A 72,089-nucleotide genomic window follows, 5' to 3' on the forward strand; every position below is an offset into this window, starting at 1 on the left:
CTTAACACTGTGTTGCCACTCAACAAATTATTGTTTTCACCCCATTTTTTATAAAGTCCACTACGGATTCTAATCCACCATATAGGATACAAGGTTGCACTTACCTTTGCTAATTCTTTCCAAAAGGCGTCTTTGTTTATACAGTTCCCATAGTTGTTCCACAAAACTTCTACAAACTTTTCCCCTTTTTCTTGAAAACACACATTTACATTCAATCCCTTTATATTTTCTTTAATATTTTTATTATTATTATTATTATTACCATTCTCATAGATTAGTGTTTCATAGTTCCCAATAGGCAATAGCTTGTCCTCAGATACACATTCCCTAGTCTGCATTTCACTTAAATTAACCTCATCATTACCCATGTTTGTCACATCACTTACCTTTACCACATAATCACTTTTAAATTCTACAAATACTTTTATTTCTTCCTCCACACTCTCATCAATAACATCACTTGATTTAGGATCATCATTTAAATGTCCCTCTATTACTTCTTCCTCCTCCTCCACAACAACCTCATCTTCAGTTTCCCCCCTATGTAACTGAATCTCAGCAATTGAGTCTTTGGCTCCATTAAACACTTCGTCATCCCATTCTTATCAAATAAACCCCCCAAAATAGATTCTATTTGTGGTGTGTCTGACTTGTTATTAACACCAGTATCTTTTTCAGCCCAACTATGGAACTCTGCAATACTTTCAACTTCTGCACTTTCACTAACTACCTGTGCTTGAACACTGTTTTTATTAACTGTATCACTTTTACTCATAGTATCCCAAAACCTTTTATTAAATTCTAATTTATTCATTCTAACAACATCAGTATTTTCATGGTATTTACTCTTTACATTGTATCCTCTCCTTTTCCAGTTTCGGTTATGTGTTGTCCTGTCATAATATTGTCTAGCCCCAAAACTACGGACATCTAGTGGGACTGTCCACCGTTTCCTGGCTGGTTTCCTCGGTCTGTCCGTTTGTAGTTGTCGTTTTGTTCACTAGTTTCAACAAACCCCCTTCTATCTTCTTCTCTTCCCCAATACCTATTTCTATCATTCCTGTTATCTCTCCTCCATCCTCCCTCCTGTGTATTGTTTCTGAAATCATTTACATATCTCCTATCTCCCCTATTTCGAGCATTATTTCCAGAATTTTCAAAGTCGCTCCTCCCATAATAATCTCTATTTACATTTCTGTTACAACCCCCATACTGGTTGTTGCCAGAGCCAAAACTTTGGTTATTTTCTCTTTCCAAGGCACTATCTAATCTATCTACAAATTTCAGGAACTCTTCCATTGAATCGTCTGGTCCATGGACCAATTCCCACAGCAGTCTCTCTGGTAACCTTCTTTTTAAAACATCAATTTGTGTCATAATATCAAAAGAGTTATTCAAGTGAGCAAGTTTTTTCAATTGATCTCTGCAAAATTTTTGCATTCCCCCTACTTTCCCTCTATACACTGGTCCATTTAGAAATTCTGACTTTAATCTGGCTTGTATGGACTGTGACCAAAATTTACAAATAAATTTAGCTTCAAACTCTTCAAAAGTATTTCAAGAATCATTATTCTCATTTGCCCAGGATAGGGCCTCCCCTTCTAGAAACCGTTTTACTAACTTGATTTTTATGTTATCTGACATTCCTACAACAAACATATCCTTACATTGGTGAATAAAGTCAATGGGGTGCAGATTTTCACCAGGAAAGCATTTCACTTGGATGTGCCCATACATTGTATTTTGATTGTAAAACATTTGTTTTGACATCAATGCATCTTCCAATTGTGTATATTTCGTGTGTATATTTTCTACTTTTGTATCTACATTAGTGGTATACAGGTTGTATTCTTGTTTAAGGTTTTCTGATGTTTTGTCTATTCCCTGATCTAATCTTTTAGCTTCAGTATCTACTCTGTTGTAGATGACAGCAATGCTGTCTGTGTTCGCTTGTATGTTTTCATTTAAATTTTCAACTTTAACTTGAAATTCTTTTCTGAAGTGTATCAACTGTTCGCTAGTGTTCTTACTGAGGGTAGTTTTAATTTCCTCACACTTCTCATTGAGATGAGTACTTAATAGATCAAAATCCAAACTTAACTTATCCAGTGTATCTGTGTTTTCTTTAAGTTTCAAACTTACTTGTTCATTTGATTGTTTAAAATCCAAACTTAACTTATCCAGTCTATCTGTATTTTCTTCACTTGATTGTTTAAAATCCAAACTTAACTTATCCAGTCTATCTGTGTTTTCTTCACTTAAACGATTAAGTTGCTAGCTTATTTGAGTTGCCAACCCTGCTAGCCACTCTGTTAAGTTTAATTGTTCACCATCCCCTGGTTCAATTTTTACATTTCCTACGATATCATCACTCACAGGTAGAGACATGTTCACTATTAATTTTGTAAATGACAACAACAACAAAATACCTTGCTTTATGTAGCTATGCTATGATGACGTGATCGGTGTTCTTGTTGGCTTTCTTCACGTCTATTCGGTTTTATCGAAGCTGAAGTCTTGATTGATGAATTCCATTGACATAATCCAGACGTTAACCTTCCGAGCGGTGTGATGATAGTTTTTCGTAGTACCACATACACACGTTTTTTCTTTCTTTTCACTTTGACATATTTTCACTGTTGCCACACTGCACAAATAAACTTTTTTCGGAATGCTAAGCACTTACGAAATTTATCGCTGCACTATTGTCATCGATGCACTTAAACATCCCGGACGAGCCCCCACTTTTGTAATGGTCGCCTGGTCGTTGATATTTCTAATTGCTATAATCGCACTATTTCACTCCCATTTACGGAGCTTGTTAGCACTTGATGTTAGGTTGGTGCCATTAAAATGCATTGTAGTAATCGCTGCTGCTTGCTGGATCGCTGCTGTGTCTCGATGCTGATGCTGGCTCTAAATCTGGTTGTCTAGGGTAAAAATATGAGGTCCCGTGTTTTTCATGTGCTTTTGATGATAAAGAACGAGCGAAACCAACACATATGTAAACATCAAATATTTATTACTTTGGTGGCCATCTTAATTCCACTGTCCACCAAAGACCATAACACAACACAAAGTAGTACTTCCTTTACATGTTCTTTGCATTGTTTTTCCATCCCAAACAATAACACAGAAACACACTTCACCAAAGTGACATTCGGACTGCCTCTGACTGCCTCCGACTGCCTTTCGACCCTTCTCGCTGCTTGTATTTATAACATTGTCAAAGAACTACTAAAAAGAGATATAGTTTATAAGTCACATGTACATCTGTTATCATAATTTGTGCAGAAAAGTTATTAATTTGCATCGAGTGACATAATTTAACATGTTATTAAAATGACAGACAGATTTGTTGACTTGACAGATTAATTCTTTGTTACAAAAAGGTCGTTTTTTAGAAGTTTGTCAATTGACTTCTCTAATTTGCATAAATAAGTAAGTAACATGAATTATTAAGAATTACATTGGTTTTCGTCTAAAATAGGATTGATTACGTGAATACTGAGTGAAAACGCTCCTAGTGAACAAATAGGTTTCACTGGGTGATTTTTATTTAAGGAGATCCAAAATACCTAAGTTGGCCACTATTTTTCGTACTTCATATTAATTATTTAAGGTAAATTTAGTATTTTTACATGATGACATTTGCTGTATCAGTGATCAAGTGATATTAGCTTTTGTGTGGATCAGTTATTCAGTATAATTTAATGGGTTGACTGTTTATGGAGACATGTTGTGCAATCATTGTTAACATACACAATAACTCTTCTATAATCATAAATACTTGTTAAACTGGTTGAATTTGGAGGGCATCGCATACTTCGGTAAAGTAAAGCCTTTAATATGTTCCGTTACAAGGTCAGGCACATTTTCTGTCCAAGACATCAATGTCAGTTCGCTACAATCCCCCTCAAACCTCTGTAGCACGATTCTGATATTACAACATTGGTAGTTATCCTGGTGGAAGAAGTTATTGAGGGAGGTGGGGGATTGGGCAGACGTAAGCATGAAGCGATGCATGTGGACCACATTAATGTTCAAATAGTTCACTGCTGCCATGATGCCTTCAACTAACATCATACATCACACGGAAGCACAAATCATTTTACCTCATAGCGTAATTCTGCCCTAACCGGCAATACTATATAGAATACTCATTAATTCACCAGCCTTGAACAACTTTCCGTAGGTGTTCACGACGATAGTACGCTAACAGGCGATCAGCTTCGCCGTTTCAGAGAATCTCGTTTCCTGCTGCACACCTACAACAATGTGCCCTTTGTCGGAACCACTTATATCAGTGGTTTTCTGCGTTTGCGGCCCGTATCTTCGCTGTAATGGCTACCCATTCGTGTCTCTCCCACCTACATTATTTCGTTACTGCGTCACGTGCCTGCAACACAACCAGCAAGCATTCAACTTAGCTGTTTCAGTGGTCATAATGGTTTGGATCACCAGTGTGTAACCTAGATGCAGCTCGTCACGTTCATTTTTGGTGCAAATGCCAAGACCTGTTGTGTATGACTGAACTGAGCTCACACATCAGATACGGAAAATGTTGTTTTGGTGGCTTATTTGCCAATGAGACACACTATTTTTTGCAACTGCAGCTTTGTCCTTAGATTTATTTGCAGTGGAAGATTGAAAATCGGGAGAACATGCAATGCATATAGTTTGGTAGGCTAAAGCCTGTAACGCCGGAGATGCATATCCTCCTACTTCCATCTATTGTACTATAAATTTTTTCCTTATTTTGTTACCTGAAGATATAACTTTTCTGTTTCTTTATGTTGTAATTGTTTTAATGTATATATATATACACTCCTGGAAATGGAAAAAAGAACACATTGACACCGGTGTGTCAGACCCACCATACTTGCTCCGGGAACTGCGAGAGGGCTGTACAAGCAATGATCACACGCACGGCACAGCGGACACACCAGGAACCGCGGTGTTGGCCGTCGAATGGCGCTAGCTGCGCAGCATTTGTGCACCGCCGCAGTCAGTGTCAGCCAGTTTGCCGTGGCATACGGAGCTCCATCGCAGTCTTTAACACTGGTAGCATGCCGCGACAGCGTGGACGTGAACCGTATGTGCAGTTGACGGACTTTGAGCGAGGGCGTATAGTGGGCATGCGGGAGGCCGGGTGGACGTACCGCCGAATTGCTCAACACGTGGGGCGTGAGGTCTCCACAGTACATCGATGTTGTCGCCAGTGGTCGGCGGAAGGTGCACGTGCCCGTAGACCTGGGACCGGACCGCAGCGACGCACGGATGCACGCCAAGACCGTAGGATCCTACGCAGTGCCGTAGGGGACCGCACCGCCACTTCCCAGCAAATTAGGGACACTGTTGCTCCTGGGGTATCGGCGAGGACCATTCGCAACCGTCTCCATGAAGCTGGGCTACGGTCCCGCACACCGTTAGGCCGTCTTCCGCTCACGCCCCAACATCGTGCAGCCCGCCTCCAGTGGTCTCGCGACAGGCGTGAATGGAGGGACGAATGGAGACGTGTCGTCTTCAGCGATGAGAGTCGCTTCTGCCTTGGTGCCAATGATGGTCGTATGCGTGTTTGGCGCCGTGCAGGTGAGCGCCACAATCAGGACTGCATACCACCGAGGCACACTGGGCCTACACCCGGCATCATGGTGTGGGGAGCGATCTCCTACACTGGCCGTACACCACTGGTGATCGTCGAGGGGACACTGAATAGTGCACGGTACATCCAAACCGTCATCGAACCCATCGTTCTACCATTCCTAGACCGGCAAGGGAACTTGCTGTTCCAACAGGACAATGCACGTCCGCATGTATCCCGTGCCACCCAACGTGCTCTAGAAGTTGTAAGTCAACTACCCTGGCCAGCAAGATTTCCGGATCTGTCCCCCATTGAGCATGTTTGGGACTGGATGAAGCGTCGTCTCACGCGGTCTGCACGTCCAGCACGAACGCTGGTCCAACTGAGGCGCCAGGTGGAAATGGCATGGCAAGCCGTTCCACAGGACTACATCCAGCATCTCTACGATCGTCTCCATGGGAGACTAGCAGCCTGCATTGCTGCGAAAGGTGGATATACACTGTACTAGTGCCGACATTGTGCATGCTCTGTTGCCTGTGTCTATGTGCCTGTGGTTCTGTCAGTGTGATCATGTGATGTATCTGACCCCAGGAATGTGTCAATAAAGTTTCCCCTTCCTGGGACAATGAATTCACGGTGTTCTTATTTCAATTTCCAGGAGTGTATATATATAATTATTTATCGCGAATGGACCCAGAAGGATCACGCAAAGGTTTCTGACGTCGTTTCTTCCATACTTCTTTCATTCGTTCTCCATGTTTTCTTTTTCTTTCTTCTGTCCATTTTGTTCCTGGTCTCTTTAGTGCTTCCTTCTCCGACAATACATTCCACTTTTCCACCTTATTTCTAAAAGTTTTTCTATCTTTGACATCTTTAAGTTCAATTTTGCTTTTTGTAAATCTAATTTTACTTGGCTAATCCATGGTGTTGTTGATTTGACTTTTTCTATGTAAGTGAGAATTCTGTTGGTGAGTCGTGTGGGGGGAAGTCTAGTGACATGTCCATAAAATTTTAATCTTCGCCTACTTATGTCTGCTGCCAGGTTTGATATAGTTTCTGTGGTTCTTCTTGATTGTATCCGGTATCCTTCTTCTGTTAATTTTGGACCTAAAATCTTTCTCATAATTTTGCGTTCTTCTTTTAGAATTTTTTCTAAATCACATTATGTGTGGAGTGTGAGCGTTTCACTAGCATATAGTGCTGCTGGCTTAATTACTGCGCAGTAGTGTCTGATTTTTGTGTTCGAGGAGATGCATTTTTTATTGTATATATATATATATATATATATATATATATATATATATATATATATATATATATATATATGCACTTATGTCGATGTGCAATTGGTTTGTATTCTAAATATTATTTATATTTTTACACTGGGTCTGTCCTAGGGAAAACTATGCCATCGAACAATTACATCGATCGGCCATGTGGAGAACCAAAGTGTTTAGGATCTTTGGTAGTGTTGGCTCTGCCGTGTGGAGCGTGGGCAGAGCAGAGTCTGGCTGGAGTAGGGCGGTGGAGCAGGTGTGTTGTGTGACGCTCCCGCGAGGTGCCGCGCTTTCGGGGTTTGGCAGCATGTAATTGCGCTCGACGTGCTATGATAGTTTCTGGCACCGTGTCGTGGACGGGAAACATTAGCAGGCATACATCAAGAGCCCGTTTCGCCTGGTGACCAGTCGAGAAGAAGGCGCGACAACATCCCGCTTCTGCAACAGCTACGGCCGACAATGAGTGACTGTCGCCACCTCCTCGATCGACGACTTCAAACCTTCAATCAACCAACAAGGAAGACTGAAAGCATGTAAAGTTTTATAAATGTATGGCAGACGTCAGCTTTTCAAACTGTTCCATTTGCATCACTAATATACAGCAACTTTGCATGAACCTTTGTTGCTCATTGTCCCAATTGCATTACCAAGCAGGGTCCCTTCTATTTTCCGAAATGAACTCGAGTGTCGTTGAAATTCAAACGACAGCATTAAAGTAATATCATTACATTCCACTGCTTTAATTTCAAAGTTCAGTTAAAGTATTCATAGCCGGCTACAATAATTAGATTACACAAGCACAAATTAAGAGTGCAAGTTTTGTTACCAAATTTTAGCTTACCTGTGACTGCAGCTCAGATTGGTATGTACTAAGTTTTACAATTGTTAATTTTTCAGAATCATTTAATTCAAGTAAAGTTTAATCTCTTATTTCTAGAATGAGATTTTCACTCTGCAGCGGAGTGTGCACTGATATGAAACTTCCTGGCAGTTAAAACTGTGTGCCCGACCGAGGCTCGAACTCGGGACCTTCGCCTTTCGCGGGCAAGTGCTCTACCATCTGAGCTACCGAAGCACGACTCATGCCCGGTACTCACAGCTTTACTTCTGCCAGTATCTCGTCTCCTACCTTTCAAACTTTACAGAAGCTCTCCTGCGAACCTTGCAGATTGCGTAGATTCAAGTAGCTTTCGAAATGATTGTTGAGGTAGCCTAAGACTAACGTTATTTTATTGAATTTCGTAGTGCTTCACAAACAAAGTTCACTATTAATTTCAGTCACTAAATTAACTTTCAGTTTTCCAGTTTTATTAATTCTTTTGCTAAATTAAGTCAGAGTGTAGCGAAATGAATTACTTCTGACTAAATTTCAGTTTTCACACTAGACGTGTCAGCCTTCAGTTGCCACGCATCTAGTGCTAATTATATGTGTAATAACCTATCTTTTTCAGTTATTATAGTTGTTGTCTATAGGACTGGCGACCGTAATTTTCCCCAAATCTCAAATATCTAATTAACGCCAGTAAATTGTTAACGTAACGACCACACATTTACTTTCTTTATTAACTTTACCCTTTTCAAAATGAATTTCTACCAGTTTCATTTGCATTTTTTTCCTTTCATATACATGTAACCCTTTCCTCCAACTTTACTGACAGATTAACTTCGGTGACGATTGAGTTTTCCCAAATTTCCATGAGGTACACGTGGTTTAATTTTTACTGTCATTAAGGTCGTTAAGTGAGGGGGAGGTTACAAGCCGAAAATCATATAAAAGTACAAGTTTCTGGTTTATGTAAATATTTCACCTAGTCTTGTAGTACTTATCACTGATGTTGCTTCAAAATGAAAACAGAGAAGAAAAATAATAATGTGACAAAAACTGGTTGTTAAAAGGTCATGTTTCCCATTTTAATACGCAAATATTCATATTCTTATCATTTGTACATTATCTACTTGAAGTAATCTCATTTTAACATATAGAGAAGGGGTCATATAGTTCTTATGATTTGTACAAGCACATAAATAAAATCTTCTAATACAGTTACCAGAATTCTTAACGTCAATTCAGTTTTTATATGCAGAGGATGGGCTGAAAAATTGGTAATTGTCTTGTAAATGGAAAATGTGACTAAATATCTGATCTCTTGTGCGTACGTTAGCTGATACTGTTATAAACCTAAAACGTAAAAAACAATATTTCCTTCCTTACAACTAGCGTAACTTAGAATAAATTGTCTGGATCTGAGTACGACTCTCTAATAACACGACATCTTAACTGTTCAAGGTTCCTCTTTCTTATTTTCGCTTTCTTCTTTCCTTTTGTATAGCGGTGAGCGACGTTACTGCAGCTATGTCATTCCTCGAAGCCTCCCTTCATCAGCCTACGTCTTGACAGTTTCCAACTATGTATTTGCTATGAAACAGTGGCATCAAAAACACATTCTTATGTTTCTGTTTTTGTGATTCTCAAAACGAAAGTTGACAATGGCCCTTTGCTTTCTTGTGAGCAGAAAATAGATAATAATTCACTCCGTCTGTCTCATTCGTATTGTGTGTGTACAGAAAGGAACTTAATTTTCCAAATGATGCCAGTCACTCTTTCCACAAACATGTTCATCACGATATTGTGGCGGTCACTGTACTCACGATTTTTCTTGTGGTGTAAGATATTTTTGAGATCCTTCTCTACTAGACTTCCAAGTGTTGCGTACAAATCGCAAAGTTTTCTACAGGTTTCAGGGTTTATGTTCAGATGAGTGAATGAACATTACAAATCTTTACACTTCCTTAATCGCTATCCTTTATCTTTTTTTATTTTTTATTTTACACTTTAGTGTGATTGAAATGTGGATAATAAAACTGGTTGTAATATTTCATGTAACTTCTACTGAATGTAGTCTGTATGTAAGAAGGGTAGTGTAAATTTTGTCTACGTGAAATTTTGCTAAGCGAGAAGTAACAGATGAAAAGTGACAGTTGACCATGGGAGGTTGAGGTGTAAAGACAGACGAAGATGCATGTTGGGGTGTTAGTGGAGAAAAAGTTGCATTAGGTGAAAGTAAGACCTTTCATGGGTTGTAACGAATCGATGGTGAAATGTGGAGAAGCGATTTTGAGATACTGACGTGCTTTAAGTCAGTGCTGCGACTGTGTGTCGTAATGACGGACTGGCGAGGTCATGACGTTAACCAGCGGAAAAAGGATTAATTTCACGGAAGGGGAGGCAATTTTGTAAGTGGTTAAAGTCAGCTGATTGTATGTGGAAGAGATAATAGCAGTAGTAAACCGGAGGAAGCAGTCTAGGTACGCAGGAACGAGCAGAACGCGGAACCTTCCAGAAAAGTATCATAGCAGCATCGTATCAGCGGTGTCGAAGAAGAGATACGACTTGATATTATCAAAGAAGAAGAGGAATCACAAGAGAGGAATACCACAAGAAACGAGGTTGAAGACAAGAGTTTTGATAGTAAATCAGTGCTGATGACTTGAGTCAATTGTAGTAATATGCTTGAAAGAATAGAACTATAAACAGTTTCATCACGGAAACAAGAGTATACTGTGAATGAACTGAGGCAGTGTACTAGACAGTTATCAACTTTATTTTGATTGAAGAGAGACCGTGTATCCCGTCCGTGTTACGGAGTGCATTATGAAAAATAACTATATAACAGTCTTGTCTTTAGATTATTTGCACTGTGGACGAACTATCTGTTGTAGAAATAGCTCTTGTGAGGATCAAAGTGTACCTTACCTCAAACTGTAACTTCAGAAATGAAACCGACGCTACACCATTGAAATATATCGCAGAATTGGCGTATATTGTTGTACGTCTTAAATAGTATCTGTACTTCAATCACATCACATACCAGTCCTGTGCCTTTTGTACAAGAACGTAGAGTTTTGATAAGGAGGATTCTACACGGAACGGTGTATCAGAGTGGATGAAGGAATTGGTTTTGTATCTTATTCCTTAATATTTTCGTTGACATGACAGCATCGTATAAAGAGGGATATTCGATATGACTAGTGGGCTTTGACTAGTGACATATAAAACATGCAACAAACGCCGTAACTAACATCGCGAATGCAACTTGATATCAATAGCGATTTATTTTTCCAGAGCGTTAGGCAACAAAACAGTCTGTCACCACAGCAAGAGCTATTTAGTTTCACATTCATTGGCTCCACTAACTCACAACCGATTTGTCACCTTCCAACATAATACAGACCTTAGGCAAAACTACAGACGAGTCCACAACCATAGTCAAGTTCTCGTTGGTGTCACGTCCGTTGGTTGCGCCAATTCGCAACCTACTTGTCACCTTCATTCTAAAGTAGACCTTGGTCTAAGCTCCTGACCTACCTGTCACCACAACCAGGACTTTTACTTCGACAACAAGCAACAGAACTGCATGTACCCACCAAAATATGACGACACGTGAGTCGTATTGGATATCCCTCTTGACTTGACAGCACCTGCCATGTTGTCCTTCATCTGTGAACCACGGAATATCTGCCATATGACGACGCCAGTGAATGTCAGTTGTAGCAGCCTCCCACTTAAGCAAAGGAAACATTGCAGTGATGCGTTCGTGGTGCCGATCATTGTTTTGAATTTCCGTGAACATTTGTCTGCGGGATGAGAGAGTGACAATTGTTGAGTTACATAAAAAAACTTAAATTAATTACGAACTACGTCGGGCACACACTTTATTCAACACGAAAACGTCAATACAGATATTCAGATTTAGTTTATGAGATGTTTGATATGCCTGCCAGTATAGGCGGTGATGTGACGCAGATGAACAGAAAAATTCTGCAGGACCCATTAAGTGTTGGAACATAGATTCTGTCGATGAACTCCTGAATGGTTGTTTTCAGTTTCTTAATGGTTTTTGGGTGATTGCTGTACACCTGGTCTTTAATACAGCTCCACAAAAAGGAGTCGCATGCGTTCTGATCCTGAGAATGTGGAGGCCAGTCGAGACCAATGCCAGTGGCCTCTGGGTAGCCCAGAGCGAGAATGAGGTCCCCAAAGTGCTCCTCTGAGACAACAGACACTTTAATACTTCGATGGGGCCAGGCTCCACCTTGCATGAACCGCATCTTGTCGAAATCTAGATCACTTTGGATAATGAGGAAAACATTACTTTTCCAAAGCCTTTGCGTACCGCTCGGTGGTCACCTTGCCCTCAAGGAATATCAGATCCATTATTCCGTGACTGGACATTGCACACTACACAGTCACCCTTTGAGGTTGAGGAGGCTTCTCGATCCGTAATACGGTTTCTCAGTACAACAATCGCGCCTAGTTTGCTTATTGACGACCACATCAAAACAAAAGCAGACTTCGTCGCTAAACCAAATCATACAGCACATACTAACTCCCATCATGTCCCACCGCCAACCTAACGCAAACCGTTCAGAAGTTATGAAACTCTTATTTCATATAGTTCAATAATTGTCACCCTGTAGTAGCACCTCCATTTACCATGGACCATGGGTGGCTTGGGTTCCACAACGATAAAGATAGCCTTAGAATCGTCTTGTAACCGAACTGCGTGCCTACGGAGTATCGTCTCAGTTGTGTGACTGGATTCGTGATTTCCTGCCAGAAAGGTCACAGTTCGTAGTAATAGACGGAAAATCATCGAGTAAATCAGAAGTAATATCCGGCGTTCCCCAAGGAAGTGTTATAGGCCCTCTATGTTCCTGATCTACACTCCTGGAAATGGAAAAAAGAACACATTGACACCGGTGTGTCAGACCCACCATACTTGCTCCGGACACTGCGAGAGGGCTGTACAAGCAATGATCACACGCGCGGCACAGCGGACACACCAGGACCCGCAGTGTTGGCCGTCGAATGGCGCTAGCTGCGCAGCATTTGTGCACCGGGATTAATAATAATCCTAGAAATGTTCTAGTTCAATTTAATGATAAATTGAAGATATTAGTTGATGGATCAAATGTTGAAAATAAGTTTGTTATCATTTTCAATTTAAGTTCTTTATATCAATTGTTCTTTTTTCTGCTCTTTTAATAAGGTTTGGTTTAAATGAGAAAAAGTTTATTTGATTAAATAAAACTAATGTGTCAGTGTCAGCCAGTTTGCCGTGGCATACGGAGCTCCATCGCAGTCTTTAACACTGGTAGCATGCCGCGACAGCGTGGACGTGAACCGCATGTGCAGTTGACGGACTTTGAGCGAGGGCGTATATTGGGCATGCGGGAGGCCGGGTGGACGTACCGCCGAATTGCTCAACACGTGGGGCGTGAGGTCTCCACAGTACATCGATGTTGTCGCCAGTGGTCGGCGGAAGGTGCACGTGCCCGTCGACCTGGGACCGGACCGCTGCGACGCACGGATGCACGCCAAGACCGTAGGATCCTACGCAGTGCCGTAGGGGACCGAACCGCCACTTCCCAGCAAATTAGGGACACTGTTGCTCCTGGGGTATCGGCGAGGACCATTCGCAACCGTCTCCATGAAGCTGGGCTACGGTCCCGCACACCGTTAGGCCGTCTTCCGCTCACGCCCCAACATCGTGCAGCCCGCCTCCAGTGGTGTCGCGACAGGCGTGAATGGAGGGACGAATGGAGACGTGTCGTCTTCAGCGATGAGAGGCGCTTCTGCCTTGGTGCCAATGATGGTCGTATGCGTGTTTGGCGCCGTGCAGGTGAGCGCCACAATCAGGACTGCATAAGACCGAGGCACACAGGGCCAACACCCGGCATCATGGTGTGGGGAGCGATCTCCTACACTGGCCGTACACCACTGGTGATCGTCGAGGGGACACTGAATAGTGCACGGTACATCCAAACCGTCATCGAACCCATCGTTCTACCATTCCTAGACCGGCAAGGGAACTTGCTGTTCCAACAGGACAATGCACGTCCGCATGTATCCCGTGCCACCCAACGTGCTCTAGAAGGTGTACGTCAACTACCCTGGCCAGCAAGATCTCCGGATCTGTCCCCCATTGAGCATGTTTGGGACTGGATGAAGCGTCGTCTCACGCGGTCTGCACGTCCAGCACGAACGCTGGTCCAACTGAGGCGCCAGGTGGAAATGGCATGGCAAGCCGTTCCACAGGACTACATCCAGCATGTCTACGATCTTCTCCATGGGAGAATAGCAGCCTGCATTGCTGCGAAAGGTGGATATACACTGTACTAGTGCCGACATTGTGCATGCTCTGTTGCCTGTGTGTATGTGCCTGTGGTTCTGTCAGTGTGATCATGTGATGTATCTGACCCCAGGAATGTGTCAATAAAGTTTCCCCTTCCTGGGACAATGAATTCACGGTGTTCTTATTTCAGTTTCCAGGAGTGTATATTAACGACATAGGAGACAATCAGAGTAGCCGTCTTAGATTGTGTGCAGATGATGCTGTCATTTACCGTCTTGTAAAGTCATCAGATGATCAAAAAGACTTGCAAAATGATTAAGATATCTGTATGGTGCGTGGAGTCGCAATTGTCCCTGAATAAGGAAAAGTGTGAAGTTATTCACATGAGTACTGAAAGAAATCACAGTTTGACGGCACTGTTGTATCCAGTTAATGTTCTCAACATTGCAAAGATGACATATGACGAATGTGGTGTTAAAAATAAAATCACCCACGTCTCCTTAAGATATGTTACTGTGTTATTTTTTGTTAACTTCTTAGACACTTGCGCGAATGATATCGACATTTCGTTATAAATTGTGGAAATATTAAAATAAACAGCAAATGATGATTGTTGTGGTAATTAAAGTCCGGAAAGAAAATAGAGTGCCATCGTTGCACAAAGGAATCATGTATGGTAACGGCTTTCAGTGACAAACAAAAGGCTGTAAACGTTTTTGTTCAACAAAAGAGGGAGAAAACGCCTAAGGTTAACGGTATACAAAGCCTCTTTTGTCTCGTAAAATCTGAACATGAATTCTATAACTAGAAGATAGTATGAAATAGAAGAATATATATATATATATATATATATATATATATATATATATATAAGAATATAAATATAAAAGAATATAAATATAATATATAATAATATATAAAATATATATATATAATATAAATATAAAAGAATATAAATAATAAAGGATATATATATATATAAGAATATAAATAGAAGATAGTATGAATCATGCATCAAAATGAGTGTCGCTGAAGTGTGGTAGAAAAGTATTCGAAAGATTTACAGCTTCACCACCACTGAGGGAGGCAGATGAGATTGTGCGCTATGAATTTATAGTAAAATGAACATAAGCGATGCTGATTACCAGACTTATTCAACTTATTTAAATAGAATGTGTAGAAGTAGGTCGCTAAATTACAAAGTTTACTTCCAGTAAATGTACAGAGGTAGTACTATACAGAAATTCGTAGCTGACGTGCAGACGGTTTCCTGTTATCTCCTAAACCGCCGTGAATAAAGGAGTCAGTTAGATTTCGTGCAAAAGCTGTGTGAAACCTGCACTTTATTATTTTGAGAGAAGAAAAAGGACAGAGAGGCTTGTTGAGTCCAAGTAATGACACATTCGTATACAATAATGCCGGTGGTAAGTATCAATCTATTGCTGTTTCCACGGCTTTTTATTTGTCTTCAGGATTATCAAGGCAAATTAGTGCAAAAGATTATAAAATGTATTGTTTAGATGAAAAATGTTGTATTCGACATAGCAAAATTTGTAAAAAATGGGACAGAATAATTTTCTATACTAAATGCGAACCATCTTCTTATGAGTCACAGGAAATGATTCACTGTTTTTGTTGGACTCTTGGCCTGAACATGACAACACCTGTTTCATTAGGAAGACAACGAGAGGAATATTAACATAATTCGGATACTATCAGAACTAATAGTGTGATTCAGCTTCTCGATAGAAACTTATTCGTCAGTGTAAAGCTTTTTTTTTTTTTTTAGAAAATTGTCGGCCAATATAATTTTCGATAGCTCTTTGTTCAAAATGGTTCAAATGGCTCTGAGCACTGTGCGGCTTAACTGCTGAGGTCATCAGTCGGCTAGAACTTAGACCTAACTAACCTAAGGACATCACACACATCCATGCCCGAGGCAGGATTCGAACCTGCGACCGTAGCGGTCGCTCAATATGTAGAACAGTGGACAAGAACATTTCTTATTGTATCTCAATACTGTCTAAATAGAGCTAGTAATGCCTATGAAATGAAAAAGTACATTAATTTGTTTCTTTTACAGCGTCCATATGGTGTAAGGAAAACGTTTGTTTTCGTCATCCAGCAGGTACTTCGTATTTATGTCAGGACTACAGTGAATAATGACAGAACCGTTTCCCTGCAGGTGAAATACAAATTACAATGAAATGAACACGCTTAGCTGCTTACAGGCGTTGACATACGTCAACGGGGACAGATGAAAAGTTGTGCCCCGACCGGGACGCGAACCCGTGATCTCCTGCTTACACGGCAGACGCTCTAACTGTTCTTTCTTACATGTCCGAAAGAACAGATAGCATCGTAGTATATATATAGTTAAGGCTCACCGGCCACTTGACCATCTTCTTCTTCTGTGCAAACAGTAATGAGTATAATGCGCAGGGGGCACTACGAATGTAGTGCGGGACAAAACGTTGAGAATGTGGGTTTCGCGGGAGGCGTGCCAGAGATAAATCCCTGCAGTCGCACTATCCTCTGTGTCCTCGGTGGCTCAGATGGATAGAGCGGCTGCCATGTAAGCAGGAGATCCCGGGTTCGACTCCCGGTCGGGGCACACATTTTCATCTGTCCCCGTTGACGTATGTCAACGCCTGTAAGCAGCTAAGGGTGTTCATTTCATTGTACTTTCATTCTAACGAGCTGCATGGTCACCGATGATACCTGTTCTTTCGGACATGAAGTTGAAATTCGGATTGATGGAAGTCGTCGGTGATATAAAATCACACTGTCTTGATATTCCTTTGTTTGCTAGTCACTCGAGTAAGATTTACATATGCAACAGTTTAGCTGTCAATAGAAGCCTTAAGAGAATTGATGGTATAAGCCCTTTCTGGTATGGCTTAAGTACTTAAAATTCGAGTGTGTGCACTCTGAACTTCGCGCTACGTGGCACTACGTTCTCTTGCGACTGCGTCGGTTTATTCGGCAAATAGCAACGTTAAGCAGGAAAGGCTGCACAAACTGCTGTTACAGGCCGTTCTTCATGCGGTAAAAATTAGTACCTTTAAAATCTCTTATTATGCTTGCACTGAAATTAGCAACTAAAATTTTTACACTGAATGTATTTCGGTGTATTCTTCCTGTAATTTCCTGGGTGGGTTTCGACACTTCGGATTGGACCAATCCCTTGTAAGACGTATTTTGTTTGTTCTAGTCTTTTTTTAAAAAAATTCTTTATTTCCATAACAATACTAATTATACATGTTAACCCACCTCCTAACATGATTAGTGGGCCATAAGGTGATACATAAAGCCGGCCTAAGTGGCCGTGCGGTTAAAGGCGCTGCAGTCTGGAACCGCAAGGCCACTACGGTCGCAGGTTCGAATCCTGCCTCGGGCATGGATGTTTGTGATGTCCTTAGGTTAGTTAGGTTTAACTAGTTCTAAGTTCTAGGGGACTAATGACCTCAGCAGTTGAGTCCCATAGTGCTCAGAGCCATTTGAACCATTTGATACATAAAATTGGGTTAAAATGCATCTTAAATATTACAGTTATGTTAGCGACCTACAGTTTGTACTACAATGTGTTAGTTTTCTATAACAATGGGCAGTTTAATTTAACCTACTTGTCAGTTATCTAACCTAGAATGACTACTAACTGCAGCGTCACAGGTGTGCCAGTAGAGTACAAACCTGCTTGGAATAGCCAGGCTCCACAAGCTAACCCCGAGGAGCATGCCCCGGGCACTGGGCTGGCCGAAGTTAGTATTGGCTGCAGTTTCCTAAACTAATGTCCTAAATCTAAGTCCTACAAAAAACTAGCTTAGCCTACGTCGCATCCGGTGCTTTTGTCATAATCGGTGGTATTGACCCCCCGACCCCCCCCCCCCCCAAGTCCCGTACGTGGCGGTTTCCAACTGATGGAAGTCGGCCATTCCAAGCACAGGCGGTATGGTAAGAGGATCTGGTCTCAGTCGGTTGGTCTGTGAGTTGGTACCTATTCTTGGTCCCTCAGGTATTCTGTTAACACTTTCCGTGATACCTCATCTGCCAGTGCATTCAAAGTGTGAAAAGAGTCTTCTTGTCTGAGTGGTTGGTATGTGTCATTGTTCGGAAGTCTGTTTCAGAGTGTTAACGCGACATCATTGAAGAGAGGGCACGCGAAAACCACATGGTCGGCAGTTCCCTCTGCCGAGCCACAGTCACAGTCGGGGGTTGCCCTTTTCCCAAACCGACATCAATATGTCGGATACGGTCCATGACCAGTGAGAAAGTGAATAAGTCCTCGTGTAGGTTCGAAGTATTTCATACCCCCACGCTCTTTTACATCTGGCAAGAACTGGAAGGTTCTTCTCCCCGTTTCTTCTCCCCCCCCCCCCCCCAAGCCCCCTGCCAAAGTTCCTCCCCTCTGTTTCGTATTTCCCTCTTATCCTCCACCCTCACACGCGTGATTTCTATTATTTTCTCCCTGTTCCCCGTTTTGGCCCAGCACCACGCCGCTTGCTCACGTATCTTGATATCTAGCGGGCAGAGTCCCATTATGACTAACAGATCTCCCCCGGAGATGTTGTGTAGGCCCCCACAGATCTCAAAATCATGCTTCTTTGGACCCTTCTCACTGTCATGGCGGGCACGACCCTCGTGAGCCTGTGCGCCCAGACTCCCGAGCCGTAACCCACTACTGAAATTAGAATACTATTGTGATAGAGTTTTATGAGATGAGGAGGTCTCTATTACTTTTCCCTCTGATACTCACAGTGCCAAGTTGACTATTCCCGGGTGCGAGAACGTTACGCAGGGAGGTCCGCAGGGCACGCCGACTGCCCCTGGAGAAAGTGATCTCCGGTGGAGAGAGAGAGAGGAGTGTGCCGCAGGACGGTGCGGTGCCGTATCTACGGCGCACGCTCCGCTTCACCCGCTGTCGGCTTATCACGGCTGCGCCGGCGGATGGGCGGCTGCGGCGCTGCACGGTGTCCCCGGGCCACTAGACTCTCTGGGGTTATCAAGCGCCCTCGCGGCTGCCTGAGGGCAGGGCGTAACTGGGCAGGACAGACCTCTCAACAACCTGCCCACCTCTCCAGAGTCTAAAAAATACTTTTATTCATGATATCTGCTCGCAAGAGACTTATTTCTTGCTTACAAGGGAATCTCCCAGTCGCACCCCCCTCAGTTTTAGTTATAAGTTGGCACAGTGGATAGGCCGTGAAAAACTGAACACAGATCAATCGAGAAAACAGGAAGAAGTTGTGCGGAACTATGAAAAAATAAGCAAAATATACAAAGTGAGTAGTCCATGGGCGACATAGGCGTCAACAAGGAAGAGCAAGCTCATGGGTGCCGTGGTCCCGTGGTTAGCGTGAGCAGCTGCGGAACGAGAGGTCGTTGGTTCAAGCCTTCCCTCAGGTGAAAAGTTTAACTTTTTAATTTTCAGTTTATGTGACAAACGCTTATGTTTTCATCATGTGACAAACGCTTATGTTTTCATCACTTTTTGGGAGTGATTATCACATCCACAAGAAAACCTAAATCGGGCAAGGTAGAAGAATCTTTTTACCCCTTCGCCAAGTGTACAAGTTACGTGAGTCGACAACATATTCCTGTCATGTGACGCACATGCCGTCACCAGTGTCGTATAGAATATATCAGACGTGTTTTCCTGTAGAGGAATCGGTTGACCTATGACCTTGCGATCAAATGTTTTCGGTTCCCATTGGAGAGGCACGTCCTTTCGTCTACTAATCGCACGGTTTTGCGGTGCAGTCGCAAAACACAGACACTAAATTTATTACAGTGAACAGAGACGTCAGTCAACGAAACAATCATAACTTTGAGAAAATAAAGAAAGTAAATATTTTCACCCGAGGGAAGACTTGAACCAAGGACCTCTCAGTCAGCAGCTGCTCACGCTAACCACGAGACCACGGTGCTCCTGAGTTCTTGCTAGCCATGATGCTGCTTATCTGTCACATGGACTATTCAGTTTGTATATTTTGCTTATTTTTTCATAGTTCCACAAAACTTCTTTCTGTTTTCTCGATTGATCTGTGTTTAGTTTTTCAAGGCCTATCGAGTGTGCCAACCTATAACTAAATCTGAGGGGGGTGCGATGGGGAGGTTCCCTTGTTAGTGAAAATTCTCTCTCCACGTCCACATAAATTATACCATCTATAATGCAAAATACTAACGCGAATTCTTTACAGACGAATGGAATAACAGGTAGAAGCTGACCTCGGCGAAGATCAGTTTGGATTCCGTAGAAATGTTGGAACACGTGAGGCAATAATGACCTTACGACTTATCTTAGAAGAAAGATTAAGAAAAGGCAAAGCTACGTTTCTAGCATTTGTAGACTTAGAGGAAGCTTTTGACAATGTTGACTGGAATACTCTCTTTCAAATTCTGAAGGTGGCAGGGGTAAAATGCAGGGAAGTAAGGCTATTTACAATTTTTACAGAAACCAGATCGCAGTTATAAGAGTCGAGGGGCATGAAAGGGAAGCAGCGGTTGGGAAGGGAGTGAAACAGGGTTGCAGCCTCTCCCCGATGTTATTCAATCTGTATATTGAGCAAGCTGTAAAGGAAACAAAAGAAAAATTCTGAGTAGCTATTAAAATCCATGTAGATGAAATAAAAACTTAGACGTTCGCCGATGGCATTGTAATTCTGTCAGAGGCAGCAAAGGACTTGGAAGAGCAGTTGAACGGAATGGACAGTGCCTTGAAAGGAGGATATAAGATGAACATCAACAGAAGCAAAACGAAGGTAATGGCATGCAGTCGAATTAAGTCAAGTGATGCTGAGGGAATTAGATTAGGAAATGGGACACTTAAAGTAGTAAAAGAGTTTTGCTATTTGGGGAGCAAAATAACTGATGATGGTCGAAGTAGAGAGGGTATAAAATGTAGTTAGGCAATGACAAAGAAAGCGTTTCTGAAGAAGGGAAATTTGTTAACTTCGAGTATAGATTTAGGTGTCAGGAAGTCGTTCCTGAAAGTATTTATATGGAATATAGCCATTTATGGAAGTGAAACATGGACGATAACTAGTTTGGACAAGAAGAGAATAGAAGCTTTCGAAATGTGGTGCTACAGAAGAATGCTGAAGATTAGATGGGTAGATCACATAACTAACGAGGAGGTATTGAATAAAATTGGGGAGAAGAGGAGTTTGTGGCACAACTTGACAAGAAGAAGGGAGCGCTTGGTATGACATCTTCTGAGACATCAAGGGATTACAAATTTAGCATTGGAGGGGAGCGTGGAGGGTAAAAATCGTAGAGGGAGACCAAGAGATGAATACACTAAGCAGATGGAGAAGGATGTAGGTTCTAGTAAGTACTGGGAGATGAAGAAGCTCACCCAGGATAGAGTGGCATGGAGACCTGCACCAAACCAGTCTCAGGACTGAAGACCACACCAGCAACAACGTTTATTCACTAATGTCATGCCATTCATCTTTCATTTCTACCCCGCATCCCTTGTCAATGATATAGAAGGAGTCACTCTGTGCAATGGTGGTCATTAGAAAGGAGTACATTAGATTAAATGAAATTTTTGTTCCAAAGATCCACAGTGAGGAGATACCCAATGGTAATGAAGATGTTTTACATCAATACGCAGTTACAATGGTTATGAGATGTGCTAATGTGTACTACATTCCAGTGATTCCAAGTGAAGCGGTATTTATTAATGCAGCATAAGCAAAAAAAAATCTTAAACATATTTCCTCTTGAAAGGTAACAAGAAACTTGTCATACTACAATGAGGTGTACATGATAATTCAAAGACTGTACTGACTACGAATCACCAAACAGAGGAGTAGTTCACAGCACTTATTTTCGTTGATCACATTACAACAATGAACATCAGCAGAAGTCAGACTTTACGTAAAGCACATTATTTCATGATATGAATAACATATATACGAGGGATATTCGGAAAGTAAGTTCCGATCGGGCAAGAAATGGAAACCACTGTGAAAATCAAATAAATCTTCTCACACATGTGTTCGACAGTGTCTCTAGTATGTCTGTCGGACACAACACTTCGCTCTTTTCAGTTCTGAGCGCATGGTGAGCGGATAAAGATGCCTAGAAAATAGTGCCTCCCCTCCAGTATGAGGTCCTGGTCAAAGATTTCGCTTGATGTTGTGCAGCCCACATTACAGGACTGCCATACGGTTCTTACTTTGTGACGATTCTCTGTCGCAATCTGCTGGAGCAATGAAAATGCTCCTGCAGCGCTTTCGATGAAAAGTGTTTGATGATCCGCACTACAGCCCGAAATTGACTCCCTCTGTGTTTCATCTCTGCTCACATTAACTACTGGCTATGAAGACAACAATTTCGAGCAGACAACGAGCTATAGATGAGCGTAGAGAATTGGCGGGAAGCACAGGTGGCAGCCTTCTATGACAAGGGTATTGGAAGTTGGTATATCGCAACGACAAATGTCTAAGTCGGAGTGGTGACTATTTAGAGCAGTAGCTGGAAGATGTAGCTAACTGTTGCAGATAAAATATTTCTGATTTTCAAAGTGGTTTTTATTTCGCGGCCAATCGGAACTTACTTTTCGAGTAGCCCTAGTAGATGAGTCTTTTCTACACACTAAGCAAAAAAAAAAAAAAAAAAAAAAAAACACACCAAGGAATTATCCGAATGGGAAGGAAGTCAATAGATGTGATGTAAATGTACAAATATAAATGATTAGAATTTCAGATTAAATTGACTGACTCATTCACGATGAAAAGCTTCACAAAGTGAGCAAGTCATTAACGCCGTTGGTCCACCTCTGGCCCGTAGACGAGCAGTTAGCAGGTGTACCGGTATGAAATGAGCGTTTTTTTTGTGAAAATGAAACACTAATTTTGAACTGAAAAGTAAAAACATTTTATTCAAAGTACTGACCATTGCTTTCTGTACATTTTGACCACCTTTCTGGCAATTTGTGGACACCACGCCAATACCCCAATAGAAATGTTCGTCTTTTGAAGCAAGCCAATCTGACACCCAATTTTCGACTTCTTCGTAGGAATCGAAGTGTTCCTCAGCCAGTGCGTGTGTCCCATTGATGAAAACAAATGGTAGTCGGAAGGGGCCAAGTCTGGTGAATACGGCGGGTGGGGTAGCAGCTGCTAGCCAAGTGTTTTGATTGTATCCTGAACTAGTTTTGCTTTGTGTGCAGGTGCATTGTCGTGTAAAAAAATTACTTTGCCATGTCTTCTGGGCCATTCTGGTCTTTTTTCTATCAATGCATAGTTCAAATTGATCATTTGTTGTCTGTAGCGATTAGAATTCACAGTTTCACCTGGTTTTAGAAGCTCATGGTACCCCACACCTTTCTGATCCCACCAAACACAGAGCACTGTCTTCTTGCCCAATCGATCTGGTTTTGCAGTCCCGGATTAACTCACGATTTTTCCGCTTTAGGATTCTTAAAATAAATCCAATTTTCATCGCCAGTAACAATTCGATGAAAAATTTATTTTCTGTCATGCCTTTGAAGCAAAATTTCACAAATGGTTTTTCGGTTTTCCATCTGTCTTTCATTCAATTCATGTGGCACCCATTTTCCACACTAATTGGATCATTCACATACCTTTCAAACGGCGAGAAATTGTTTGTTGTGCAACATTTAGCATTGCTGCCATTTGCTTCTGACTCAAAGTATCATTTTCATCCAATATTTCTTGCAATTCGGCGTCTTCGAACTTTTTTGGTGGTCTTCCACGTTCTTCATTTCTTACATCAAAATCATTATTTCTGAACCGTTGAAACCATCTATTGCATGTTGCTTCTGATAGAGCATGATCGCCATATGCCTCGACAAGCATTCGGTGCAACTCTGCAGCATTTTTTTTTTCAAATGAAAACAAAAAATTAATGCTTTCCGCAAATCATCACTTTCTGGTACAAAATTCGACATTATTAACACGATGAAAACATATGATGTTGTTTGTTCCATGACTTGATGTATACTAGATATCTTTGAAAGATGTCCTACCAACCAAACAAAAAAAATGAAGGCTCGTTCACAACAAAAGTTCCCTATAGACACATTTGTATCTTAACGCCTATTTCATACCGGTACACCTGGTATTCGGTTCGGAATTGATTAATATAGTTGTTGGATGCCCTTCCTAGGGATATAATGCCAAGTTCTGTACAATTGGCACGTACGATCGTTAAAATGCCGAGCTGGCTGAAGGGTCCCTCCCATTATGGTCTGAACAATTTGAAAGAAAGCCGGTGATCTTGATTGCCAGTTTATGGTTTCGCAAGCAGGAAAACAAGCAACGAAACCTCTCACCAGAATGAGATTTTCTCTCTGCAGCGGAGTATGCGCTGATATGAAACTTCCTGGCAGATTAAAACTGTGTGCCGGGCCGAGACTCGGTCTCGGGACCTTTGCCTTTCGCGGGCAAGTGCTCTACCAACTGAGCTACCCCAGGACGATTCACGCCCCTTCCTCACAGCTTTACTTCTGCCAGTACCTAAATTTCAATACCTCTCACCGTGAGAGGGTGGGCATTATTTTGTTGAAAAGTGAGCCCAGACAGGCTTGCTATGATGGGCAACAAACCGGGCCGCAGAATGTCGTCGACGTATCGCCGTGTTCTAACTGTGCCGCGGATGACAACCAAAGGAGTCCTGCTATGAAGTCATGACCATCACTCTTGGTTGTCTCGTCTTATGGCTGCAAACGGTCAGGTTGGTATTCCACCACCGTCCAGGTTTCAGTTCGAGGCGGGTTTCATCAGTGAAGACAATTCCACTTCTAACATTGAGATTCCAAGGACAAATCGTTGCCCAGGATAGCGGTGGGATATCGTTGCGCGTCATATCGCCAGACAACCAGGAATGATGGTTTGGAGTGGTATTTCAGTACATAGCGGAACCGCTTTCGTCGTCATCCTCGCCATCCTTACAGCACAGCGGTTGGTCTACGATATTCTACGTCCCGTTATGTTGTCCTCCTTGCCAAGTCAATTTGGGCTTACAGTTCAGCAAGATGACGCCAGCTCGCACGTGGCGAAAACTTCTACTGCTTGTCCTCGTGTTCTCAAAACCCTGCCTTGGCCGGTAAAGTAATCGGATCATTGCCCAATCGAGAACGTTTCGAGGATTGTGGAACCGTTCAAGCAGCTAGGGATTTTGTCCATGTAAAGCGACTGTTAGCCAGACGATGTGGCCGAGCGGTTCTAGGCGCTTCAGTCTGGAACCCCGCTGCTGCTACGGTCACAGGTTCAGATCCTGCCTCGGTCATGGCTCTGTGTGATGTCCTGAGGTTAGTTAGGTTTAAGCAGTTCTAAGTGTAGGGGACTGATGACCTCAGATGTTAAGTCCCATATTATTGATTGGCGACTCCATGGAGTGCTGTGTGCACAACGACCATTTATGTTAAATTAAAAGAAAGGTCAGCGTAGACCGTAATATTGATGGTTTATTGATAGCAAAATCGATTTTCAATCACATAGTGGTCATCTTCAGTGCTGTGGTGTACAAATTAAACTAATAGACAATGATATCAAGTTATAAGTAACCAAAACTGAGAAGTGAGGACAATAACTGACCAGTTGAGATCGCTTCTCAGTTTTAGTTACTGGTAACTTGATACCAGTGTCTATTAGTTTAATTTGTACACCACAGCACTGAAGATGATCACTATGTGATTGAAAATCGATTTTGCTATCAATAAACCATCAATATTACGGCCAACGCTCACCTTCCTTTTAAGTCCCATAGAGCTTAGAGCCATTAAAACCGTCAGTTGGATAGAATTTTGCACTTTATCCCTTAGGATGACGTCCAAGATACTATCAAAAAATACCATAATCAACCGAACAACTGCTTGCATAAAGCCAAGGAGTGGGCCAACGGTGTAACAGCCTTGCTCGAATTGTGAAGTTCTTTTTGTTGGAAACATCCATTTTTCTGAAACTGTGATCAAATGTTTGTCTGAAGAGTTATTTTTCAGTTTTTCTGTCTTAGATATTATTAAAATATTGTAAACGGTGTAGTTGTTGGCCAAAAACAAATGCTTTGGGTGCTCTCAAACTGATCTTAACTGGTAGTAAAATTTTTGTTGAAAATCTGAATATGAAGAGAGTCGACCACGCCGAATAAGTTGTTGCTACGGCAAATGGAACAAATAGGTCACAGGAGAACCTCAGTTTATCTACGAAAGATACTGCATGAAAAACATTTGTACGATGCATGCTAGATTATTGATCAGTAGTATGTTGCCAGTTAGATGAAACATGCATGGAAAATATAGCGTGTATAGATATAAGAGCGGCATTAATTGAGATAGGATTGTTTATTTGGCATGGAACTTTAACAGAGACGAGGAAATCCTTAACTGGTACACAATCGAAAGACGACGTCGTGCATCTTGTGAAAACTTATTTATAAAATCTTAGGAACTGTCTTCCAGATAAAGGGCTATTAATATCTTACATACTGCAACGTATCAGTCCCGCAGAGGGAGACAGTACAACAAAAAACAGGCCAAAAAAAGCTTTCGAATTGTATTACTGGTTACTTTTACGCCCTTTCCTAATCCATGAATGGAACTGGAAAAGAACGTAACACATGCATGGTAGGTTAAAAAACAAAACTGGAACTAAAAAATTAAAAAGAGCAAGTGCGAGTAGAAGTCGCGCTCTAAGGGTTCCATAAAAACTTAATTGTCTGTTAAAAATAATAATTTCACTTGGCTCAATTGGCCGGTGGAAGTCTTCCTGATGGACGCCATTGCGGCAACTTGCGTGTCCCTAACCTATCCCAACCATCGAACAGGGGAAAGTGGACTCAGAGTTTAACGCGCAGTTCGAACCAAGTGTTCTTCCTGGTACCTATTTACATCGTTGAAAGGTGAAGACTAGGTTCAAACTAACATAGAAAAATCCGTAAACCCACCGATATTTCAACCCGCGACCTATCGATTTGCAAGCCCACAATTTACCGCCTTCTCGTTTCTTCCATTTTTGTTCGTCGTTGTTCTCGGCATTTCGGTTGGAAGTACGTCGCATGACCCCCCCCACCCCCCCCCCCCCTAGTTCACCATTGAATACTTCACTTAGTTTCCTTTTTATTACAGAGTGCAGTGAGCCCTCTAACAGAACACGCTGAACTAACGTCTGCATATAGATCATCAATAGGTTTTGATGAGTGATCTGGCGTGTGTCAGAATGTGTGACGTATATGACCGTATCTTTTACTTACACTACTGGCCATTAAAATTGCTACACCAGGAAGAATTGCAGATGATAAACGGGTATTCATTGGAAAAATACACTCCTGGAAATGGAAAAAAGAACACATTGACACCGGTGTGTCAGACCCACCATACTTGCTCCGGAGACTGCGAGAGGGCTGTACAAGCAATGATCACACGCACGGCACAGCGGACACACCAGGAACCACGGTGCTGGCCGTCGAATGGCGCTAGCTGCGCAGCATTTGTGCACCGCCGCAGTCAGTGTCAGCCAGTTTGCCGTGGCATACGGAGCTCCATCGCAGTCTTTAACACTGGTAGCATGCCGCGACAGCGTGGACGTGAACCGTATGTGCAGTTGACGGACTTTGAGCGAGGGCGTATAGTGGGCATGCGGGAGGCCGGGTGGACGTACTGCCGAATTGCTCAACACGTGGGGCGTGAGGTCTCCACAGTACATCGATGTTGTCGCCAGTGGTCGGCGGAAGGTGCACGTGCCCGTCGACCTGGGACCGGACCGCAGCGACGCACGGATGCACGCCAAGACCGTAGGATCCTACGCAGTGCCGTAGGGGACCGCACCGCCACTTCCCAGCAAATTAGGGACACTGTTGCTCCTGGGGTATCGGCGAGGACCATTCGCAACCGTCTCCATGAAGCTGGGCTACGGTCCCGCACACCGTTAGGCCGTCTTCCGCTCACGCCCCAACATCGTGCAGCCCGCCTCCAGTGGTGTCGCGACAGGCGTGAATGGAGGGACGAATGGAGACGTGTCGTCTTCAGCGATGAGAGTCGCTTCTTCCTTGGTGCCAATGATGGTCGTATGCGTGTTTGGCGCCGTGCAGGTGAGCGCCACAATCAGGACTGCATACGACCGAGGCACACAGGGCCAACACCCGGCATCATGGTGTGGGGAGCGATCTCCTACACTGGCCGTACACCACTGGTGATCGTCGAGGGGACACTGAATAGTGCACGGTACATCCAAACCGTCATCGAACCCATCGTTCTACCATTCCTAGACCGGCAAGGGAACTTGCTGTTCCAACAGGACAATGCACGTCCGCATGTATCCCGTGCCACCCAACGTGCTCTAGAAGGTGTACGTCAACTACCCTGGCCAGCAAGATCTCCGGATCTGTCCCCCATTGAGCATGTTTGGGACTGGATGAAGCGTCGTCTCACGCGGTCTGCACGTCCAGCACGAACGCTGGTCCAACTGAGGCGCCAGGTGGAAATGGCATGGCAAGCCGTTCCACAGGACTACATCCAGCATCTCTATGATCGTCTCCATGGGAGAATAGCAGCCTGCATTGCTGCGAAAGGTGGATATACACTGTACTAGTGCCGACATTGTGCATGCTCTGTTGCCTGTGTCTATGTGCCTGTGGTTCTGTCAGTGTGATCATGTATCTGACCCCAGGAATGTGTCAATAAAGTTTCCCCTTCCTGGGAAAATGAATTCACGGTGTTCATTTCAATTTCCAGGAGTGTATATTATACTAGATCTGACATGTGGTTACATTTTCACGCATTCGGGTGCAGAGTTCCTGAGAATCAGTACCCTGAACAACCACCTCTAGCCGTATTAACGGCCTTCATACCCCTGGGAATTGAGTCAAACAGGCTTGGATGGCGTGTACAGGGACAGCTGCCCATGCACCTTCAACACGATACCACAGTTTATCAAGAGTAGTGACTGGCGTATTGAGTTGAGCCAGTTGCTCGGCCACCATTGACCAGACATCTCAATTGGTGAGTGATCTGGAGAATGTGCAGGCCAGGGCAGCAGTCCAACATTTTCTGTGTCCAGATAGGCCCGTACAGGACCTGCAACATACGGTCGTCCATTATCCTGCCGAAATGTAGGGTTTCACAGGGATCGAATGAAGGGTAGATCCACGGGTCGTAACACATCTGAAAAGTAACGTCCTCTTTTCAAAGTGCCGTCAATGCGAACAAGAGGCGACCGAGACATGTAACCAATGGCACCCCAAACCACCACGCCAGGTGATACGCTAGTGTGGCGATGACGAATACACGCTCCCACTGTGCGTTCAGCGGCCATCATGATGCTGTAAACATAACCTGGATTCATCCAAAAAAAATTACGTTTCGCCATTCATCCACCCAGGTTCGTCGTTGAATACACCATCGCAGGCGCTCCTGTCTGTGATGCAGCGTCAAGGATAACCGTAGCCATGGTCTCCGAGCTGATAGTCCATGCTGCTGCAAACGCAGTCGAACTGTTCGTGCAGATGGTTGTTGTCTTGCAAACATCCCAATCTGTTGACTCAGGGATCGAGACGTGGCTGAACGATCCGTGAAAGCCCTGCGGATAAGATGTCTGTCATCTCGACTGCTAGTGATACGAGGCCGTTGGGATCCCGCACGGCGTTCCGTATTACCCTCCTGAACCCACTGATTCCATATTCTGCTAACAGTCATTGGATCTCGACCGTCGCGAGCAGCAATGTCTCGATACGATAAACCGCAATCGAGATAAGCTACAATCCGACCTTTATCAAAGTCGGAAACGTGATGGTACGCATTTCTCCTCCTTACACGAGGCATCACAACAACGTTTCATGAGGCAACGCCGGTCAACTGCTGTTTGTGTATGAGAAATCGGTTGGAAACTTTCCTCATGTCAGCACCTAGTAGATGTCATCAGCGGCGCCAACCTTGTGTGAATGCTCTGAGAAACTAATCATTTGCATATCACAGCACCTTCTTCCTGTCGGTTAAATTTAGCGTCTGTAGTACGTCATCTTCGTGGTGTAGCAATTTTAATGGCCAGTAGTGTATGTACACAGCGAAGCTGCTGTAGACACTAGTATATGAAATAAATTTCACCTTGATACCTCTACCGAAGTGGTCTTGATAGGCGGACAGACAGACGGCCAACAACCAGGAAAAAATACCTTGTATGTGATGCAGATGAAATGTATTCACCGTTGTGAATACGAACAACAATCAGCTGTATAAGGGAACAACGGCAGTGAAAATTTGTGCCATACCAGGACTCGCAACCATATCTCCCGCTTTACCCGAGCGGTCGCATAATCGCTTCGGCTATCCGTGCATGACTGACTGCCAGGACCAATCTTTCACATGTTGTCATTCCTGCGTCACAACCTGTTCTCGTACAGAGATCACGTAATTCCCATACAAGAGTTGCTGTCTGGTATCGAGGGATAAATCTGATCTAGCAATGCCTGTGGTCACAGGTGTCAGAGGGATGCCTTTTTTAGGATAGGGAAGGGGAAAGAAAACGAGTTTAAAGAGAGATTGGCAGACACACTCAGTTTGAGAAAACAGATGAACAGGAGTCAGATTTTAGCATACAGATTTCATTTAAACAATGTTTAACAGAAAGTAATCGGAAACTCCCAGTTCATCTTCGCCAAAGCACTTGTAATCCCAATAGTATGCAGTATCAGTTATCTTTATTACACCAGAACATTCCAGGACTCAGAAATAAAATTGATGAACTACTCATATGTATTGATGAAATGAATTCATCTAACCAAATTGACATAATCTGCCTCTCTGAACATCAAGTGACCACTGGCATAGATATGTTAGACATTTCAGGATTTAAGCTAGCTTCCTACTTCTGCAGAGTAGATATGGATGGAGGAGGAGTTGCCACATTTATTAAAAACTGCCACAAATTCAAGAACATTGACATTAATAAATTCTGTTGAGACCAGCATCTAGAAGCATGTGCAACAGAAGTAGAGTTCCATAACAGATCCTGTATAATAGTAACTATTTACCGAGCACCTGCAGGAAATTATAATCTATTCATAAATCATCTAAAAGCCTTTTGGGTTATTTAACAGGAAGAAACAAAGAAATTTTGATTGCTGGTGACTTTAATACAGATTTTCTAATGCAATCTTCCAGTAAACATTTACTACAGTTAGTAATGTTGTCTTCCAATCTAACTCACACTGTAAACTTTCCAACTCGGATCACAAAATCCTCAAGGACAGCCATTGATAACATTTTTATAGACAAATCAAAGCAACAAAATCATATCATGAAACCTGTAATAAATGGACTATCAGATCATGACATGCAGCTCCTTGTTTTAGATGTAAATTCTGAGCAGATTATCAAGACCGCTAAGACTGAGTACAGGAGAGATGTCAGTCAACCAAAAATTGAGTGTTTTAGAAAACTGCTCAAAGATATGAACTGGAAAGATGTTTATAGTGCCTATGACATGAATGAAAAATATAATACATTCATGAACAATGTCAGTACCATGTTTGAAAACTGTTTTCCTCTAAAAGTTACTCAAATTAAACAGAAGTCTATAATAAAACCATGGATTACACAAGGAATAAAGATTTCCTGTAAGACAAAAAGGAAAATGTGTCTGTGGACCAAGAATAGCTCCAATACTGATGATGTAGCTATACAAAGAATACTGTAAAATATTAAAAAAAGTAATTCAGACATCTAAGCAAATGCACTACGAGAAGAGGATAGCAAAGTGAGGGAACAAAATGGGATATAGTGAAAGTGGAGACTGGTAGAACCAGAAAGGAACAGGAGCAAATAGCATTAAGGGTAGACGACACATTAGTAACCGATGGGTATAGTGTGCCAAATCTATTTAACAAGTACTTTATAGCCATTACTGATAGAATAGGATTGTCAGGATCAGTAAATAATGCCCTTGAAAATCTGAAACTAGCCTTTACAAATAGCTTCAGCTACATAAATATGTCACTCACTTCACCAAAAGAAATAACTTCCATAATAAAAACTTTGAAAACAAAGCATTCTAGTGGTTACGATGAAATATCAACAAAGTTAATTAAGGCATGTTCTTGTGAGTTTAGTACAATTCTAAGTTACTTGTGTAACCAGTCAATTATAACTGGGACATTTCCTGACTGGCTAAAATATGCAGATGTTAAGCCTCTATTCAAGAAAGGGGATAAAGAGATACTGTCAAACTACAGAACGATTTCACTTTTGCTAGCATTCTCAAAAATTTTAGAAAAACTAATGTACAGGCAGCTTCTCAACCATCTGACCACAAACAACATATTATCAAGAACACAGTTTGGATTTCTGAAGGGCTCTGATATCGAGAAGGCTATTTACACCTACAGTGAAAATGTACTTAATTCATTAAATAACAAATTACAAGCAGCAGGTTTTTTCTGTGATTTGTCAAAGGCATTTGACTGTGTGAACCACAACATTCTTTTAAATAAATTAGAATTCTGTGGTGTCACAGGCAGTGCTGCAAAATGGTTCAAGTCATACCTAGCTAACAGGAAACAAAGGGTGTCAGTACAAGGGACTAGTGAATTAAGTCATCAGTCGTCATCAGAATGGGAATAAATTACATGTGGTGTCCCACAAGGATCCATCTTAGGCCCATTGCTTTTTCTTGTGTACATTAATGATCTCTCATCAGTTACACTGCCAGAAACAGAGTTAGTTTTGTTTGCAGATGACACAATTATTGCAATAAATAGTATGTCAAGTGTAGTTATAGAAAGATCTGCTAACGATATTTTCATGGATATTAATAAATGGTTTAAAGCCAACTCATTGACATTAAACTTTGAAAAGACTCACTACATGCAATTCAGAACCTGTAAGAGGTTTCCACCCAGCATATGCATAAAGTATGAAGAAGAGCAGATAGAAGAGGTTGACAGTCTTAAATTCCAGGGATTACAACTTGATAGTCAATTCAGTTGGGAGGAGCACACCACAGAACTGCAGAAACGCCTTAACAAATCTGTATTTGCAATTGGAGTGTTAGCAGACATAGGCGACATAAAAATGAAAAAGGTTGCATACTTTGCCTACTTTCATTCCATAATGTCATACGGTATAATATTTTGGGGTAACTCTTCAAGTCAAACAAAAGTTGTCAGAGTCCAAAAGCGTGTAATACGTATTATTTGTGGAGTAAATTCGCGGACGTCATGTAGAAACCTCTTCAAAGAACTGGGTATACTAACCACTGCCTCTCAGTATATTTACTCCTTAATGACATTTGTCCTAAATAATATATCTCTTTTTCCAACAAACAGCTCAGTTCATACATACAATGCCAGGAACAAAAATGATCTGCCCAAAGACTTAAAAGCACTTAATTTAGTTCAAAAAGGAGTCCACTACTCAGGTACACTCATCTTCAATAATTTGCCAGCAAACATAAAAAATTTAGTTACAAATAAAGATCAATTTAAAAGGAGCCTGAAAGACTTACTAGCGGCCAACTCCTTCCACTCCATAGACGAATTTTTTAATAGAAAGAAATGATGTATGTATTCCTACTATTAGTATTGTTATTTCAGCTAAAAAAAAAAAGTTAACATGTTCCGCATCCACGAGGATCTCCTCAGAATGGATCTATGGAACGAAAAACTAATCTAATCTAATCTAATCAGAGTGCAGTTGGAAGAACACTTGCCTGCGAAAGGCAAAGGTCCCGAGTTCGAGTCTCGGTCCGGCACACAATTTTAATCTGCCAGGAAGTTTCATTTCAGCACACACTGCGCTGGAGAGTGAAAAATCTCATTCCGGAAACATCCCCAAGGCTGTGGCTAAGCCAGCTCTCCGCAATATCCTTTCTTTCAGGAGTGCTAGTTCTGCAAGGTTCGCAGGAGAGCTTCTGTAAAGTTTGGAAGGTAGGAGAGGAGGTATTGGCAGATTTAAAGCTGTGAGGACAGGGCGTGATTCGTGCTTAGGTGGCTCAGTTGGTAGAGCACTTTCCCGCGAAAGGAAAAGGTCCCGAGTTCGAGTCTCGGTCCGGCACAAAGTTTTAATGTGCCAGGAAGTTTCAATGCCTGTGTTGTTAACAAGTTCGATGCACTGTCCCTTTCGACATGCATGCATTTTCGAAGGAACATTGTATTGTTCTTCTTAACATGACCTATGTAATATAATTACATATCAACAATTTTCCTATTTTTTCCTTAACTTGCGCTATGAGGTCTTACTTCTTGTCAAATTTCATGACTATACCTCAACGGGAAGTATGTAACACCATCACCCATCTGCTACTACTATACCATAACCTCTAAGCTGGATGCAGTTCGTTTAATGAAATTAATTGCAGTATAAAGACGAAGAGCAGTGTTACCCTCTGAAAGGAATTTAGTTGTGTTGACCGTGATATACCTAACGGAGGTGGCTTATCGGAAGTGAAAGTCGGAATTACGTAAATATTTAAATAGGTATCATACAATATTTTACCTATCTACACTGTTCAAAGAAAAAAGTATACGGTCGCCTGCCTAATTAGGCAAGAGAACGAGTAACATTCTTGTTCAAGAAAATAGGTTTGAGTAACTTTAACGGACAAACACAACCTATACTTTGCCACACCTGAGTGCAATGAACTCTGGCACCTGAATACACCATGCTCACGTTAAGATTGGAGCTAACAGTTCAGAACAAAGTATTTGCATAAATATAACAGATAACAAAACACAATATTACCTTGAGGACTTAGTCGAACTGTATGGTCTCAATAACGTTACTACAAATATTCACTATAGAATCGTAAATTGGACATATGTGTAATATTACTTTACATTTTTCTATCTGACAAAAAATTGTAAATGTAGTTCACTGCAAAATTATGAACTGGTTATAGGTTAAGTCTCTCTCAGCTAAATACTTTTCTATTTAGAATGAAAGTTAAATCTATTTCACTAACAAACAATTTCTCACTGAATTTTGAATAAAAGAAGTTACTGTTCATATAGATAGTGGTATTTCTATTAATAGTTATTTATCATGGGAATAAAGGGTAAACTGTGGATCCTATAATATTAATATGCACTTTCAATACACAAGAGAAACAAGTGCTCAGCAAGCATGAGTATATAACTTTCCACAATTGTAGTTTTCAACTTTTACTACAGTGAGACACAAAATAGACATATTTGTAAGATACTGACTCACCTTTTGCGATTTACAACAAGCAGCCATGTAATCATTTACTAAACAAAACTTTATAAACCTCAGTTTTAAGAACTTTTAATTTTGAAGTTGGCAACAACATATTAATAAGCACTTTTAATAGAAAATTTGTTTTCAGCAAGCATCAATTACTTTAGCCTACTCTCTTGCCAAATTAACTTCAACTTTCTTTTTACTATGCTCAAAAGTCTTTAATTAGCGAAACACTGAGCTTTAATGTTCTTTTAATAAGGACACTCGGTAATCACTTTAGCATGGGAAGGACCCTAAGTGGAAATGTGACAGAGGGGTAAAAAATCAAGGTAGGTATATGGGTTCGAGTTTAAGTTATCTTGTATTTCCGCACACTAAAACATCCAATTAACTGTTCCTTCACCAGACATTTCTACTATTCCTTGGTTCCTTTTCAGTGATTGCGCAATTTGGTGGCGATTGCATGTAGATGGATTTGCAGATAGAATTGCTGGACTCTGTCATTTCTTGGTGGCGATGACAGATATCAATTCCAGAATAGTTCCAGCTCTTTATCCATCCATCCGAGGCATTGGAAAGCGGCACGGAAAGCCTCTCACGGCACCAGCACAACATTTACATGAGCAGTTGACAGTTTGGTAGCTCGTCCTCGACTGACTCTCGTTCCACCTTTCTATCCATGCCAACCACATTTTGTTCGTGCTACACAGTTCCGTTCCCAAGGGAAACCACTCCACCTTTTACATACAAAATAACTAAGAACCCTAAGTGAGGATAAGAAATTACATAATAACAACCAAACATATTAATTAAAACAGAACCTTTGCACATATTGGTATTTCTACAAAAATTATTCACACATAAATTACAATTATATACAGTAAGTTTTGTCTCCCTCCAAATGAGACAAAAAAATGAAAATGAGAGATAACACTACATTGCATAGAATCAAACCATGACATAAAAGTTTTTACACAGAAAAGAGTAAGCACTCTCATGGTATCGATTCAATCCAACAACATTTCCAGAAACTCAACTGTATAATACTAAACAAAGCAAAAGGCAAAGTAAATTAGTATAACATTAGAGCTATAGTGTTACAAGTACACTATATTTCCTGATGATTGTGATAGCGAGTATCAAAATATCTTACATCAATAGCTGTTATCTTTGTTTTGCATTGACTTACAAGCTTCGATTTTTCACACCCGTCGACTTTCCTTGTTGTTGTTGTGGTCTTCAGTCCTGAGACTGGTTTGATGCAGCTCTCCATGCCACTCTATCCTGTGCAAGCTACTTCGTCTCCCAGTACGTACTGCAGCCTACATCCTTCTGAATCTGCTTAGTGTATTTATCTCTTGTTGTCCCTCTACGATTTTTACCCTCCACTCTGCCCTCCAATACTAAATTTGTGATCCCTTGACGCCTCAGAACATGTCCTACCAACCGATCCCTTCTTCTAGTCAAATTGTGCCACAAACTCCTCCCCAATCCTGTTCAGTACCTCCTCGTTAGTTATGTGATCTACCCATCTAATCTTTAGCAGCCGGCCGAAGTGGCCGTGCGGTTAAAGGCGCTGCAGTCTGGAACCGCAAGACCGCTACGGTCGCAGGTTCAAATCCTGCCTCGGGCATGGATGTTTGTGATGTCCTTAGGTTAGTTAGGTTTAACTAGTTCTAAGTTCTAGGGGACTAATGACCTCAGCAGTTGAGTCCCATAGTGCTCAGAGCCATTTGAACCATTTTTTAATCTTTAGCATCCCTCTCTAGCACCACATTTCGAAAGCTTCTATTCTCTCCTTGTCCAGACTATTTATCGTCCATGTTTCACTTCCATACATGGAATACTCTCCGAAACGACTTCCTGACACTTAATTCTATACTCGATGTTAACAAATTTCACTTCTTCAGAAACGCTTTCCCTGCCATTGCCAGTCTACATTTTATATCCTCGCTACTTCGACCATCGTCAGTTATTTTGCTCCATGGACATTCGTATTTGACACAAATTTTTACCTTATGCCTCTGCCTGTTCATAATAGAAACAGGTCTCAACATTCGCACAGACACACAGACAGACAGTCTACGAAGTGACCCATCAAAGGAACACCTTCACTAATGGAGGTACGTGACCATAAAAATACCTCCTTACACGCACCTCACTGTAATTTACAGAGTAGAGGGACTACATAGATGTAGTTGCGCGTAACAATGGCACAAGTTCATTTTGCCATGTTTAGGTCGAAAAGTAAACGGAGTTTATAATCGGTGAAAGACGTTCTGTACACACCTTGTAATGAAGCCCAGAACAAGGCAGCACTTGTAAGGCTTTCGACACTTGTGTAGCGATGAGGAGATTGCCCTGTAGGCCCCAGCGAGCCATTAACAGTTGTTTGCAGAGGAAAGGAAGGGCAGTGTACAGTGCTTCCATGCATGGGAACGGCGTGCAGCGAGCGTTAATAAACTAGACCTGCAGCCCAGTTTTACGCTGCGGTACTGTAGAATAAGAGGATGCAGAGAGGAAACAAAAAGCAGGGGACGCAGAAGGTGGAAGAAAGAACGCCCACCGGGGTGGAAAAGTTTGCGCTCCGTCGAGCGTCCCTCCAGCGGCTCATGAATAGCAGACGGGGTCAGCAATGCCGGTGGCAGTGGCCCGACAAGAGCCGCAGCAGTGGGAATTACTGGCTCGCCGAAGCCGCGGGCACGGCCGTCATATTCCGACATTAGCGCTGCTGAACCGCGTCCAGGGCGAGCCTTTGCGCTCGGCACGCTACGGGGTGAACTCATTCGGAATCCTGAGAGGGAAAGGCACCACATTCTCGATAGCTCTGGCACGGTGGAGAACAAGATGACGAAAGAAAGATGTAGCAGCCCCAACATTATCGCCACAAGAGAGAGATATTGGCGACACCACGGCCCTGACATCATGCACTAGCAACGGAACTCCAGATTTATGAATCTATAAAATGTGGCAAGACGAAGAGGTCTCAAGTAGCACAGCATAAGGTTAGTTCCATGGATCTAATCTAGTACACTACTGGCCAATAAAAATTGCTACACCTCGAAGATGACGTTCTACAGTTGCGAAATTTAACCGACAGGAAGAAGTTGCTGTGATATGCAAATGATTAGCTTTCCAGAGCATTCAAACAAGGTTGGCACCGGTGGCGACACCTACAACGTGCTGACATGAGGAAAGTTTCCAACCGATTTCTCATACAGAAACAGCAGTTGACCGGCGTTGCCTGGTGCAACGTTGTTGTGATGCCTCGTGTAAGGAGGAGAAATGCGTACCATCACGTTTCCGACTTTGATAAAGGTCGGATTGTAGACTATCGCGATTCCTTTTTGTCGTATCGCGACACTGCTGCTCGCGATGGTCGAGATCCAATGACTGTTAGCAGAATATTGAATCGGTGGGTTCATGAGGGTAATACAGAACGCCGTGCTGGATCCCTAAAGCCTTGTATCACTAGCAGTCGAGATGAGAGGCATCTTATCCGCATGGTGTAACGGATCGTGCAGCCACATCTCGATCCCTGGATCAACAGATGGGGATGTTTGCAAGACAACAACCATCTGTACGAACAGTTCGACGACGTTTGCAGCAGCATGGACTATCAGCTCGGAGACCATGGTATCCTTGACGCTGCATCACACACAGGTGTCCCTGCGATGGTGTACTCAATGACGAACCTGGGTGCACGAATGGCAAAACGTAATTTCTTCGGATGAATCCAGGTTGTGTTTACAGCATCAAGATGGTCGCATCCGTGTGTGGCGACATCGCGGTGAACGCACATTGGAACCGTGTATTCGTCATCGCCATACTGGCGTATCACCCGGCGTGATGGTATGGGGTGCAATTGGTTACACGTCTCGTTCACCTCTCGTTCGCACTGATGGCACTTTGAACAGTGGACGTTACATTTCAGATGTGTTACGATCCGTGGCTCTACCCTTCATTCGATCTCTGCGAAACCCTGCATTTCAGCAGGATAATGCCCGAAACCATGTTGCAGATCCTGTACGGGCCTTTCTGGATACAGAAAATGTTCGACTGCAGCCCTGGCCAACACATTCTCCAGATTTCTCACCAATTGGAAACGTCTGGTCAATGGTGGCCGAGCAACTGGGTCGTCACAATACGCCAGTCACTAGTCTTGATGAACTGTGGTATCGTGTTGAAGGTGCATGGGCGGCTGTACCTGTCCACGCCATCCAAGCTCTGTTTGACTCAATGCCCAGGCGTATGAAGGCCGTTATTATGGCCAGAGGTGGTTGTTCTGGGTACTGATTTCTCAGGATCTATGCGCCCAAATTGCGTGAAAATTTAATCACATGTCAGTTCCAGTATAATATATTTGTCCAATGAATACCCGTTTATCATCTGCATTTCTTCTTGGTGTAGAATTTTTAATGGCCAGTAGTGTATTATAAACGGCTCACGGTCCCAGTATTTTGTACGCCGTCCACCCATAGAGTTTAAAATTTCTTCGACTGATAATAGTCCTAGCACCTAAGCTACGGTGGTGCAGCAACTACGATGGCAACTTTAGCGAGAAACAGTAAACAACAGATGTTCGTTCGATCAGCCAATAGTGCGTTGGTAGCGTTAAGCAGTGCGCATGTTGACGTAGTGCGCTAGCGTTTTTCTGTCACAAATCTTAGTAGAACAACATCTCTAAATAAAGTTATAACACCGCAACTCTGTGGGCTAAAATATTTTTCCTTGCAATTTTACTTTTCGATGTATTTTTCTTGATAGCTTATAAATAAGTCTACTAATGTCCGTATAATGCAATGAAAGGTTTCCTCATTATAAAGTTTAATAAATGTTAGTTGTAAGCCAGTTGTAAGCAAACACATTGGCTCAATCGGGACGTTACGATACGATTAGTGAGTATACTGGACGGGCAGTTGCATTAACGCTGTGAGTGTAAGCACGCCAGCAGTTAAGTGCAGTGGAGAGGAGAACGTACAAAGGTGTTGTGGGGGACAATCGATTTGAGCAGGAGCTGTTTTGCTGAAAAATGGTCGTAACGAAGTAGAGCTGAAGTATGTGATGGCTTAGACGATACATATCAACATGAGGACTATCATGGGCCCAATTTGTTACGGATCTGCAATATGAAGAGCGCCGGCCGCGGTGGCCGTGCGGTTCTAGGCGCTCCAGTCCGGAGCCGCGCTGCTGCTCCGGTCGCAGGTTCGAATCCTGCCTCGGGCATGGATGTGTGTGATGTCCTTAGGTTAGTTAGGTTTAAGTAGTTCTAAGTTCTAGGGGACTGATGACCACAGCAGTTGAGTCCCATAGTGCTCAGAGCCATTTGAACCATTTGAACCAATATGAAGAGCCTGTGCTCCGCATTTCCCAAGAACAATGCGTTACAGTGCACCAACGACGTCTCAGCCTGAAGTAAAATCCGACTAATTACTTGGTAAGAATTCTAGATGGTTAGCCAGCATCGTAACTCATTTCGTCTTTGAATACTACCGAGTTCAACTAAAATATTCACCTGGGAAAAAATACCTAAGTAGTACTCATCCTATCCATTATTGATGACCACAGAGAGACCTGACGACTGACACACTACTGCACTGTTTACTGAAAGAAATAATACTAAATAAAACGTCAGTAATGTGCAAGACTTCAATTAGCAGAAATGGCTTTGAGCACTACGCGACTTAACTTCTGAGGTCATCAGTCGCCTAGAACTCAGAACTAATTAAACCTAACTAACCTAAGGACATCACACACATCCATGCCCGAGGCAGGATTCGAACCTGCAACCGTAGCGGTCGCTCGGCTCCAGACTGTAGCGCCTAGAACCGCACGGCCACTCCGGCCGGCCTCAATTAGCAGAAGTTCTCAATTCTAATAAACAGTAAAATGAATGGTAATACAGAGTTAATCCAAACGATGGACCAATTTTCAAAAATTCATATGTATTCAAGTACAAATACAAAATGAACAAGCTTTATACCAAGAAGTTTCAAAGTTTTTGGCGGGCGGCGGCGAGCCGGTGGTGATGGTTTCAGAAGCGGACGGTATATTTCGCGTCGCTACAGGGTCGTCATCGCGTTGCACTGTCAGTTGTGGTTGAGATGGCGACTGTGGACCACAAGGTTTTCCTCGTTCTTGAGTTCACGAAAAGTGAGCCGCAAATTGCAGTGCAGAGGGCATTTCGTACCAAATTCGGTATCCAACCACCAACTCGCAAAAAGATTAGCCGTTGGCTTAAGCAATGTAAACATAGTGGGAATTTTTGCAAAGGAAGAAGCACAGGCTGACCGCCTGTGTCAGAGGATGATGTCCGACGGATTTAAAAAAGTTTCGTGCCCAGTCCCAGTAAGTCTAGTAATAGGGCCAGTCGAGAACTTGGAACACCCCAAACAAGTGTATGGAAAGTTTTGGGAAGGCATTTTCTGTACAAGCCCTACTCATATCAAAGATGGAGGATGACGCATTTCTACAGCGTATAATCTTTAGCGATGAAGCAACATTGCAGTTTAGTGGAAAAGTCAACAATGTTCGCATATGGGTTTTTGAAAATCAACATTAACGATTGCAACACGAAACAGACTCAGTGAAGATCAAAGCGTTCTGTGCCATGTCCCGTACAATGGTTTATGGACCATTATCCTTTGCGGAAAGATCTGTAACGGGAATCGCGTACCTGGACATGTTGGAACAATGGCTGATCCCTGAAGTTATGGGAGTTTCCCAGGACTTCATTCTCAAACAGGATGGAGCTCCGCCCCATTGGCATGGTGATGTACGAGTCATTTGGAATGACTCCCTTCCTCAGCACTGGATCGACTTCTTATGGGACTATATGAAGGAAGCTGTTTACCTCCCGCCTCTACCCACCACTCTGAACGATGTGTGGAATCGGATCACCGCTGCTCTGTACTCAGTAACAGCAGATACGCATTCGCGTGTATGGGACGAGTTTGGCCACCGCGTCGATGTTTACTGTGGAGTCAACTGTAGCCACACTGAGCATATATAAAATTATTAAATAATCATTAAAAACTAATTAATTACAATTTATTAAATTTATTACATTGATTTCAAATATCATTTTAAAAAACCTTGAATCTTCCTCTTTTCATTGGTATAAAGTTTGTTCATTTTGGATTTTTACTTCAATAAATACGAAGTTTTGAAAATTGGTCATCGTTTAGAATAACCCTGTACTTAACAGAGCAAGATTCAGCAAAAGATTTTTTTGTACATGTTTCACGGATAAATATGTTGTCAATTTCACGAACTGCAATCAATCAGAAATATTTGTTATCCTCTTGAGCGAATAACAGTAGCAGTTGCACAAAGTGATTAGGAGATAATATTAATGACTAGTAATGAAAGATGAAGTTGCATGAAACCAGTAAGTCAGCATATACTTATCACGAACTTTGCCATCTTCTATAACCGAAATTTTGACTTTGAAAATCACATAACTACCCAACAGGAATGTGATTATTGAATGACGCTGTATCACTACTGTACATTTTAAGCAAACTGACCGCATTTGCTAACAAATAAAGATAATTAATTTTTTAGTAAAATTAAAGACAGTTTGACAGTGAGTGACGTCACGAAAGTTTCGCAGTTACGTAACTGTTTCTACTGATGAGATTTTGTTGTTCTTTATTACTGATTGACACCAGTAATCCTGCAGGGCTGTCCATAAATCGTTAAGAACACGAGGGGGTGGATACCTCTTCCTAGCAGCACGTTGCAAGGCATCCCAGATACGCTATATAATGTTCATGATTGGTGAGTTTGGTAGCAAGCGAAAGGGTTTGAACTCAGGAGGTGTTCCTGAAGCCACTCTGTAGCAATTCTGGACACGTGGGATGTCACATTGTTCTGCTGGAATTGCCAAAGTCCGTCCAAATGCACAATGGACATGAATGGCTGCAGGTGATTAGACAGGATGCTTATGTGCTTTTCGTATCTAGATGTATCAGGGGTCCAATATCACTCCAGCTGCACGCGCCCCACACCATTACAGAGCCTCCACCAGCTTGATCAGTGCCCTGTTAACATTCAGGGTCCACGGATTACCGACGTTGTCTCCATACACGTACTGGTCCATACGATTTGAAAAGAGACTCGTCCGACCAGCAACATGTTTCCAACGGTAGAATGTCGATGTTGACGGGCCAAGGCGAGGCGTAAAGCTCTTTGTCGTGCAGTCATCAATGATACACGTGTGAACCTAGGATCTCCTGCTTACATGGCAGACGCTCTATCCATCTCAGCCACCGAGGAAAGTGCGACTGTAGGAACTTATTTCTGGGACGCCTCCCGTCAGACTCACATTCTCAATGAACCGTGAATTCACTTTCTAAACTTTTTCTTAAGAATTTACCTTATTTACTAGCGATTCATCAAGAACATTAACACATTTAATCACACTAAGTGAGCGTGGAAGTAGTTGCCCGGGAGTAACTGATGAAATCAAAATGAAATTGCTTTTAACAAATGGGAATTTTATTCCTAAAAGCTTTTTGTTAAGAAACAGATTTAAAATTATAAACAGAAAGAACGCTCTAAATATCAAAGTGGCAATTTATTCAGAGGCAGAAAGAAACAAATCTTTGATTGTATGAGCTTTCGGGCTGAGAACCTTGCCGCTCCCTTTCGACACGGCCATAGCCACGACCGCTCACAACAACCTCTGAGAGACTACACTGTGCAAATCTGCAACACATCCGATTACCTTAAGGTAAAAGATTTAACAATTCAGCCGGCCGCTGGTGGCCGAGCGGTTCTGGCGCTACAGTCTGGAACCGCGCGACCGCTACGGTCGCAGGTTCGAATCCTGCCTCGGGCATGGATGTGTGTGTTGTCCTTAGTTAGGTTTAAGTAATTCTAAGTTCTAGGGGACTTATGACCTCAGCAGTTGAGTCCCATAGTGCTCAGAGCCATTTGAACCATTTAACAATTCACACCAGCACACAAACTATACACCCTGTAGGAGGGATGGAAATGGTACAAAACACTAAAATTAAAAGACTAACTTGCCACCGAAAGTGCAATTTGATTTTAACTTCTAAGAGAAGTCTTACGGTTGAAGGGTGGCAACTTTATATACTAAAATGGCCATTTAAATAAAATCCCATGAAATGCAATCTTACATGAAATTATACAAGGTTGGCCAAACGTGCTCCACAGTACACATATACCGCCTCTCAAGATGATAGGCAAGACAAAAACATATTTCAGTAATTTGGCCGTTACATTTCAAGCAATAAATTCGTTAACACACCGAATCTGACAAACATGACAGAGGCAGCTATTAATGTACAGCAGGTTGATTGGGAGATTACCGAACAACCCGAACCGCAGGTTGCTCTAACCAGCCCCTACTCCACAATGGGAGAACGGACCACCCAACTCATAAATAACCACCTTCCCGCGGGTGGGCAAACGGAGAAGAATGGTGGGACGACCCCAAAACAAAGCGGCTGGTGACCTCACCAAGAAAACAAGTAGAATTTAAGAAGTAAATGAGACAACATATGGCCATTCACTTAACTTCTAATAAAATGTGATATCTGGCGAGGACCTGGCGCAGCATCCCCAAATCGCTCTCGCGAACTGTCCGCTGGCAGCCGCTTCAACGGACGCAGGAAGGCGTCGCAGCTCACACCGGCCAGACCGATGTCGTGGGTTGACTCCTGTTGCTCTCGTGTCAGCCGCGAAGCCACTACCCCTCGCTATACGCCGCGGCCCACTGGATTCACGTGGCGACCTCACATGCGCCGACGCTCAAGGCGGACAAGTCATCTTGTGTCTCAGTGCGCGACCGACCGACCGATCGATCCCACCGCCAATGACCATTGCCTGTGCAACTCGAGCAGACTGGTGGCCTAACGCGCAGACTCAGATGAAGGAATTAAGCCCCGACCGGGCGACCACTCGCTGAGTTCTCTTACTGGCGTAGTGGAAGGACTCTCATTTATCCGGCTTTAAAGATTGATCCGAACGAAAGACATACTAACACTCGGGACGACAGACAGACACTAACTACCCCACAAATTCGGAAGAGAGACAGACTAGCAAGCTGGGGACGAGATACTGACCCACACTGACTCCAGACTCAACCAGACTGACCGACTGACACCTGGCGAGCTCATAGCGCCCCTTAAATGCACGTGAACAGGCAACCTTTCCCCTTTCCCCCCAGACACCGAAGTTATGGGGCCATACAAGATGAAGATAGCCTGACCCACGAGGCGAGACACTGCCATTAGAGCTTAAAAAAAAAAAAAACCGGCTACAGCGATCAACAAATGATCTCGAGTAAGAAGTTTAATAAAAACACTGTCAAGAAGTACGAGAAAATGTTAGTACTGCTGCTACTGCTGCTGCTCAATGTTGGGTAAGATAAGCTGACTGCTGAACAGGCACAAAATTAAAATCATCTCTAGGCCTTCCTCAAAAATCCGCCAGCTACTGAGACTAGTAAAAAATGCGGCACGTCTGATAATGTCAGGGGCTTACAAAATACACTGTTACTGGGGATGAACTCACATACAGAGAAGAGCGCGCATTGTGTAGGAACGCAGGATTGAAGATGATAAGTACCTCCGTCGGAGCTCGTAGCAACGGATTTTGAGTCAGTGAAATTAAACGAGTAATTTGGAATAAAAATTACGGACATAATCGTCTGTTGAGGCGGCGATCTACGCCTTGTCGCGACGTAGTACTCGGCTAACGTTAAACTGAAGCAGGTGCGTTGAAAATGGAGGTAACGCATGCCCGTGTGTGGCGAGATATCTTGGGCATTGCTGACGTCACAGCAGGCAGGTTCAAAAATGGTTCAAATGGCTCTGAGCACTATGGGACTCAACTGCTGTGGTCATAAGTCCCCTAGAACTTAGAACTACTTAAACCTAACTAACCTAAGGACAGCACACAACACCCAGCCATCACGAGGCAGAGAAAATCCCTGACCCCGCCGGGAATCGAACCCGGGAACCCGGGCGTGGGAAGCGAGAACGCTACCGCACGACCACGAGATGCGGGCACAGCACGCAGGTCGGAGCAGGTCAAGGCCCAGGAGAGTGACAGGTCGTAGCGCATACGTCACAGCACGTGACACGGCAGGTCTTACGAGTGCAGCCCGTCTCTGGTGAGGAGCAAGTAAATAGTTCAGACGAGATTAATAATTCTTGTCTACGCGTTTAAATGCAAGCAATTTGTAGTGCGTACCTTTACAGCTACGTACAGATTTCCCGTGGGCCCTGCACAGAGCTATCGTACGCGAAGTAGGGCAGACAAGCCCACTGTGTGACGTCAAAAGTTCGTTGAAGGTCCGTATTTCTCGTGTGCCGAGGTCGGTTGACAATACACGTAAGGGCCGACCAGCAGTCTGTCTGCAGTCACATTACACACACAAAGACACATACATACACTCCTGGAAATGGAAAAAAGAACACATTGACACCGGTCTGTCAGACCCACCATACTTGCTCCGGACACTGCGAGAGGGCTGTACAAGCAATGATCACACGCACGGCACAGCGGACACACCAGGAACCGCGGTGTTGGCCGTCGAATGGCGCTAGCTGCGCAGCATTTGTGCACCGCCGCCGTCAGTGTCAGCCAGTTTGCCGTGGCATACGGAGCTCCATCGCAGTCTTTAACACTGGTAGCATGCCGCGACAGTGTGGACGTGAACCGGATGTGCAGTTGACGGACTTTGAGCGAGGGCGTATAGTGGGCATGCGGGAGGCCGGGTGGACGTACCGCCGAATTGCTCAACACGTGGGGCGTGAGGTCTCCACAGTACATCGATGTTGTCGCCAGTGGTCGGCGGAAGGTGCACGTGCCCGTCGACCTGGGACCGGACCGCAGCGACGCACGGATGCACGCCAAGACCGTAGGATCCTACGCAGTGCCGTAGGGGACCGCACCGCCACTTCCCAGCAAATTAGGGACACTGTTGCTCCTGGGGTATCGGCGAGGACCATTCGCAACCGTCTCCAAGAAGCTGGGCTACGGTCCCGCACACCGTTAGGCCGTCTTCCGCTCACGCCCCAACATCGTGCAGCCCGCCTCCAGTGGTGTCGCGACAGGCGTGAATGGAGGGACGAATGGAGACGTGTCGTCTTCAGCGATGAGAGTCGCTTCTGCCTTGGTGCCAATGATGGTCGTATGCGTGTTTGGCGCCGTGCAGGTGACCGCCACAATCACGACTGCATACGACCGAGGCACACAGGGCCAACACCCGGCATCATGGTGTGGGGAGCGATCTCCTACACTGGCCGTACACCACTGGTGATCGTCGAGGGGACACTGAATAGTGCACGGTACATCCAAACCGTCATCGAACCCATCGTTCTACCATTCCTAGACCGGCAAGGGAACTTGCTGTTCCAACAGGACAATGCACGTCCGCATGTATCCCGTGCCACCCAACGTGCTCTAGAAGGTGTAAGTCAACTACCCTGGCCAGCAAGATCTCCGGATCTGTCCCCCATTGAGCATGTTTGGGACTGGATGAAGCGTCGTCTCACGCGGTCTGCACGTCCAGCACGAACGCTGGTCCAACTGAGGCGCCAGGTGGAAATGGCATGGCAAGCCGTTCCACAGGACTACATCCAGCATCTCTACGATCGTCTCCATGGGAGAATAGCAGCCTGCATTGCTGCGAAAGGTGGATATACACTGTACTAGTGCCGACATTGTGCATGCTCTGTTGCCTGTGTCTATGTGCCTGTGGTTCTGTCGGTGTGATCATGTGATGTATCTGACCCCAGGAATGTGTCAATAAAGTTTCCCCTTCCTGGGACAATGAATTCACGGTGTTCTTATTTCAATTTCCAGGAGTGTATACAAAAAGAGAGGGAGGGAGAGAAAGAGAAAAATTCAAATATTTGATTTACATCTTTGTAACAGCATTACTTTAACTTATCCAAAATTTTAAATGATTTATAGTTATTGTTTCATGTGTGTTCGTATATATATTGTTGCTGTTTATCTTTGTATCTCGGTTATCTACTAAATATAAACCATTTCTAAAAACGTATTTTAACCTGTGAAAATATTATATGGTTACTAATCAATGCAGAGGAAAATCTGGAGGGAAGTGAAGTTGGTAAAAGCACACCCATGGAAATGGTAGAAGGAGTCTACAGAGGGCGTCAACTGAAGACAAAGCATCAAGAAGTAGGCATCCATCGTGGTTAGCACTTCCCGGATCGCGTATGAGGCTAAAATATATAATCCTTGCAAATACTGTCTCGGATGCTCATGGGCTCCGGTGGTTCAAATGGTTCAAATGGCTCTGAGCACTATGGGACTTAATATCTGAGGTCATCAGTCCCCTAGAACTTAGAACTGCTTAAACCTAACTAACCTAAGGACATGCCACACGTGCAAGCCCGAGGCAGGATTCGAACCTGCGAACGCAGTGGTCGTGCCGTTCCAGATTGAAGCCCCTACAACCGCTCGGCCACCCTGGCCGGCTGGCTCCGGTAGTAATAAAGTGGAATGTCTTAATAGTGCCCCATTTCACTTATTAATTAGGAGGCGATACATGTGTAAGCACTGTAAGTGCTGAATCTGGAACTACACAGTATTCGACGATGCCGCCGTAGTGCTTCGCATCGTCATCCTCCAGACAATGTTATCTGTAGCATTGTAATACATAAGGTCTCTTACTTAATGCATATTCTTTCATTTATTTCTTTAACCCTCGAGTACATACAGACTATTGTTGAGCCAAGTCAGTGTTACCTGTAAAAGCTAAAAGCTACCCTGGACTCGGAACCCATACAACTTATGCACTGAAACGCCAATGAAACTGGTTTAGGCATGCATATGCAAATGCAAAGATAAGTACATAGGCAGAATACGGCGCTGCGGTCGGCAACTCCTATGTAAGACAGCTAGCGTCTGGCGCAGTTGTTAAATTGGTAACTGCTGCTACAATGGCCGGTAATAAAGATGTCTGTGATTTTGAACGTGACGTTATAGTCTGCGCACGAGCGATGGGGCACAGCATCTCCGAGGTAGATATGACGTTGGAATTTTCCCGTACGACCATTTCACGAGTGTACCGTGAATATCAGGAATCCGGTAAAACACGAAATCTTCCACATCGCTTGGACCGGAAAAGAATCATGCAAGAACGGGACCCACGACGACTGAACAGAAACGTTCAATGTGACAGAAGTGCAACTCTTCCGCAAATTGCTGCCGATTTGAATGCTGGGCTATCAGCAAGTGTCAGCACGCAAATAATTCAACGAAACATCATCGGCATGGGCTTTCGTTTGATGCTTATTTCGTGAGATATTTGGCCCGGTCACTATCAATGGACCACCCTGTATGTGCCGAAATTCTGCGGGCAGTGATTAAATTATAACGCTGACCCACGGCACACACTATAACCTACCGTGCGCGGCCCCATTCTATGGCCTGTTGTTCTGAACGGCACCGATTCAGTGCCATTAGTGCCATGGGCCGTAAGGTGTGTGAGACGACGCTGATCGAAATTAATCTTACTCTGCGATTGCATAATGAATGCAAATCATCTTACGAGATTGCTGAAGTAGTCGGTAGACCTAGATCGACGGTTCAGTCGATAACAGATCGATTTCGAGCAACAAAACCATTAAGAAACCAACCCACGAACCGGACGCCCTCACACTTTCACTCATGCAGACGTGAGATTTATCATGAGTGAAATGAAGAAGAAACCTAGAATCAGCGCTCCTAAGTTGGCTGGGAAGGATAGGGAAAAGAAGGTAAAGGGTGTTTCAAAAATGACCGGTATATTTGAAACGGCAATAAAACCTAAACGAGCAGCGATAGAAACACACCGTTTGTTGCAATATGCTTGGGACAACAGTACATTTTCAGGCGGACAAACTTTCGAAATTACAGTAGTTACAATTTTCATCAACAGATGGCGCTGCAAGTGATGTGAAAGATATAGAAGACAACGCAGTCTGTGGGTGCGCCATTCTGTACGTCGTCTTTCTGCTGTAAGCGTGTGCTGTTCACAACGTGCACGTGTGCTGTAGACAACATGGTTTATTCCTTAGAACAGAGGATTTTTCTGGTGTTGGAATTCCACCGCCTAGAACACAGTGTTGTTGCAACAAGACGAAGTTTTCAACGGAGGTTTAATGTAACCAAAGGACCGAAAAGCGATACAATAAAGGATCCGTTTGAAAAATTTCAACGGACTGGGAACGTGACGGATGAACGTGCTGGAAAGGTAGGGCGACCGCGTACGGCAACCACAGAGGGCAACGCACAGCTAGTGCAGCAGGTGATCCAACAGCGGCCTCGGGTTTCCGTTCGCCGTGTCGCAGCTGCGGTCCAAATGACGCCAACGTCCACGTATCGTCTCATGCGCCAGAGTTTACACCTCTATCCATACAAAATTCAAACGCGGCAAACCCTCAGCGCCGCTACCATTGCTGCACGAGAGACATTCGCTAACGATATAGTGCACAGGATTGATGACGGCGATATGCATGTGGGCAGCATTTGGTTTACTGACGAAGCTTATTTTTACCTGGACGGCTTCGTCAATAAACAGAACTGGCGCATATGGGGAACCGAAAAGCCCCATGTTGCAGTCCCATCGTCCCTGCATCCTCAAAAAGTACTGGTCTGGGCCGCCATTTCGTCCAAAGGAATAATTGGCCCATTTTTCAGATCCGAAACGATTACTGCATCACGCTATCTGGACATTCTTCGTGAATTTGTGGCGGTACAAACTGCCTTAGACGACACTGCGAACACCTCGTGGTTTATGCAAGATGGTGCCCGGCCACATCGCACGGCCGACGTCTTTAATTTCCTGAATGAATATTTCGATGATCGTGTGATTGCTTTGGGCTATCCGAAACATACAGGAGGCGGCGTGGATTGGCCTCCCTATTCGCCAGACATGAACCCCTGTGACTTCTTTCCGTGGGGACACTTGAAAGACCAGGTGTACCGCCAGAATCCAGAAACAATTGAACAGCTGAAGCAGTACATCTCATCTGCATGTGAAGCCATTCCGCCAGACACGTTGTCAAAGGTTTCGGGTAATTTCATTCAGAGACTACGCCATATTATTGCTACGCATGGTGGATATGTGGAAAATATCGTACTATAGAGTTTCCCAGACCGCAGCGCCATCTGTTGTTGAAAATTGTAACTACTGTAATTTCGAAAGATTGTCTGCCTGAAAATGTACTGTTGTCCCAAGCATATTGCAACAAACGGTGTATTTCTATCGCTGCTCGTTTAGGTTTTATTTCCGTTTCAAATATACCGGTCATTTTTGAAACACCCTGTATGTGCCAACACAATCAGATATACCATCACGGCCGATTAGCGAGCCAGAAATTTTGGGTCGGTGAATAGAAACGAAAGAAAAGTCTTCATTTTGCGATGGAACATAGATTCAAAATGAAGACTTCTGGAATAGAGTAATATTTTCTGATGAGAGTAAATATAACGTAATCGGGTCGGATGGCAGGTGAATGGTGTGGCGTAAGAAGAATGCGGAGATATTGCCACGCAATCTTGTGCTAACGGTTGAACAGTGGTGGCTCCCTGATGGTGTTGGGCTGTATGAGTGCTGCAGGTGTTGGAAAATTACATTCCATTGGAGGTACAATGTATCACCATATGTATATCAACATTTTAAAGGACAATCTGAATGCTAGCGCCGAAAAATTAGGTCTGCAAGGATATCACATTTTTCAACAAGATAACGACCCAAAGCATATGGCTCTGAATACAAGGCTGTGGTTGCTGTACAATACCCTAAAACAACTGAACACCCTTCCTCAGAGCCCAGACATTAATTTTATTGAACACCTGTGGAAAGTACCGGAAGATAGCATCAGGAGAAGGCACATGTCTAACATGAGAGACCTAAAAGAAGCACTTCAAGGCGAATGGGACAAAATTCTAGCCTCTCTGACGGCACACTTGGTCAAGTCGATGCCCAGACGAGTATAAGCAGTAACAGCTGCAAAGGGAAGTCCCACTAAAAACTAATTTCTGTAATTGAAATCATATTTTCCGATTGTACATTAAATAAATTGTGCTTGGACGAATACTTTTTGAAGTAATCCTTGAATAAATTCTCAATTTTGTCAAGCCTGCCGTTGTGGCCGCACGGTTTTAGGCGCTACAGTCTGGAACCGCGTGACCGCTACGGTGGCAGTTTCGACTCCTGCCTCGGGCATGGATGTGTGTGATGTCCTTAGGTTAGTTAGGTTCTAAGTTCTAGGGGACTAATGACCTCAGATGTTAAGTCCCATAGTGCTCAGAGCCATTTGAACAATTTTTGTCAAATTTGCTATCGCTATGGATGTATTTATTTCCTTGTCCATCAATAAAAATTACATACCAAGGTTCGTTGCATATGACTGGATGTTCACACTTAATGTTCCCTCCCTTTCATGTGTCATACACGTAGTTTCTTTTTTAAAAAGATTACAATTAGACCAAAACTTTTTGGACTAACTGTATGTATAATAGCTCGATTACTAAGTACTTTTCATTTAACGTTGCTGCCAAAAGATTATGAATTCTTAGACTCTGGGTGTTTTTTTAAAGAGGTGTGTCTCATGATGTTCATTGGATGCTACGTATATCTCCAGAGGCAGGCGCGATGGATCCACTCGGAAGAATTTAGAAATGGCTCTGAGCACTATGGGACTTAACAGCTGTGGTCATCAGTCCCCTAGAACTTAGAACCTAACTAACCTAAGGACATCACACACATCCATGCCCGAGGCAGGATTCGAACCTGCGACCGTAGCAGTCGCGCGGTTCCGGACTGCGCGCCTAGAATCGCGAGACCACCGCGGCCGGCGAAGAATTTAGACAACAGTTGTTCGTTCTGATGGCGTTGCGTCTGAATTATACCCATTTCTTAGCTATTTTCGTGAAAAGTAACAGAGCCAAAATTAAAAAGCATTCTCCAGAGTTTTCAAATAACGTTAACAGGTATATCGTTACACGAGAAAGTAGACCTTTTACTTCAGTATCTCAGTCAGTGCAACAGCTAAGCAACTTGACAATTTAGTTTACATTTCCATACCTGTCCAAGAATTCCATCGAGTTTTACGTGTTCCGCAAACTTATATTCCGGTTTTCTTCAGATTGTGTTCGTATTTTTACCAGATTCTCAACCCATCAGTCATCGTAAATAGAGGAAAAAACAAAAACCAGCACCATAATTGCTACACCGAGACTACTGATTTAGTTTAAAGTTTCGAACATTTCATTAGAAGGTAATAGTATTATAAATTAGTGACTACATATCACCGCAAATATTTGAGGCTACGCAATATCCGTTTAATCCATGGTGAAAATTTTCTTCTTTATTGAACGATTTTAACATAACCTGGGGTTCTTTTGTTAACTAATGTCATTCATAAGACATTTTGGTCCGATAAACAAACTAGAACCATATACCTTGTCGTTGGTGGGGAAGCTTGCGTGCCTCAGCGATACAGATAGACGTACCGTAGGTGCAACCACAACGGACGGGTATCTGTTGAGAGGCCAGACAAACGTGTGGTTCCTGAAGAGTGGCAGCAGCCTTTTCAATAGTTGCAGGGGCAACAGTCTGGATGACTGACTGATCTGGCCTTGTAACACTAACCAAAACGGTCTTTTGTGCTGATACTGAGAACGGCTGAAAGCAAGGGGAAACTACGGCCGTAATTTTTCCCGACGGCATGCAGCTTTACTGTATGAATAAATGATGATGGCGTCCTCTTGGGTAAAATATTCCGGAGGTAAAATAGTCCCCCATTCTCATCTCCGGGTGGGGACTACTCAGGAGGACGTCGTTATCAGGAGAAAGAAAACTGGCGTCCTACGGATGGGAGCGAGGAATGTCAGATCCCTTAATCGGGCAGCTAGGTTAGAAAATTTAAACACGGAAATGGATAGCTTAAAGTTGGACATAGTGTTAACTAGTGAAGTTTGGTGGCAGGAGGAACAAGACTTTTGGTCAGGTGAAAACAGGATTATAAATACAAAATCATATAGGGGTAATGCAGGAGTAGGTTTAAAAATGAATAAAACAATAGGAATACGGGCAAGCTACTACAAACAGCAAAGTGAACGCATTATTGTGGCCAAGATAGACACGAATCCCACACCTACTACAGTAGTACAAGTTTATATGCCAACTAGCTCTGCAGGTGATGAAGAAATTGATGAAATGTATGATGAGATAAAAGAAATTATTCAGTGAAGGGAGACGAAAATTTTATGATCATGGCTGACTGGAATTCGGTAGTAGGAAAAGGGAGAGAAGGAAACGTAGTAGGTGAATATGGATTGGAGCTAAGAAATGAAAGAGGAAGCCGCCTGGTAGTATTTTGCACAGAGCACAACTTAATCGTAGCTAACACTTGCTTCAAGAATCATAAAAGAAGGTTGTATACATGGAAGAAGCCTGGAAATACTGACAGTCTTCCTATAGATTATTTAATGGTAAGACAGAGATTTAGAAACCAGGTTTTAATTTGTAAGACATTTCCAGGGGCAGATGTGGACTCTGACCACAATCTGTTGGTTATGAACTCTAGTTTAAAACTGAAGAAACTGCAAAAAGGTGAGAATTTAAGGAGATGGAACCTGGATAAACTGACTAAACCAGAGGTAGTACAGAGTTTCAGGGAGAGCATAAAGGAACAATTGACTAGAATTGGGGAAAGGAATACAGTAGAAGAAGAATGGGTAGCTTTGAGGGATGAAGTAGTGAAGGCAGCTGAGGATTAAATAGGTAAAAAGACGAGGGCTAGTACAAATCCTTGGGTGAAAGAAGAAATATTGAATTTCATTGACGAAAGAAGAAAATATAAAACTGCAGTAAATGAAGCAGGCAAAAAGGAATACTAACTTCTAAAAAATGAGATCGACAGGAAGTGAAAAATGGCTAAGCAGGAATGGCTAGAGGACAAATGTAAGGATGTAGAGGCTTATCGCACTAGGGGTAAGATAGATACTGCCTACAGGAAAATTAAAGAGACCTTTGAAGAAAACAGAACCACATGTATGAATATCAAGATCTCAGATGGAAACTCAGTTCTGAGCAAAGAAGGGATAGCAGAAAGGTGGGAGGTATATATACAAGGGCTATGTACTTGCGGGCAGTGTTATAGAAATGGAAGAGGATGTAGATGAAGATGAAATGGGAGATATGGTACTGCGTGAAAAGTTTGATAGGGCACTGAAAGACCTAAGTCGAAACAATGCCCCTGGAGTAGACAACATTCCATTAGAACTACTGCCAGCCTTGGGAGAGCCAGTCCTGACAAAACTCTACCATCTGGTGAGTAAAATGTATGAGACAGGCTGCAAAATACTAACGCGAATTCTATGCAGACGAATCGAAAAACTGGTAGAAGCCGACATCGGGGAAGATCTGTTTGGATTCCATAGAAATATGGGAACACATGAGGCAATACTGACCCTACGTCTTGTTTTAGAAGCTAGTTTAAGAAAAGGCAAACCTAAGATTCTAGCATTTGTAGAATAAGAGAAAGCTACTGACAATGTTGACTGGAATATTGTCTTTCAAATTCTGAAGGTGCAGGGGTATAATACAGGGAGTGAAAGGCTATTTACAATTTGTACAGACACCAGATGGCAGTTATAAGAGTCGAGGGACATGAAAGGGAAGCCGTGGTTGGGAAGGTAGTGAGACAGTGTTGTAGCCTCTCAACGATGTTATTCAATCTGTATATTGAGCAAGCAGTAAAGGAAACAAAAGAAAAATTCGGAGTAGGTATTAAAATCCATGGAGCACAAATAAAACCTTTAAGGTTCGTCGATTACACTGTAATTCTGTCAGAGACAGCAAAGGACTTGGAAGAGCAGTTGAACGAATCGACAATGTCTTGAAAGGAGGATATAAGATGAACATCAACAACAGAAATATGAGGATAATGGAATGTAGTCGAAGTAAGTCGGGTGATGCTGGAGGAATTAGATTAGGAAATGAGACACTTAAAGTAGTAAAGGAGTTTTGCTATTTGGGGAGCAAAATAACTGATGATGGTCGAAGTAGAGAGGATATAAAATGTAAACTGGCAATGGCGAGGAAAGTGTTTCTGAAGCAGAGATATTTGTTAACATCGAGTGTAGATTTAAGTGTCAGGAAGTTGTTTCTGTAAGTATTTGTATGGAGTGTAGCCATGTATGGAAGTAAAACATGGACGATAAATAGTTTGGACAAGAAGAGAATAGAAGCCTTCGAAAAGTGGTGCTACAGAAGAACGTTGAAGATTAGATAGGTAGATCACATAACTAATTAGGAGGTACTGAGTAGGATTGTGGAGAAGAGGAGTTTGTGGCACAATTTGACTAGAAGAAGGGATCGGGTGATACGACATGTTCCGAGGCATTAAGGGATCACAAATTTAGTACTGGAGATCAGCGTGAAGGGTAAAAATTGCAGAGGGAGACCAAGAGATGAATACACTAAGCAGATTCAGAAGGATGTAGGCTGCAGTAGGTACTGGGAGATGAAGAAGCTTGCACAGGACAGGGTAGAATGGAGAGATGCATCAAACCAGTCTAAGGACTGAAGCCCACAACAACAACAACAACAGAAACTTCAGTGCTTTCCTACATCTGTATCACGAATTCGTTCGAAAACGAAGCGGCTTCAGAATCTCACTGATTTGGAATCAAGGAAACGTTTTTTGTACACGAAAGTAATTTTCAAATGTGCATTATCTTAAATATCTATTATTTTTCTCAAACTAGCTAATTATTTAGCATAGGGCACAAGACACTGCAAAAATAAAGATGCGTTGTAATATAACGACAGTTCAAGTAGTTTTGTACATCTTTCAGAAACCGAAGACTTGCCATGCATGTACAATAAACACTTTTCCACCAAACTTTAGATTTCATTACCTTGTCAAATAGACTTAGAATCACTCAAAAAATTAATGCGTCAGTATAAATATGGGTCACAGTACGTTTTCCGATATTTTTATTTGGAATCATATGATATTGGCTAAATACAACAATGATTATTTTCAGAGGGAGATATTCAAATTGTTTTACGCACATTCGGCCAACCTGATTCGTGGCTATTTACGGTATGGTAACTGATGTAATTAACAATAATCCACTTGCGGGTAATGGCTCGTCTCTGCTGCTACGTGAAATAAGCGAAATTGACAAATAAAGATGAAATATCAGACATTCAGTCATCATTGGAATTAAATTTTGATAAGAGTACTAAGTACAGTGATTTATAATTTAAAGTTTCGTACCTACAAAAATATTGGTTTTAAATTAGAAACTTCTAATGTTTAAATACTTTGATCGAAATTTATTTAGAATTGTTATCAACGACGATACAAGTAAAAGGACAGCTTATTCTCTACATAGTTGTTATATTTATTTTATTTACAGGGCTAATACAAATGACTGAAGCGATTTCATAAATTCACTGTAGCTCCATTCATTGACATATGGTCACGACACACTACAGATACGTAGAAAAACTCATAAAGTTTTGTTCGGCTGAAGCCGCACTTCAGGTTTCGGCCACCAGAGCGCTCGACAGCGCAGTGAGACAAAATGGCGACAGGAGCAGAGAAAGCGTATGTCGTGCTTGAAATGCACTCACATCAGTCAGTCATAACAGTGCACCGACACTTCAGGACGAAGTTCAACGATGATGCACCAACTGCTAACTCCATTCGGCGATGGCATGCTCAGTTTAAAGCTTCTGGATGCCTCTGTAAGGGGAAATCAACGGGTCGGCCTGCAGTGAGCGAAGAAACGGTTGAACGCGTGCGGGCAAGTTTCACGCGTAGTCGACGAATAAAGCAAGCAGGGAGCTAAACGTACCACAGCCGACGGTTTGGAAAATCTTACGGAAAAGGCTAAAGCAGAAGCATTTCTTAAACAGGAGATTGGAAAACCGATGGATCGGTCGTGGTGGAGATCATGATCAGCAATTCATGTCACGGCCTCCACGCTCTCCCGACTTAACCCCATGCAATTTCTTTCTGTGGGGTTATGTGAAAGATTCAGTGTTTAAACCTCCTCTACCAAGAAACGTGCCAGAACTGCGAGCTCGCATCAACGATGCTTTCTAACTCATTGATGGGGACATGCTGCGCCCAGTGTGGGAGGAACTTGATTATCGGCTTGATGTCTGCCGAATCACTAAAGGGGCACATATCGAACATTTGTGAATGCCTAAAAAAACTTTTTGAGATTTGTATGTGTGTGCAAAGCATTGTGAAAATATCTCAAATAATAAAGTTATTGTAGAGCTGTGAAATCGCTTCAATCATTTGTAATAACCCTGTACTTTTTGGAAGAATGTAGCTGTGCAGTACTGACAGTGGCAGTTAATTCGGAAACTAAAATATCTAATGACAATTTTGCTCTGAATTAGCTCTACACCATATCTAAGCTTTCATCAGATTATTTACATTTTAGCTTGCTATAAATTGGTACTGCATCTTTTAACAACCAATTTCAAGCTAAGTGTACTGTCCAGTCTTTTAAAATGTTATCGAATCCGAGCTTAAGAATGATATTAAGTCCAGAAATAACTATTAGCTGCGGCTGCTCGCCCACTTTCCTGAAACTAAGTCATGTAAATGTACCCTCTGTAGTTATCGTATAATGGTACACCAAACAACAAATCGGAATTCAGTGAAAAAATATTTGTCGGTTTACGTATCATTTTCTGTGGATAGCTTTCTGTCGGGGAATAATGGTTAATACTAATCAGTCACTGTATGATACATCTTTTATGATGGTTGGAAACTCTAACAAGGCACGAAGCCATCATCTATGTAATCCCTCTGTCTGTAGGAGATGAAGTCTGAGGCGATGAAGAGAAACATGCTGTTAAATGACAAAAATGTCCCAGGTGCAACCTTTCACAGCAGAAATTTCATGTAAATTTTTGACCCTAGTGGTTTTCAGTATCAGCATTGAAATTACATTGTGTTGATAATCGTTTAATAAATCTTACTGAAAATACCTCCAGATTTCAGACATTCACATCGGTACCAAACGTTATTGTATCGATAGAGTATAAATCAGAACTCCGATTTAGTTCGCACTATGTACTGTCGTCCATCGTAACTGGCGTAAACGTTAATTAAAAGTAACACCAGAACTACGGAGCACATCAAAAGCAAAACTGTAAATATCTAACATATGTTGCTACCTTGGGGATGTTAAGAGAGCTTTATATCCTCGTACTATGGGTCCAAGACTGAAACCCCAATGTTGACAAATTTTTGTACTGTGTTATTCGTGAATGTATTATAAGGTATAACGTGTTTATGAAATGTAAAAGCGCTATTTGGAGTTTACAGCAATGTTCTCTGGGCAGTATACTTTCGCTTCGCATCTTTGAAAGTAGTGAATCTGTAGAGTACCTTTGTAGTTTCACGGGACATACAACCAAAACAGGAAAATAAAGAAACATTTAATTGCATTATACGTGCGGAAGAAATAGTAACAATAATAATTAGAAGTAAAGAAAATAATAAGATAAAAAAAAGTACACAAAGTTCAGTAACGAAGTGAAAACAAATTGCAAAAAGAACATTGCCACAAAATTTGAATGGTTCTTTTAGATGTCAGGACAAGGTTGTCCAAAATAACAGTTTCATACGTTTTGTTGTCTTCAGTCCAGAGATGGGTTTGATGCTCCGCTTCATGCTACTCCATCGTGTGCAAGCTTCTTCACGTCCAAGTAACTATTGCAACCTACATCCTTCTAAATCTGATTCCTATAGTCATCCCTCGTTCTCCCTCTACGAATTTTACCCTCCACGCTACCCTGGAATACTAAATTGATGATCCCTTGATCAATCAGAACATGTCCTACCAACCGATCCCATCTTCTAGTCAATTTGGGTCACAAATTTCTCTTCTCCGTAATTCTGTCCTGAACCTCCTCATTAGTTACGTCATCTACCCATCTAATCTTCAGCATTCTTATGTTGCACCACATTTCGAAAGATTCTATTCTCTTCTTTTCTAAACTATTTATCGTCCATGTTTCACTTCAATACAAATACTTTCAGAAACGACTTCCTGACACTCAGACCTATACTCGATGTTAACAAATTTCTCTTCTTCAGAAATGCTTTCCTTGCCATTGCAAGTCTACATTTTATATCCTCTCTACTTCGACCATTATCAGTTATTTAACTCCCCAATTAACAATACTCATTTACTACTTTAAGTGTCTCATTTCCTAATCAAACTCCGGCAGATCACCTGACTTAATTTGATTACATTCCATTAATCTAGTTTTGCTTTAGTTGATGTTCATCTTGCATCCTCCTTTCAAGACACTGTCCATTCCGTTCAACTACTCTTCTAGGTCCTTTGCTGTCTCAGACAGAATTACAATGTCACAGGCAAACCTCAGAGATTTATTTCTTCTCTATGAATTTTATTTTCTACTCCAAATATTTATTTTGTTTCCTTTACTGCTTGCTCAATATACAGATTGAATAACATCAGGAGACTGATGACCTCAGAAGTTAAGTCCCATAGTGCTCAGAGCCATTTGAAAAACATCTGGGATAAGCTACAACCCTGACTCACTCCCTTCCCAACCAATGCGTCTCTTTGGTGCCTTTCGACTCTGCAGTCTGGTTTCTGTACAAATTGTAAATGGCCTTTCGCTCCCTGTGTTTTACCCCTACCACCTTCAGAATTTGAAACAATTTATTGCAGTCAACATTGTCAAAAGCTTTCTTTAAGTCTACAAATGCTAGAAACGTAGGTTTGCCTTTCCTTAATCTAAGATAATTCGTAGGGTCAGTATTGCTTCACGTGTTCCAACATTTCTTCGGAATCCAAAACTGATCTTCCCCGATATCGGATTCTACCAGTTTTCCATGCGTCTTTAAAGAATTCGTGTTAGTATTTTGCGGCCTTGACTTATTAAACTGATACTTCGGTAATTTTGACACGTGTCAACACCTGCTTTCTTTGGGATTTGAATTATTATATTCTTCCTGAAGTCTGAGGGCATTTTACCTGACTCATAAATTTTGCTCACGAGACGATAGAGTTTTGTCAGGGATGCCTCTCCCAAAGCTATCAGTCGCTCTAATGGAATGTTGTCTACTCCAAGGGCCTTGTTTCGGATTAGGTCTTTCAGTGCTGTGTCAAATTCTTCGCGCAGTATCATATCTCCCATTTCATCTTCATGTACGACCTCTTCCATTTCCATAGTACTGCCCTCAAGTACATCTCCCTTTTATAGACGCTCTATATACTCCTTTCACGTTTCGGCTTTCTCTTTCTTCCATAGAACTGGTTTTCTCCGAGCTCTTGTTATTCATAGATGTGGTTCTCTTTTCTCCAAAAGTCTCTTTAAATTTCTTGTAGGCAGTATCTATCTTACCCCTACCGATATACGGCCCTACATCCTTACATTTGTCCTCTAACCATTTCTGCTTAGCCATTTTGCACTTCTTGCCGATCTCATTTTTGAGACGTTTGTATTCCTTTTTGCCTGCTTCATTTACTGCATTTTTATATTTTCTCCTTTCATCAATTAAATTCAATATTTCTTCTGTTACCCAAGGATTTCTACTAGTCCTCGTCTTTTTACCTACTTGATACTCTGCTGCTTTCACCACTTCATCCCTCAAAGCTACCCATTCTTCTTCTACTGTATTTCCCTCTCCCGTTTTTGTCAATCGTATCCCAATGCTCTCTCTGAAACTCCTTACAACCTGTGGTTCTTTCAGTTTATCCAGGACCCATCTCCTTAAATTCCCACCTTTTTGCAGTTTCTTCTTTTTTACTCTACAGCTCATAACCGATAGATTGTGGTCAGAGACCACATGTGCCCCTGGAAATGTCTTTAATTTAAAACTTTATTCCTAAATCTCTATCTTACCATTATAGAAACTATCTGAAATGTTTCGGTGCCTCCAGGCCTCTTCCACGTATAAAACCTTCTTACATGATTCTGAAACCGAGTTGATTAAGTCATTCTCTGTGCAAAATTCTACCAGTTGGCTTCCTCTTCTATTCCTTACCCTGATTCCATGTTCACGAACTACTATGGCATTCCTGTCCCCCATGACTATTAAATTTTCATCTCCCTTGGCTATTTGAATAATTTCTTTTATCTCATCATACTTTTCTTCAATATCTTCCTCATCCGCGGAGATAGTTGGCGTAAAAGTTAAAAAAACTGTCGTCTGTGAGGTTGATCGCTGTACCACTTCATCCACGCAAGACCTAAGATACTTGCACTCACAAACACACTGTTCATGTGCTGCGGAGCTTTGATAATACTTGTAGTTACCGTTTACGTATGTTCTACTGAAGGACAGCGCTCAACATGAACTAAATCGGTGTTTTGGTTGATACTCTATCGGCATATGACGTTTGATAACAACTTGAATGTCTGACATCTGGAGGTTTGGGTGTTGGATTAATGCAAATCTGGCATCTGCGTGCGAGTGACTATGTAACAGGCTCAGAACCACCAGTTGTTTCTCGAATAACGGTGGTAGCCTCAGGCAAATGGACAAGCAAATTTCTGAATTGTCTGTCTGTGTGTCACACACGAAACACTTCTACTCCCCCCGCCGAAATGACTCCAGTGGACTGGAGCTGGAAGAACGCGATGGTCACAGTAGTGGCCTTTCACACCCAATTCAGTAACTGGAAGAAAACATTGTCCAAATGTTCTTTGAGATGAACGGAGGGAGCTCTGTCATTCTGGAACCATAATCGACGTCTGACTTTTGGAAGGACATCCTACAGTATTTCCGATAGTGCTTCACGGAAAAAGAGATTGTAAATTCCTGCAACGACTTTTTATGGGAGAAGATTTTTCCGAATCAGATGCTCGTGACAATACGTACACTAAATCTCTGTTGATGATGTAACGCACAAATTGACTTAGGATTATGCAACTCCCAGTCATGGCTATTGTGGGTGCAGAGCTGTGAACGTTGGTCTAAGGGAAGGCTGGCGTCAATATTGAAGAACCTCAAGGAGTGAAACGGTGCTCATGCGACGTTTCTGTCACATAACGAAAGTGTTTCTGATTTTTTAAAGGAAGTCACAAAGAAACTTTCAGCAGGGAACCGCACGTACTAAGAAAAGATAATACGATGGTTTATCTGTTTATTACTAACCCTTATAATTAAATTTTATTTCATAAGTTTAAGTCACTTCGTGGCGTTTCACACAAATAAAATGTAGATCCTTGACTTATTTCAATCTTCCGGAGACTCCTCACTGACGTATCCGAGGAATGAGACTACTATATTGTAATACAGTGTTCACTCACATTAAAACAGATATTTCCGAATCTTGTCTTGAATCTTTGCCATATGTTTAAATGCCTTAATTGAAACCTATGTGAGCCCTACAGCTTACTGTGTTCTCTAAGACAGTTTCATGCAGAGTTGTCCGACCATAACCATGTACCTAATTGTGGTATAAAGTTCATCTCTAATAATCATCTTGTGGTGTTGGAGTTCTTCTTATGTGCGTGCTTGCTACTAAAAAAGGCCGAGGAGTTCCGCCTTATGCAAGGAAACTTTATTTCTGTTTTGTTAATGTAGTAATGGCGGCGAATGATTTGCCTATGTTTTGAAAAATCGGTGAAGGTGAAGTGTCAAGCCAGTGTAGGTCACAGAATGAGCCTACTCATTTCGCCAACAACATATGAGAATGCACAATAATATCAAAACCATGAGAAGCAGTAGATTATGTAGCAGAATGTCCAATAGCATCACGTAAGTAAGAAAATAAAAAATAACCCACTAAAGATAGCACAGAAAAGTGCTGAGACCTTTCTGGGTAAAACAAAACAGGAAAAAGGTGTCTTGCATGAGGCGAAATTCCTCGTCCTATATTCATCTCTCATGTTTGTCGTATTAGATTCTCAGAATATGAAGAAGTTTATTAATACAACGTTTATTGAGCCCAAGGAAACAGTTTTGATAGCACATTTAACTAACAATGACTTTTATCTCATATAATATAAATTGACAAAACACTCAATACATTCGACGTCTACTTATTAAAGCATTGCTTTAAGTACATATATGAAAGCACAATGTTCCAACAGTGCTTACATGGAGCCCTATGACCAATGTTCATTTCCGAAAATGTCACAATAAGAGCCATTAGCAATAACTTATAACACTCCTGTCTGCTACTGATGTACCATAACCTTATAGTTGGAGGCAGGTTGTGAAATAAAACTATCTTATTAATGCAATTATGGTATAACGCAACAGAGCAGTGCTACCCTCTGAGAGGAATTTTGTTATGTTGACCGTGTTGTACCCAACAGAGGTGGCTTATCGGAAATAAAAGTCAGAATTACGTAAATATTCGAACAGTAACGAACAATATTTTTGGCTATCTACACTGTTTAAAGAATAAAGAAAACGGTCGCCAGCCTAATTAGGCAAGAGAATGAATAACATTCTTGTTTAAGAAAATAGGTATGAGTAATTTCAAAGGACAAACACAACCTATATGTTGCCACACGCGAGTGCAATGAACTCTGACGCCTGCATATGTTCACGATTAAGATTGGAAGCTGACAGAGCAGAACAGTCTATTTGCATAAATATAACATATAACATTACACACTATTACTTTTCACACATTTTGCTAGCTGACATAAAATCGTAAATGTAGTTCACTGCAAAATTATAAACTGATCACAGGTTAAGTCTCTCTTAGCTAAATACTATTTTATTTAGAATGAAAGTTAATTGGAATTCACTAACAGGTTACTTCTCACTGTCTTTTGAATAAAGAAATTTTCATAAATAGTGGTCTTTGTATTTAACAGTTATTTATCATGAGCATAACGGATAACCTGTGGACCCTGTTACACTATCAATATGCGCTTTCATTACCCAAAAGAAGCAAGTACTTAGCAAGCATGAGTAAATAACTTTCCACTATTGCAGTTTTCCACTTTTACTACAGTGAGGCACAATGTTGACAAATTTGCAAGGAACTGACTCACCTTTTAAAATTTACTACAGGCAGCACTATGATCATTAACTAAGCAAAAATTTATAAGCCTCAGTTTTAAGAACTTTTAATCTTTAAACGAAACAGCAAATTGTCTTTATTACCACAGTCTTCTACTTTCAGGTAAATTATTAAATAGATGACTTTGAAACTCCACAAAACTTTAAATTGGACTGTTTCCATCACTGGGAGGCTTTCACAAAACTACATTTACCACCTCCCACAGTTTCACTAAATCCACAGTAAATCTGAATACTCCCTTCTTACCGAAGATCAAACAACATTATTTAATTAACTATTTGGCTTTGAGGCTTTCATTTCTTCCACAAACTAGGACAATAGGTAATCATAGTTCAGATGGAGGGGAACCTGAGAGGTGTTGTGATAGGGAAAAAATGAGGGTAGGTACATCAATTCAGTTATAAATTACCTTATATTTGTGCACACTAAAACATCCAATGAGCTGATCCTTCACTGTACCTTACTATAGTGTTCCATTATAGTGATTGCGCAATGTGATGGGGATTGCATGTTGGTAGGTGCAATTGCAGGTAGAATTTCTGGACTCCGTCATTTCTTGGTGGCGTTGATAGATACCAATTCCAGAATAGTTCAAGCTATTTATCCATCCATCCGAGGCATTGGAAAGCGGCAGGAAAAGCCTGTCTCAGAAACGGCACAATATACAACTCTTACATGGACAGTGCACAGTTTGGTAGCTCGTCCCCGACTGACTCTTGTTCCTCCTTTTCTACCTGGGCCAACCACAATTTCTGCAAGCAATTAAGTTCCGTTCCCGAGGGGAACCACACTACCTTTTACATACAACATAACTAAGAATCCTAAGTGAATGTCAGCAGTTTACATAACAAAGAGCAAACATTTTAAATAAAACAGAACCTTTGCACATACTGACCTTTCTAAAAAAATTATTTAAACAAAATTATTCATCCTCAAAGATAACCAGAGAGATTATGTAAGAAAGACAAAACATATCATTTCAGAGATTATACTTCATTACAGTATCGAATTACTCGTACACTAATTACAGAAGTTCAACGATGGGATGTTGAACAAACTAGAAAGCTAAATGAATCAACAAAAGGTATATAGTGCCTAAGCTATGGTGTTACCAACTTAACACAACAGCATCTAACAAATAGTATTTCAAGGACTGGGCAGTTAATAGTTTGTATAAACAATAAATAATTATATGTTTTACCCTTCGGATTTGTTTCCTGTGACGCGAAAGCCTATGTCTTGTATAGGATGCGACTAAGCATTGAAGCAATAAACCCCTGCTCGGGGCAGCTTGCAGCGAAGCAACAGGTGCCAAACCGGTGCACAGCATCGAATACAAATTACCGTTGTGTTTACAGGCACTTGTCGCCGATGGCTCGCACGTTATGACATATATTTTTATTGTGCGCTATGAGGGCAACTGATAATATACTTCGCGTATTTTTATCTTTCTTGTGTATTTTTGCCATGACAAGACTTTTTGGTTCACTAAAAGATGGTCCAAAATCATAAAGGAAATTACTGTAGAGAAATTTAGTAGTTACTTAACATCATTTCTCAAAGTTGCAATATTTGTAACTCAGGGAACACATTTACGTGATGAAGCACCATAAATTCTTCTAACACATATTCCAGTGTCTGACCCAGACAAAATCGTATGTCAATGCATTTCTTGATTCTGCTACATTGAATATAGTTCATTTATTCTCTTTCCGCACTTCTTTGGATATCTAAGAGTTGTAGAGCTTTTGTTATGAAATGGATTTTACTAGTGTCAGCGAAAATTCAATTTCATTCCGCTTATATGCTACGGTGGTGTACGTTGTATTAAACCAGCAAGGCAAGATACAAGTATGGTAATGACGACGGAACAGTTTGAATGCGCGGGATCGAGTACTTTAGCGCCTTTCAAAACAGTTAGAACTAATATTTTCGGCAGTAAATGGACGTTAAAGATTGGCAGTCTGGTGACACTTTAATCACATGTACGGTAAATATATCCGACATCCGATATAGCAGTGCTGTACAGTTGGTGCAGTGAATAGTATTTTATGTTGGCATAGAAGTCCAATATTAGATTCTGGGTTGAGGCATATTTGTTTTTATTTGCTGAAAGTAGTCTGCTTGTTACGGTATCTGGCGTCGTAATCGTCATACAGCGATTACAATGGGTCTTCTACAAAACATTAGCAGCTACTTACTACGAACATAGAAATGGAAGTACAATCGTTTTCAGGTCAGTTTTAAGGCAGGCTTTAGCACGTCGTGGACGCATCTACTAGATTCCAGATGTGTTGCCTGTGTACCCTCCCTGAATGGTCCCACCGAAATTATTTATCGGATTGAAATGGACCTGTACGTGGCAAGAATAATAATTGATATTAACCGATGGGACCATTGGGGAAGGTTACACACAAAACAAGCATCAAATGTAATAGCTGCAGCAGTGCGAAGCAATTAACCTCCACGACATGCAAGAGTTTATTTAAAAACTGACCAACGAAAACGATTGTTTCTGTGTTCGTAATACGTAACTGGAAATGTTTCGTTGAACACCCAACGCAATCACTGTATGACGATTAAGACGCCAAATATCGTACCACGCAGACTACATTTAGCAAATAGAGACAAATAATCCACGACCCAGATTCGAACCCTCGACCTCCTGCATGCTAACCCACAGCACCGACTGCGCACAGCCAGTACTACCCCCTGGCTGTTGTGGATACCGTACACACGATTACACTTTTGCCAGACTGCCGATCTTCAACGTCTATTTATGCGGAGGAAGAAATTTTGTGACAGACATTTTTAATTGCCAGTATGTGAGACAATGCGCTGCAAATTTCGACTGCGGTAATTTTTCTTCACCCAACATCAATAAAAGCAACAAACTGCACGGTCGGAATCTTGACTGTAAATGGAGGGGAAAATGTCCTTTGAACATTTGTCCAGAAGTGCATCGTTGCCACAACAGATAGCACTGACAAATGAAAGTTGCTGTAACTACGTGTCGTGTATTCCTGTTGCGTTTCAAGCTCTGCGATTGACACGGCGTACTGTAAGCAGCAGAGTGGCCCCGGTATTCATGTCGGGAACAAGACGAGTTTGAGTTTGGGTACATCAAAGCAGATGTAAAACGTCGAATGGCAGCACGGCTGCACCAAGACAAGTACCCTCACAGACAACAACCAAAACACACAACTTTTCAACACTTTTAGTCCGTTTGTGTGATCGTGGGGCCTTTCAGACAGCCCGCATCTCGTGGTCGTGCGGTAGCGTTCTCGCTTCCCACGCCCGGGTTCCCGGGTTCGATTCCCGGCGGGGTCAGGGATTTTCTCTGCCTCGTGATGGCTGGGTGTTGTGTGCTGTCCTTAGGTTAGTTAGGTTTAAGTAGTTCTAAGTTCTAGGGGACTGATGACCATAGATGTTTAGTCCCATAGTGCTCAGAGCCATTTGAACCATTTGAACCTTTCAGACAGTCGAAAGAGCAGGTAGACGGTGGAACGTGAGTGCACGGGATTTGGAAAACTGACAACCTGCCCATCGAACCTGGTACTCCAAACCTTGTGTATGCACAATCCACCGCCTCCCTGCACGTTCGTCTATCTGAAAGAACCCGTGATCTCACAAACGCTGAAAAGGGCTTGAAATGTTGTAGTTGAAGTCCTTTAGAGTACATGTTTTGTTATACTCTACTGGCCATTATAATTCCTACACCAAGAAGAAAAGCAGGTGATAAACGGGTATTATTTGGACAAATATATTTTACTAGAACTAACTTGTGATCACATCTTCACGCTATTTTGGTGCATAGACCCTGAGAAATCAGTACCCAGAACAACCACCTCTGGCCGTAATAGCGGCCTTGATACGCCTGGGCATTGAGTCAAACAGAGCTTGAATGGCGTGTACAGGGACAGCTGTCCAGGCAGCTTCAACAAGATACCACAGTTCTACAGGAATAGTGACTGGCGTATTGTGACGAGACAGTTGCTTGGCCACCATTGGATAGACGTTTTCAATTGGTGAGAGACCTGGAGAATGTGCTGGCCAGGGCAGCAGTCGAACATTTTCTGTATCCAGAAAGGCCCGTACAGGACCTGCAGCATGCGGTCGTGCATTGTCCTGCTGAAATGTTGGGTTTCTCAGTGATCCAATAAAGGTTAGAACCACGGGTCGTAACACATCTGAAATGTAACGCCCACTGGTCAAAGTGCCGTCAATGCGAACAAGAGGTGACCGAGACGTGTAACCAATGATACCACATACCATCACGCCGGGTTCTACGCCAGTATGGCGATGACGAATACACGCTTTCAATGTGCGTTCACCAAGATGTCGCCAAACATGGATGCGACCATCATGATGCTGCAAACAAAACCTGGATTCATCCGAAAAAATTACGTTTTGCCATTCGTCCAGGCAGGTTCGTCGTAGAGTACACCCTCGCAGGCGCTTCTGTCTGTGAAGCAGCGTCAAGGGTAACCGAAACCATGGTCTCCGAGCTGATAGCCCATGCTGCTGCCAACGTCGTCGAACTTTTCGTGCAGATGGTTGTTGTCTTGCAAGTGTCCCCATCTGTTGACTCAGGGATCGACACGTGGCTGCACGATCCGTTACAGCCATGCGATTAAGATGCCTGTCATCTCGACTGCTAGTGATATAAGGCCGTTGGGATGCAGCACTGCGTTCCGTATTACCCTCCTGAACCCACCGATTCCATATTCTGCTAACAGTCATTGGATCTCGACCAACGCGAGCAGCAATGTCACGACACGATAAACCGCAATCGCGATATGCTACAATCCGACCTTTGTCAAAGTCGGAAAAGTGATAGAACGCATTTCTTCTCCTTACACGAAGCATCATGACAACGTTTCACCAGGCAACGCTGGTCCACTGCTGTTTGTGTATGAGAAATCGGAGCCAGCCGTTTGTGGCCGTACGGTTATAGGCACTTCAGTCAGGAACCGCGTGATCGCTACGGTCGCAGGCTCGAATCCAGCCCCGGGCACGGATGTGTGTGATGTCCTTAGGTTAGTTAGGTTTAAGTAGTTCTAAGTTCTAGGGGACTGATGACCACAGATTTTAAGTCCCATAGTGCTCAGAACCATTTGAACCATTTTTTGAGAAATCGGTTTTAAACTTAACTCATGTCAGCACGTTGTAGGCGTCACCACCGGTGCCAACCTTCGACAGGAAGAAGTACTTCCTGTCGGTTAAATTTCGCATATGTAGCACCTCATCTTCGTGGTGTAGCAATTTTAATGGCCAGTATTGTAGTTGTGTTGACTCTCAACAGTTTCCATCTGCTTGGCCGTTGATCTCGGCTTGTTCCGGGCATGAATACCAGACTATTAAGCTGTGTCAATAACGTATCCCGCAAGGAATTCACGGTATTTGGTCAGAGTAACATTTGCTCTTGAGCGCTGTCTAAGGTTTAGAAATTATGTAGTACCACGTTTATTTCTTTTATTCGTGTGTTGTTGGCATCTGTGGTTTTACATATTGCTTCTTTATTCGTAGGACCACTTGACTGAAATAACAGTCGAAACCGTTTTAGCCAATAAAAAACAAACGTGAACTTTGATAATCTCTGTAGTCGCATCTTCTCAGCGTAGTGGATCTATGAAATCATTCGGAGGGAAATGTAGGAATGAGACCAAATGAGTATATTCCTCCCTCTATAACCAGTCATCTGCTCTACCACCGCCGGGATCGCATTGCAGATTGGAAATTCGTTTGAGAGACAGATTCCCACTTGCCTGGGTAAGCCTTATTAAAACAGTGGGCTGTAAATGTCCCAGAGTTTGTGCTGACTATTAGGAGAGGTACCAGTCTATGTACACTGAAGAGCCAAAGAAACTGGTACACCTGCCTGATATGGACTACGATCCACTCTTGTATGGTCATGCAGTCAGTTAAGCTCTCACTCTTAAACAGTGAAAGTAGCATGGCGCCTAGATAATCCGACGTAACGTTGTTTCCTCTATTTTCTTAATTGTAACCGCTGAACAGTGTTACCTCTTATCGCTTGTGATTCATATCTATTCTTTGTGTTACAGAGTACATCTAATCTGACTTGTGTGTGAGGGCTATGGCGGGGACGAAGCCTCTCCGTCTAGGTCCACAGTTCCATACAAGACCCTTCGTTCGTCATTACCTAAATATTTACGGTTTAAGAAATACACTACTGGCCATCAAAATTGTTACACCACCAAGATTACGTGCTATAGACGAGAAATTTAACCCATAGGGAGAAGTTGCTGTGATATGCAAATGATTAGCTTTTCAGAGTATTCACACAAGGTTGGCGCCAGGGGCGACACCTACAACGTGCTGACATGAGGAACGCCTCCAACCGATTTCTCATACACAAACAGCAGTTGACTGGCGTTGCCTGGTGAAACGTTGTTGTGATGCCTCGTGTAAGGAGGAGAAATGCGTACCAACACGTTTCTGACTTTGATAAAGGTCGGATTGTAGCCTATCGCGATTGCGGTTTATCGTATCGCGACTGTTGTGTCTAGACAAGACAGCCTAGACACAATGAGAGGAAGCCGAAAAGCAGGCGCTTAAACTCACGCAGGCTGGCGTGAGGCCTGAAACAGGATACGTAATGAATGCTATAAAGAAAAGTACGTAGCTTCTGGAATACTTAACTTTAATCCACATTTGTAGAACATCGCTCTTGATGATACATTAATAGAATCTCAATATCAATTGAATACGGCTCCTTGCTAGGTCGTAGCAAATGTAGCTGATGGCTATGCTAACTATCGTCTCGGCAAACGAGAGCGTATTTGTCATTGAACCATTGCTATGAACGTCGGCTGTACAACTGGGGCGAGTGCCAGGAC

This window comes from Schistocerca nitens, chromosome 6 (genome assembly GCF_023898315.1).
Source record: "Schistocerca nitens isolate TAMUIC-IGC-003100 chromosome 6, iqSchNite1.1, whole genome shotgun sequence".
Lineage (NCBI taxonomy): Eukaryota > Metazoa > Arthropoda > Insecta > Orthoptera > Acrididae > Schistocerca > Schistocerca nitens.